At 48.7% G+C, this 55321-nt stretch overlaps 1 protein-coding gene across 1 annotated transcript; it reads right to left on the reverse strand.

Moving 5' to 3' along the window:
* Nucleotides 1-8418: 8418 nt before the first annotated feature.
* On the reverse strand, nucleotides 8419-46975 carry KIF2C (kinesin family member 2C). Its single transcript, XM_088460679.1, has 22 exons — nucleotides 46721-46975; nucleotides 42572-42666; nucleotides 40925-41032; nucleotides 39343-39388; nucleotides 36968-37012; nucleotides 35868-35981; nucleotides 28521-28631; nucleotides 28292-28392; nucleotides 27612-27707; nucleotides 27422-27476; nucleotides 27177-27339; nucleotides 27004-27094; nucleotides 26519-26582; nucleotides 26134-26225; nucleotides 19684-19826; nucleotides 19309-19513; nucleotides 18644-18754; nucleotides 18304-18371; nucleotides 18117-18228; nucleotides 17447-17560; nucleotides 10996-11119; nucleotides 8419-8989 (listed from the first exon to the last, which is right to left on the reverse strand). Exons 1-22 carry the CDS (start codon nucleotides 46782-46784, stop codon nucleotides 8904-8906), a joined length of 2208 nt encoding a protein of 735 aa, XP_088316805.1. The 5' UTR covers nucleotides 46785-46975; the 3' UTR covers nucleotides 8419-8903.
* Nucleotides 46976-55321: the final 8346 nt, after the last annotated feature.

The raw sequence follows: 55321 nt of genomic DNA on the forward strand, positions 1-55321 counted from the left end.
AGCCACGCCGTCAAAGACAGCCGACCCAGATCCGGGTAAAGGCAGGGCCCCTGAGACAACAGGTCCCGACGCTGAGGAAGAAGGTACGGAGCGTCGATGGAGAGGCACCTCAGATCGGAGTACCAAGGACGTCTGGGCCACGCCGGAGCCACCAGCACGAGCGTGCCGCCGTCCTGCTTGAATTTCCGCAGAACCCGAGAAAGTAAGGATATCGGAGGAAACAGATACGCCAGGTGAAACGTCCATTTCACCGACAGAGCGTCTACCAGACAGGCGCCTGCGTCTCTTGTCCTTGACCCGTAAACGGGCAACTTGTGATTGTGACGGGAGGCCATCAAGTCCAGCTCCGGCAGCCCCCACCTGTCCACGAGTAGCTGAAACACCTCTGGGTGAAGCGACCATTCCCCGGGATGCACATCGTGACGGCTGAGGAAGTCCGCCTCCCAATTGAGGACTCCGGGAATGAAGACTGCCGAGATCGCTGGAACGTGACACTCCGCCCAAGCAAGAATGCGAGACACCTCCGACATTGCTGCCCGACTGCGAGTTCCCCCTTGGTGGTTGATGTACGCCACCGTGGTGGCGTTGTCGGACTGCACCTGAACCGCCCTTCCGAGAAGAGCGGGGCCGGACGACTGCAGGGCCCTGTACACAGCCCGCAGTTCCAGGATGTTGATGGGGAGAAGTGCTTCTTTCGCGGACCAACGACCCTGAAGCGATAATGAGCCGGTCACTGCCCCCCAACCCCGAAGACTGGCATCCGTCGTGAGCAGGACCCAGTCCGGGATCCAAAAGGGGCGCCCCTCGACCAGATGCACCGTCTGAAGCCACCAAGCCAAAGACTGCCGAACCTCCGCGGACAACACCAGCATCTGAGAGCGGATCCGGTGAGGTAACCCGTTCCATTCCGATAGAATCAGCCCCTGCAGGGGCCGGGAATGGAACTGGGCAAATTCCACCATGTCGAATGTCGACACCATGGACCCCAGAACTCTCATAGCTGAATGGACCGACAGGCGGCAACTGCTCAGGCAACTGTGTATCCGCAGCTGCAGGGAGGAGACCTTCTCTGGAGTCAGGAAAATCCGCTGCTGACGAGAATCCAGCAGGGCTCCCAAATGAACCATCCGCTGTGATGGAATCAGGGAGGACTTCTTCCAGTTTATCAACCACCCGTGTGCTTGAAGACAAGCAATGGTCAGGTGGAGATGTCGAAGAAGCACCTCCGGGGAGCTCGCCAGCAGCAGAAGATCGTCCAGGTACGGCAACAGACGTAGACCCTGACCCCGAAGGTGGGCAGCCATAACCGCCATCACCTTGGTGAACACCCTCGGAGCCGTGGAAAGGCCAAAAGGCAACGCCCGAAATTGGTAGTGATGGTTCAGGATAGCAAACCTCAGATACCGCTGATGTGCCGGTGCTATGGGCACATGGAGATAGGCGTCCTGGATATCGAGGGAGACCATATAATCCCCGGGTTCCATCGCCAGAATGATGGAACGTAACGTTTCCATCCTGAACCTGGGAACTCTGAGGTATCTGTTCAGAGACTTCAAATTCAGGATAGGGCGATGAGAACCATTGGGTTTCTGTACCAGAAACAGAGTAGAATAGTACCCCGTCCCGCGCTGAGACTGCGGAACGGGAACAATGACCCCTGCTTGTAGCAAGGATTCTATAGCTACCTGAATCTGACCAGCTTTGGTCTTGTCCAGAGAAGGACTCGTACAAAAAAACTGGTGGGGCGGCCTGAACCGAAAAGACAGGGCGTACCCCTGAGAGACTACTTCTCGAACCCAGGCATCCGTGGTGGTATTGTGCCAACACTGGGCGAATTGGAGAAGTCGGCCTCCCACTCTGGGGTCCCCCAGAGAGAGGCCCGTCCCATCAGGCAGCAGGCTTATCCTCCTGCTTGGAAGAAGGGCGCCGAGCACTCCATGCCTGCTTCTTGGGCTTGGGTGCGGCCTTGGTCGCCGAATGTCTCGGGAAGGACTGGCCCTTGGCCTTACCCTGAACCCGAAAGGACCGAAAGGCAGAGCTCCTCACTTTAGCCGGCGCAGAGGCCGAAGGGAGAAAAGCCGACTTGGACTTAGCCAAAGTATCCACTATTCTGTCCAAATCCGGACCAAATAGTAAATCACCATTAAAAGGCAAGGCCTCCAGACCCTTTTTTGAATCTGCATCAGCCCTCCAGGACCTCAGCCACAGGGAGCGCCGAGCAGATACCGCTGCAGCCGACACCCTAGAAGTGAGCAGGCTGGCATCCAAAGACGCTTCCCCAATATAGGAAGCTGCATCCCGCATCTGTCCCACTAACGCTCTCTGGATATCCGGAGCCTCATCAGGAAAGGTATCCTCCAAGGCATTGGCCCATGCCTCAATGGCTTTAGCCACCCAGGAGATAGCCATGGACGGGCGAGCCACCGCCCCGGAAAGAGAATAAATGGACTTTAAACAAGTCTCCACCTTCCTGTCCGTGGGATCCTTCAAAGAGGAGATAGACGGCAATGGCAACGTCGCGCTTTTGATCAAGCGGGTAACGTGGGAATCCACCACCGGCGGAGTTTCCCATTTCCTGCAATGAGCTTCAGGAAAAGGATAGTTCGCCGCCAACCTCTTCTGTGGATGGAACCTCTTACTAGGTAATTGCCAGGCCGCCGCCATATGATCCGATAATTGATCAGACAGGGGGAACACAGTTGAGGTCACCTTGGCCTTTTTAAAATTAGGAAACTTCGACCTAGGAGCCGGCGCATCATCCTCAACATGTAGGATAGCCCGCACCGCCCTAACTAAGGCTGGAACATTAATGGAGGACTTAGCTTCCACCTCCTGCCCCATGACATCAGAGTCAGAGTCCTCATGGATTTCTCCATCATCTGAGGACACTTCCGAGTCCGACAACTGCGCAGCTAGTGAACTCACAACCGGACGTTTAGACACCCTTGGTGGCACATCACCTTGCAACATAGACTGAAACGCCGAGGATGAAGCCGCCAGACTCTGTACGGAGCTGGATAGAACATCCACCCAAGGCGGAGGAGCCGTCGGAGCAACACTCTGCAAAGGCACTACAGACTGACACGTCCCTGGGGAAGACTGCACATACACAGGCAGTCCCGAGTAAGGACCCACAGTCTGGGCCCCGGGGGAAGACCGCAACATTTGTGGAACCCTCGGGGAATGGGGGATGGTGGGCTGCGGTAACGCCCTAGAAGGGACCGCTGATGGGACCGATAACCGGTCCGCAATAGACGCCAGCACCTGTGAAAACATCGCCCAAGGAGGGTCCTGTGATACAGGGGGGTTGGAGGGGCCCGGTACCAGCTGGCACCGCCCGCACAGACCATCCTGAGATAAGTCCTCCCCATCAACTCCAGCAGCACAGCGTCTGCAGGAAAATAGCACAGGAGCCACAGAGCGCTCAGTCTCCTCATCCGACATGATACCGTAAATACACAAGAAATAGGTATCACCAGAGGAATTACGGTTTTAACACCCGCGCACTCACCAGTATGCGAAACAACAGCCCAGATATGGTACTGTGTAGCACACAACAGTATGTGACTGACCCCACAAATACGTGTTTTATATATGTGAGGGTCTCAGAAAAACGCCCTTCCCCCACACACCTGCCGGGCCGTAGGAGAAGGAAAGGGATAGTTATAAGCTGACAGTAAGGAGAATAAGTCACAGACAGGCAGCACTAGCAATAGTCACATACAATGCAGAAAAGTTATACTCACTGCACCTTCCGCTACAATCAACCGCCCAGATTCAGTGTCTGGGAGGGCTATAGCGCTGTGTACACTGTCCTTTAGCAGGGGAGAGGTACACAGGGGGACCGGTCCACTTGATACCGCCTGGGAGTCTGCGATGTGCCAGTAAAGATGGCCGCCGGAGACCTCAGAGGAGGAGTGGCCGAGAGATAAGAGCAGCTCAGCGACGCCAGACTCCTAGTTGAAAGGCGCGCTGAGCTGAGGAGCCGCTAGACAGGGAAGGCTGCCTCCCCTGGCTAGCAATTAACCCCCGGGTTGCCGGTCCCGCTACCAGCCTGATACCCTGGTGGTCTAGCGGACACGCGGGGTATTCCTCAATTGAGGGGGAGCCCGCCGCCGCCGCTAGCGCCTCCGGTCTGTCCCCAGAGACCGGAGGCTCCTGACTGCATTGAAGTATCCGCGGGCCGCCGCACGCGGCGACCCGCGGCTTACCTGATCCCCGTCGCGTCCGGCAGCAGTCAAGGGAGTCCCCAGAGCCCGGCTAGTACAGGCTCTGGGGTCCCGCCGCGATCCCCAGAGCTGTACTGGCGTCGCGGCGCCAGCGGGGAGAAGGAGCGGCAGCGTGGACGTCCTAAAGGACAGTCTGATGCTGCCGCTCTAACAGTGTAAAAAAAAAAGAAGAAAAAAATAAAAAATTTCTCTTTTAAAATAAAGCTTAGGGGCTGCTCCTGCAGCCCCACTGCGACAGGGTGACCCGACTCCGGCCGGGCACCAACTAAAACTGAGGTGCCTGTGGCCGGGGCGGGGTATAGAGGAGGACGGACCCAAGTGCATCCTGGGAGCAGCAAAGCTTTAACTGCGTGGTGCCCGTGGATCCAGATCCAGCTATACCCCAAGGTCAACCCTGTGGACCCCCTATGGACCCTGAAGTAGAAATTGGGGTTATATGAATTGACCTCAGAGATGCACAATAACTGATTTTGGAAGGGCATAAACGGACACCATGCAGGGGCATCTGCACTGCTGAGGCAGCAGACATCCCATGTGATCACAGGTAGCTCATTGCAGGAGTGGATTGCTATATCTGCAAGTAATGAGGTCCCTGCACACTAAAATACATTCCCTGATCATTTTTAATTTAGTATGCTGCTGTCAAATATTGGACGGTGACCCAGGACCTTTCCTGACTACCGGGATAGTTGGGAGATGCACCCTGCTCCATGCTTCCTTGTATTGGATGTCCTGAGCACTGGAACATGTTGCATTTCCAGGGTAGATGGAGAGGAAAGGGGTTGGAGCGCAGCCTGGTATTAGCCACCTCCATGACTGGGCCACTTGGGTGGACATAAGAGTTGCCTGCCAGCCCATGGTCCTCGATTTTCCATGTGCCACACATTAGATGACACATCCAATAAGCCAGTTTCTTTATCAAATCAATGAGATTTTCATAGCACTACAAATATAGTATATACACAGGGTGGTCCATAAGTGGAACACCCTTATAAAAAGGATATAAGAATACAGTGTCTACACATATGGGAGTGGGTGAAACCTTTTAGAATATGTCACCAGTATGGTGACCATCTTGAATGCAACTATTTTTTTTAATTGGGAAGGTAAGTCATGTGACATATCCAACAGATGCAGAATTTCTTAAGAAAAACAATGTTCTTCATTTTAACAAATCTTTATTCATGCTCGAGTTTTAACAGTTTATAGGATGATCAAAACCCATGAAACGCAGGAGAGGGGCAACACAGTCATCAGCTGTGACACAGATAAAGCTTTCAATAGTTTCATGGCCACATTTGAGCAGAATATTTTCTTTCAGGGCTTCAGCCCAGAATTTAACTATGTCTTCAATGCTTTATATCACACACTGATTTCTAACTATTTACTCTTTTCCACGCTACAAGACAGGGTTGCCCACTCTCACCGCTATTATTTAATTTAGCACTAGACCAGCTTATTAGATCTTACTTTAAAAGAGACCAGATGGCGAGGCATTAAGCTGGTGGGAACGGAAATCAAAATGTTCCACATTTGCCGATGACTATGTATAGGATGTTCAAAGTGCTGTCCACCATGTTACATTAAGGCTATTCTCTTCTCCCATTCCTGATGATACTTGTGCTCAGATTCAGCCAGACACGTTGGTCAAGGTTCAACGATTTGTTGTTGCAGATGGGGACAGGATAATCATATCACAGGGGAGGGGGTACAGATGGACAGCTCTTCCCTCTTGGTGCCCCTGCCTACACCATTCTTATCTGTCATATACGCACTTAAACTAGGGATGATCGGCGATCCGCAAAACCTTGGGATGCCGCTGTTGGGTCGCAAGGTTTTGTATTCAGCGGGCTTAACGCTGACAGAGAGCAGTCTGTCATGGCTCTCAGCCAATCAGCGTTAAGCCAATTTAATATGCACACAGGAAGCAAAAGATGGTGCCCGCCGTCCCCCTCTGCCTGACACAGCCGGCATCACCCCTGCCCCACAGAGAACGCAAACCTGCACTGAGGACACTGCCATTCCATGTACTGAGGACAGTCAACAACCCCGCTCTGCCAACATTGCTGTCACAGTAAGTGCACTATTTGTGTATCCATGTTGAAAATTGGAAGCTGAACTGCCACATGTTAGTGCCGCCCACTGTGTCACTTGGTTGCATCCAGCTAGCTGGCTGACTAAGCTTTTTGGAATTAACTAGATGAAAAAAAAAAAAAATTATAATAGTGAGGTGGTCAAAATTTATTGGAAGTTACTGGAAATAAATGTTATTGAGGTTAATACTGTAGGAACAAAAATAGGCCCATTTTATGCGATTTTAGCTGTTTTTATGATATTTTAAGAAAAAAAATCCAGATCCAAAACAAAAACAAAACACCAAAAAGGAAAAAAAATCCAAAACATGAGGGTCGGCGCACATCTCTAACTTAAACTGTACAATGTATCATAGGATATTGTTCTGAAGCAAAACAACGCTCAGTCATTCATCAAATCATCCCATCTTCTGTTCTGCACAGCAGATGGGACGATGCAATTAATGACAGTGCTGTTACATACAACATGCAACCATATATCACACCATTGTACGCTATCGTGCAGTGTATATGACGTGCGCAATGACAGTTACATCGCTGGGTTGCACCATGTAGACCCAGCTTTACTCCTATCCCTTACAGGAAGACATTACAGATTCAGCACAGTAAGAACAGACAACACCCGCCCATCGTACACAATTACATTTGTCTTTTTTTATGCAAGCACATTGAAATACAGAAAACTGATTGTTCTCTTTGGTATGCTCAGTACACTCAGCAAAACAAAGATCCCCAATTGAATCAGAGAACCAAACCTGTATCAGCTATGTACATGTGTGATGAGGGGAGGGAAGGTGGAGGTACAGCACAACACATAAGGGAGGGTGGGATAGGGAGGGAGAAAGCAGGAACCAAGACGACTGTCATAATTTACTTCTACCTTCTCCCTCAAAGATTTCAGTCTGAGCCAGACAACCCTGAGCCAGAATAAGGGCATAAAATGAGGCTGTTCGCTCCCAAACCTTCCCGAAGGATTTAGAGATGTCAATGATTCTAGTCAAGTATGCCATCTGATACATCTGCCATAGGCAGAGCTGCCATCAGAGATAGTGGTGCCCAGTACAAACGAAACAAGCAGGGTCCCAAACCTCCTTAATTCACTAATCTATTGGGAATGGTTCTCACACCATACTCTGTGCCCAATGCAGATATGGACGCTATCACACAGCCGCAGGGAAGTAATATGCAATGCAGCAGGTGGTGAGTGTAGGACAGACACCTCCTGCATACATCTGCCATCCCAGTGCTGAGCCTGTAGACCAGGGGTGGCCAAACTCGGTCCTCGAGAACTACCAACCGTTCACGTTTTCCAGGTCACCCAGCAGGTGCACAGGTGTAGTCATTACTCACTGACACATTTTGAAAGATCCACAGGTGGAGCGAATTATTTCACTTGTGATTCTGTGAGGAAACCTGGGAAACGAGAACTGTTGGTAGCTCTCGAGGACAGAGTTTGGCCACCCCTGCTGTAGGCGCTTCGGATCACCATGGAGACCATTGATCGCCGCCCTCGGCCAGTCTGTGTAAGCCAAAGCTTACTTAGCTTGGACATCAAAGTCTGCGCACGACGACAGATTCTGGCCTTGGCACGGCTACAAAACGGGGGCGACACTTCCCCAGTTTGTACAACAGTCTAATCCATTTTCAAGATTTTATCAAATTCTTTTGCACAACTACATTTTATAGTTATGGAGAGAATCTGCACTAAGCTGGCAGAAGAGACCTCAGACATCTAAAACCCCCTGGTACTGGTAAACCTGCAGCATATACTGGTTCGGGTTGGGTACAGGATGCCGGCGTTTGAGATCCTGGCAGTCAAGATGCAGACACCGGCATCCCGACAGGGTTAGGATACAGACACCTGTTGGCCAGTATCCTAACCCTACCCCCCCCCCCCCACCCCCCTTAGTGCCTAACCCTACCCCGCTATTTACCTTCAGGATGCCAGGATTCTGACAAGTGACGATATTTCGGTGCTGGTAGGCCAAGCACTGGCATCCCCTGTGCTGGGATATTGACCGGACCCCACTGGTTCATTTACAAACAGAAAATCTTCAGCAAAGCATTGAACACTCATACAATCACTATAAGACCAGTAATAATCATGGCTGTTTATTGCTTAATATTAAAGACAAACTGGTGTCAGTCAGTGCTCTGTCTTGAGAAACATTTTTAAACACATTTTAAAAAACTGTACATAAAAACAGCTTCATTATTTTAATGTAGGACCTAGCCCGTAACAGAACTGGTCAAAGCATTAAACCGCAGACCCCAAAGAATTAAAAACAAGGAGCAGCAGCAACATACCATATTTACCAGACTATAAGCCACAAAACCCAATGCTCACCCCCAAGGAAGGAAAGGAGAGTACCGAGATAAACACAGGCAGTCTTATATGGCGGCAAGTGATCTTCATAGAGTCTGCTGGATCCCATAGGTCAGGCTATTTACAAAGACTTTATTCATAGAATGACAAGTTAGAAATGGACAATTATCACATTAAAATAAGACAAACCTACTATATATATATGCAGCAATGTGACAAATTATACAAGGGGCACCTATAGGGCATAGTGTACATTCATTTATTAGGCCTCTGCTTTTTATTGATGTGCTTGCTGGCCTGTTCCTCCATCTGCATGGCCAGGCGCAAGGATGACACACTCTCTGCAAAGAGGTAAATGCACATTTGTTAGATTAGACATTGCATCTATATAGTAACCTGTACAATCCAAGCAATGTTAGGCCTCCACAGTATCTAGTAACAAAGGTCCTGAAGGAGTAAAAGACACTGGGCCACATACTGAGATTTATGCAATGGCAATACTTACACAGACTGGCTTTCATACTGTGCAGTGACTGGTTTGCTATTCCGCTCGCACAGTGAGTGACAAGTAGTCAGCATTTAGGGGTGGTAATATGGGGGGGGGGGGGGGGGGTTAGGAAAATGCATGCGTGCCTGACAATTTACAGGCAGTTTCATGGGATTTGCAGAAATTAGCCATTGAGAACTCCTTGTCAGTGTGTCCGTTCTCAGTGTGTCAGGAGAGGCGCAGGGTTGGAGACAGGTTAGACATGACTGAGAGGATCTGCATCGATGTAGCCAATATTTATGCTGTTGCATGTCATTGTACGGCAGCAGTGGGCATCCCTATACTCAGCTAAGATTTTGAAGACATCAGCATATTTTTGCTATTGTGAACTGCGAGTTCGCAACTGAAATCTTGGAATCAGGCACACTGATCAGAAGTAACCCGAGGCCAGAATCTCTGAGCAGCCACAACACACCAGGGAATCCCCAGGGCACAGCAAGTGCCGCTGTCCTATTACATCCAGCTGTCAGGGGATGACCTTGATCTGGCCACGTGCAATAGATTCATGGACCTGCAGTATAGTCAACCTCTGATTCCTGCTTGTATTGTGGCAAGTTATTGGTACAGGCTTTCCACACTAAAGAGCATTAACAAAATTGAAGGAAAGGAAAAAAAACATACATACATACATACATACATACATACATAGTACTGTGCAAACGTTTTAGGCAGGGGTGGAAAAAAAGCTGCAATGTAAGAATGCTTTCAAAAATAGAAGTGTTTAGTGGTATTTCTATCAATTAACTAAATGCAAAGTGAATGTACAAAAGTAAAATCTAAATCAAATCAATATTGGGTGTGACCACCCTTTCCCTTCAAAACAGCATCAATTCTTCTAGGTACACTTGCATAGTCAGGGATTTTGTAGGATTATAGTCAGGTGTATGATTAACCAATCATACCAAACAGGTGATAATGATCATCATTTTCATATGTAGGTTGAAACAGTCATTACCCAAAACAGAAACAGCTCTGTAGGAGGTTTAAAACTGGGTGAGGAGCAGCCAAACTCTGCTACAAAAGGTGAGGTTGTGGAAGACCATTTCATGTCACAGGTCATACACTATGGCAAGACTGAGCACAGCAACAAGACAAGGTAGTTATACTGCATCAGCAAGGTCTCTCCCAGGAAGAGATTTAAAAGCAGACTGGGGTTTCAAGATGTTCTTTTAAAGAAGCACAAAGAAAGGTGTCCATTTTACCCCATACTGGATGTTCATTAATACCCCTTTTACACCGGAGCTAAAACCCGGGTTTTTGAAGGGTTAACCCGGGCAGCTCCCTGGTGTAAAAGGGGAGAGGGTTGGATCGCCGGGTCGAGTGACCCGGCAATCCAACCCAGGTAACTAGCAGGGTTTAACACGGGCGTAGCCCGTGAAACCCTGCTATGAGAACAGCGCACTCCGGGTCACGATGACCTGGAGTGCGCTGCTAGCCAGCCGATTGGTCCGGCTTCAGTGGCGCTTGGAGATGACGTCATCTCCGAGCGACCACTTTCACTCCGCAAAAGCCGGGTCTATGCAGACCCGACTGCGGTGTGAGCGGCGCTGACTCGGGAATATCCCGAGTCGGCGCCGGCAAAATTCCTGGTCTGATCCGGATAGGAACTTTGTTCCAACTCCGAGTCAGACCCAGAATTTAGGTGGAAAAGGGGTATTATTCTACTTGAGTATCTTGGCAGATCAAAGCAAACTGCAATAAGTTTGAGGGAAGACTAATCTACTTGCAGTCAGAATGGCTGTTGGAGCCAAAACCCCCAACTTTAGATGTCAGATATTTAAAAAGGGCCCTCTAACTCACCACTCAGTGCAATGAGGACTCTAGAGCGCTCCTGGATGAGGTACTCCGCTTGCATCACAAAACTCTCCATGTCATAATCCGGTTGCTCCGTCATCTCCAACAAGCTCGTCCATTCCGGCTCTTTCTGCAATAAGACGAATCCACACACAGTCACTGACATGCAAGTGGTTCCCCATATCTGGCTCGATGGGAGACATGCAGTCTATGTCAAGACAGTCTGAGTCAGCAGTTACAAAGGTCTACCTTATCCATGTATGGCAGTAGGTGGGAGCATGATTTAACCACTAGGAGGCGCTTTTCCATGACTGTCTAAACAATTTATGCCCCTGACTTTTTTTTTTAAATAAACCAAACACAAATAAAATGTATACATGAAAATATATGAGATATGGTAAGAACTTATCTCTATTTCTATTAAGTCCATAGGGTTCCACAGGATACCTTGGGGTATAGGTGATGACGTCAGGCATCGGGCACCATAGAGTTAAGTTTCAGCCTCCCAGGATGCACTAAGGTCGCCCTCCTATACCCCGCCCCGAGCCAAGGCATCTCAGTTAGGTACCAAGCCATAGGCCGGAGGAGAAGGAAGAGAGAGAAGAAAGATCTGGGGACACACAAGAACCACATTCTCACCAGAGGGAGACGGAAAAACCGGTGACCAGAGTAAAGCCCATCTGCAGCACAGGTGCGACAGGGCGGGAGTCCTGTGGAACCCTATGGACTTCGTAGAAAGAGAGATAACAAGGGTAAGTTCTTACCATCTCATATTTTCTACTTCAGGGTCCATAGGGTATCCACAGGATACCTTGGGGATGTCCCAAAGCAGTATCCTTTAAGGGTGGGGACGCTCCTGTGCTGAAAGGAGAATCCGCCGCCCGAAGGAAGCATCCTGGGAGGCAAAGGTGTCAAACGCATAATACCTCACAAAAGGTATGGACAGAGGACCACGTAACAGCCTTGCAGATCTGTACTGCAGAGGCACCACGTCGAGCTGCCCACGAAGGACCGACAGACCTAGTGGAATGAGCCTTCACAGAAGGAGGAACCGGTAGACCTTCATGAAGATAAGCTTCAGAAAATAGCCATACGGATCCAGGCTGCCAAAGTTTGCTTTGAAGCAGGCCAACCCTTTTTACGGAAGCCATAGAGGACAAAGAAGGCGTCCGACTTCCTAAACGAAGAAGTGCGGTCAACATATGTCCTTAAGGCCCGCACAACATCCAAAGTGGCCTCACCCACTGAAAGGCCGGGTGGGTTAAAAGCTGGAACAAACTATTTCCTCATTAACATGAAACCGGGAAACAACTTTAGGAAGAAAATCAGGACGAGTGCGTAGCACTGCCCTGTTCCCATGAAAAATCAAGAAAGGGGGTCTACAAGAGCCCCTAAATCCGAAACACGTCTGGCCGAAGCTATGGCCAGAAGGAAAACAGTCTTAGCTGTAAGCCATTTAAGATCCACTGAGCCCAGTGGTTCAAACGGCGGTCCTTGGAGAGCTCTCAGGACCACAGCCAAGTCCCAAGGTGCAACGGGTGGAACAAAAAGGCGGCTGGATTCGCAGAACGCCCTGCATAAAGGTGCGTACATCAGGGATTGTAGCAATCCTACGGTGAAACCAGACAGACAGGGCAGAAACCTGCACCTTCAAAGAAGCAAGGCGAAGCCCGTGGTCTAGTCCCGCTTGTAGGAAGGAGAGTACACGAGAAAAACAAAACTCCCGCGGTGCATAACCTCTCGGTCGACACCACTGGAAGAACGTATGCCACACGCAATGGTATATTCTCGCGGAAGATGGTTTCCGAGCTCTTAACATGGTTCGCACCACCGAGCTGGAAAACCCCCTGGACCTTAACATGGCCGTCTCAACAGCCACGCCGTCAAAGACAGCAGAGTCAGGTCCGGGTGAAGACAAGGACCCTGTGATAGAAGGTCCGGTCGGAGCGGTAAGCGCAGAGGACTGTCCACAGACAGACCCTGAAGGTCTGAGAACCAGTGCCGTCTGGGCCATGCGGGAGCTATCAAAGAGACGTGTCCCTCCTTCCCGTTTGAATTTCCGGATTACCCGTGGAAAAAGGGAAACCGGAGGAAATAGGTAAGCAAACCGGACGTCCACCAGACGGACAGAGCATCCACCAGAGACGCCTCTTGTGCGAGATCCGTACACCGGCAACTTCTTGTGCCGGTACGCCATGAGGTCGATCTCTGGAAGACCCCACCTGTCCACCAGCAGTTGAAAAACGTCCTGGTGCAGAGTCCATTCCCCTGGATGAACGTCCTGGCGACTGAGAAGTCCACCTCCCAGTTTAGCACTCCCGGGATGACAGACGATATGGCCGGAAGATTGCGCTCCGCCCATACCAGGATCCGAGACACCTCTACGAGAGCCGCCCGACTTCAGGTTCCTCCTTGCCGGTTTATGTAGGCCACGGTGGTAGAGTTGTCCGACTGGACCTGCACTGGGTGACCTTGGAGAACCCGATGTGCTTGCTGGAGAGCACTGAAAACCGCTCGGAGTTCCAAGATGTTTATTGGAAGCTCTGCTTCTGCCAGAGTCCACCTGCCCTGGAACAAGTGTGGACCAGAGACCGCTCTCCAGCCCCTAAGACTGGCGTCCGTTGTTAACAGGACCCAATTCGCCACCCAGAACGGACGACCCTTGTTGAGGTGGGTCGTCTGCACCACCAGGCTAGAGACAGCCGAACCTCCGGAGTGAGCACCAACGTCTGGGACTTCAGACTCTGAGGCAGTCCATTCCATTTGGACAGGATCAGGTGCTGCAGAGGTCTGGAGTGAAACTGGGCATATTCCACCATGTCGAACACCGACACCATGGATCCCAGTAACCTCATTGCCGAGTGCAGAAACACCCGGCGGCTCTGCAGACAACTGCGCACCCTCGACTGTAAAGCAGAGATCTTTTCCCCCCGTCACAAAGATCCGTTGCTGTCCCGAGTCCAATAAGGCTCCGAGATGCAGAATCCACTGAGACGGGATCAGGGTGGACTTCTGCCAGTTTATCAACCAGCCGTGCCGTTGCAGTAGCGCAATGGTCAGGTCCAAGTGGCGCAGAAGGAGCTCCGGAGATCCCGCCACTAAGAGAAGGTCGTCCAAGTACGGCAATATGCGGACTCCCTGCAGCCGCAGGGAAGCTGCCATGACAGCCATCACCTTGGTGAAAACACGTGGTGCTGTCGCCAGGCCAAAAGGTAACGCCCGGAACCGAAAATGGTTGCAGCGGATTGCAAACCTGAGGAACTGCTGATGGCGCAAAAGAATAGGGACATGCAGGTAAGCGTCCTGTATGTCCAATGACACCATGTAGTCCCCAGGTTCCAGCGCCAGAATAATGGACCGAAGGGTCTCCATTCAAAACTTCGGCACCCGCAAAGACTTGTTGAGAATCGGACGAAACGACCCATTGGGTTTCTGCACCAAAAAGAGATTGGAATAGAAACCCTGGCCCCTCTGGGAGAATGGAACAGGCACTATAACTCCAGCCTGGAGCATAGTGTGCAACACCTTCCGCAGCTCCGTGGCTTTGTTCCGGTCTGATGGTAGACCAGTGGTGAAGAATCGAGCCGGGGGTCTGTGCCGGAAGGAGAGGTCATACCCGTGTGAGACCACCTCGAGAACCCAAGTGTCCGTCGTGGTGACCGACCAACACCGGGCGAACTGCAGCAGGCGGCCTCCCACTTTGGGATCCCCCAAAGGGATCCCGGACGTCTGGTACTCCAGGCCTGCTTTCGGGGCTTGGCCGATTTCTTGGGGCCAGCCTGTCGGGGAAAGGACTGTGCTTTAGGCCTACCCTGGGCCCTATAAGGCCGACTTACCTGAACCGGAAGGAAATGCAGCAGACGGGAGACATGCAGATTTGGCTGCCGCCAGCGTGGCTGCAATTTTGTCCAGGTCCGGTCCAAAGAGAACTTCTCCGTTAAAAGGCAACGCTTCCAAACCCTTTTTGGAATCCGCGTTCGCCTTCCAAGATCGCAACCACAATGTGCGACGAGCAGCCACAGCTGCCGAAGAAATTCGAGACGCCAGGGTACTAATATCCAAGGCCGCTTCGTTGATATAAGTGGCCGAATCCCGGAGATTGCCAATCAACTCAGTCTGCTCAGCCGAACAGTCGGAATCGAAGGACGCCTCCAACGTATCAGCCCAGCGCTCCGGCAACCCAGCAAATGGCCATAGCTGGCCGCGCTGCCCCCCCGCAAGGGAATAGACGGACTTCAGGCATATCTCCACCTTGCGGTCCGTAGCATCCTTAAGGGAGGACATGGATGGCATGGGTAACGTGGCACTACGGACAAGGCGTGTCACATGAGAATCCACCTGTGGAGAGGATTCCCACTTAGCAAAATAATTGTCCGCAAACGGATACGCCACTGCTAAACGCCTTTGAGGCTGAAATAGTTTGCCTGGCTGTTTCCGCGCTTCCTCCAGGTGGTCAACTAATTGCCCCGAAAGAGGAAACACTGTGGCATCTCCCTTAACATCCTTGAAAAAGGCGTATTTGGACTTTGATACCGGAGGCTCCTCATCCTCAATAACTAAAGCAGTACGGACTGCACGAATAAGGCCAGGTATATACACCTTAGACTTAGCGTCCGACTCTTTAGGACGGGGAGGTTCCTGGTCAGAAAGATCCAGAATCTCCCCATCATCGGACGTCCCGTCGTCATCCTCATAAGGAGCAGACAGACGCCACCGGCTGCTTGTGAGGCCGCATCACAGACTCCCCTTGTAACACATCCGACAAGTGCTGTACAGAGCTTGTTAAGGAATTAACTCACTCAGGCTCATGAGAGACCTGAGGGGAAATAGGGAGACTGTGGGGTACCATCAGTTGTCTCGGGAACCCCTGCATGGGTGACGACACCACTGACTGCTGGGACACACTCATCTGAGTGAAGGCAGGCTGTGAAGCTAACTGGCCCACAAGGGTTGTAAGCGCTTTGGCAAAACAAGCCCAGGGCGGCTCTTGTACCGGAGCCGTGACCGAAATCGGTCGCGTCAACGAATAACACAGTCGACAGTCCCTCCGCACTACAGTCCCCCTCCGCTATAGGTACCTTGCATGTAGTACATAAAAGCTGGAGAGGAAAATCACTTTCAGACATGATGGCAAGTATGTGACCCCTCTCACTGATACTCGTTAGTATACTGTGAGACCACCCTGCAAGCACCGCACCGCAAGGGCTTTAGCAGAAAGATCAGGGACAGTGAAAAGCTGACAGAAGAAAATGAAAGTACAGGCAGCAGACGCTAGCATAGGTCACATTCAATGCAAAGAAATCAATTCCTGCACTATCAGCGCTGATCCTCAACTACACAGACTCAGAGCCTGGTAGGACACAGCGCTGCATACACAGACCGCGATGCCACCGTTCATCAGCGTCCAGCAGCGCTCACCATGCTTCTTCCAAAGATGGCCACCGAGGAGCAGAGAGGAGGCCGGCCTGGGGGAGGAGCGCTGACACAGGACCAGTCAGCTAGAGCAGAGGGCTGTGTGCAGCGGGGGAGGCGCCGGCTGTGAGACAGGGAAGGCGCGCTGCCCTGGCATGCATTTAACCCCTGGGACGCCGCAGCGCTACCGCTCTGCCGCGGTCCTGCTGTCCCAGGGGAGTAGTGGAAGCGCAGGCCAGTACCTGGCTCCACGCTGCAGCCAGTCCCCAGGGAGCCCCCTGCCTGGGGACTCTGGACCATGTATCAGCGGGGGCCCACCACGGGACCCTACCGCTTACCTCGTTGTCCCCCTTGATTCCGGCCATGGTCCTAAACATCTGGGGTCACCGCTAGCTGTGACCCCAGATGCCTACCAGCATCCCCGGATCGGTACAGGCGTTCTGGTACCGGCGGGGGTGTAGGGAAGACAGCATGGACGTCAGGACTGATTGTCCATGCTGTACTTCCATGATGTGCACCCACAGCTGCATCGAAGAAATTTCAGGGACTCTTCATGGCCCCCCTCCGGCCAGGCACCAAACTAAACTGAGATGCCTTGGCTCGGGGGCGGGGTATAGGAGGGGGACCCTAGTGCATCCTGGGAGGCTGAAAGCTTTAACTCTATGGTGCCCGATGCCTGACATCATCACATATACCCCAAGGTATCTTGTGGATACCCTATGGACCCTGAAGTTGAAAAAAATAGATTTGACATGCAGTTGGTACAGTAATAGCATTTTTACTTGTGCTTGGGAGTTCATTGGAGGTAATCTTGGCTATCCCAGTATAAATCACAATTGTTTAAACCACAAGTGAATTAAGCCAGCAACATTTGAAGAAAAAAAACAAACAATGGAACACCGGTACCAAGACTAGTGGGTAAGAGGTCATTCTAAGCCAGTTTACACATGGCGTGCCGTCACACCACACTAGTGAGCAGGAAGCCCTACCAGCACAGCAGCCGAGTGCAACCAACTTTCCAGAATATAACCGCTGCCAAACTTACCTGTACCAATTCCTTCAGCTCCTCCACCGCCTTCTCTTCCACCTCCCCAATCCGGCTCAGTGCATCCTGGAAACTGTTCATGTGGGAAGAGAGTTCTTCGTCCTTAAGGGAGAGCTGAAGAAAGAACAAAGAGTTCAGTCACTTTACAACAGCTGAGCTGCTCCCTTACAGATTGTAGAAGAATATTCCATCCTAGGGCCCATCTGCGTCCACAAGAACCTGCAAGGCAGCTCTGTACAGATTTCAGTTATCAGAGTTTGGGAGTGGAGAAAGTATTATTCTATGAAGGTGTCAGGTCATGATGTCTAATCTCTGTGCAGTGCTCCCGTCTGCAGATAAGGTGTAAATATAGTTCGTGGTAAAATATTCTACAACAAGATAGTTTGGGTGGGAGGAAAAGCATTCCATGTGCATCAGTTATTTCAGAACAGCAAGACAGCAGCTCCCACTTGAGCCATTTCATACAATTATACAGAGACGTTGGAGCCCCTACACAGCCAGATTTAAACCCACGCAATGTACTGAACGTTTATCATAGAGTAATCCCCTTTCAGCCTCTTGTAGTTGGGGAGTTCCCAGTCACAACCCTGAAATCCAGCACTAGACATGTGGCGTGACGACGGGTCTTTGTACAGTGACCACAGGCACGGCAGGTACCGGTGTCACCTACATCATCCTGGAACTCCAGCCCTCCCAGAGTGGACTCAGACTCATCACTATGCTCAGTTTCCATCTTCTGATTATTGGTGCCTTCTGCACTGTAAGGACTCAGCTCTTTCACCCTGGGATAAACAAACAATTATTAATGGAATAAGAAAAAAAGTCATCTAATAGACAGAAGGATTCTGGGCGCATACCTGTCTGCGTATCTAAGAGTATTGAGCGTGTACTCGCACGAGTTGAACCCCGGAGACAGCATAGCGATCTGCAGGTAACACAATAAGTGACAGAATTATCTCCAGACTTGGTGTAGATTAAAATCTAGAGTCTGCACAGGACAAGCAACGAGGGTCTCACAAGATGTACTCTAATACTGTACTCCCACTAGTACGGGAAAACCATCCACTATGTAATCATATTCTAACATCTATTTATAGGTTTCCATGAACAGACACTGCGGTATACTGAGGACAGACTATAGGGGGTCAGAGAGCACACCCAGGGGGTCAGACCCAGTGTATATTGCAGTATAATTACCATGCACGTTCTGGAGTTCTCTCCAATAAAGGAATCTCTCAGGATTTGGGTTAGTTTGCTCTCCCGGAATGGGGTGTGCGCCTTATTCTGTCCCAATGCTCTGATGCATTCCTACAGCACAGCGACAGGAAAGCATTAAGCAGATTACAGACATTGACACCAATAGCCCAGAACAGAGGTCATGTCAGGATTTCCATTTTTAATTATTTTTTTTTTTTTTTTTTTAAATGTGAGCAAAATTTTAAGCAGAGTTTAGTAGTGTGTGAGGTGACCATATAGTGCACATGTATGGGGCAACATCATACGGCACATCCTACATAACCAGACATAGCAAATTACCTTCATTATCTTATCCAGCCAATAGGCCATCACCATTAAATATAGATTACATTCTATACAGGTAACTCCTAACACCAATATAACCCTATGACGCCCTCTAGAGGTCATGGGGTTAAAAAGTGTGGCCAAGCACCAGAGAGGATGTTGTCTAGAACCCAATAAGTTGCTTAATTAAAACCATAAATATTCTTACATCATACCAGTTATGTCAGAAGGTGCTTATCTATCCCGTATTTTATGGAAACACTTGCATTGTGGAACAGACAGATCCAGATAAAATGTTCTCAAACAATGCAGGAAGATGCTTAAGTCCAATGTGGCTTTACCTTCAAGGCCAGAAGACTGCGATTTATCTCCGCTCCTTCCATACGCGTTGTGCGGTCCGCGCTGGCTGTATCAGCACCGCGCTCATTCCCAGCCAGATCCACCAGGGAAAACTTGCCATGAAGCTTCCCTCTCCGGCGCAGGATGATCTGTAAACAGGCGTGGGAACGGGAAGAGCTGCTGTTTGCAAACGTTTGCCCCGAAGTCCTATGAAAAAAATAAATAAAACGGACCATCACAAAACCTCAGGATAAAACCTGGAAACCGGGCAGGAAGGTAGTACAGCTGGAGAACATAGCTGATGCCACCAATATGAAGTGTTCTGTGGTAGCCTCGGTCACCTGCCCATGCAAGTACAGCGCCCAATGATTACACACCTGCAGGCACTGCCGATCTCAATCATTTTAAAGACATCTTCCGCACAGGTTACCTCTTTCTCCACCAGTCCTACAACCTGCACCTGCTGCTTTGCATCTTCCAAGACGCGAAGTTTTGCTTTTTTGTTTAAAAGATCAAATACCTAAAATGTACAGAAATATTCAGAAGGTGAGAGATGATAAAAAATAAAATAGGATTTTTATACGTCCTGTAAAATCAGTTTCCCTGAATCCATTTGGGGGGGGAACACTGCTGTACCATGGGGTATAGAGGGCGCTAGTCCTGGAGCAGGGCACAACTACACTACAAACTCTTTGCGCCAACTGCTCCCCTGAAAAGACAGTTTTCTACTAACAAAGCCTATGCTAGAATCTCCCTGGCTGGCTCCCGTGTCCCAGCAACATCACAGCGGTGCAGCAGCAGCCTCTGATGGACATGATGACCGCGGCAGTCTGGAAGCCTCGCCCCCTTTGATGAAATACTGTGATTCGCGGGCATGTCCACCCCCTTTAGAAAAGCTGGTACTGTAACAGGTAGACAAGTTTGTGCACGCTTAGGGCCAGATTCAGACCCGGACGCAACGCTGCGCTCGCTATGGGCGATTGTCGCTTGTCTGCACATGTGACAAAATGCGCATGACGAGTCAAAGCGATTGGGAAGCGATCGCTCGGATGATACAGAAGGCCCTCTAGTTTGAAAGAATGTGCCGTTTGTGGGTGGTGACAGGAGAAGGTCGTGGAAAACGGGGGAGTGGTGGTGCGAATGCAGGCGTGTCAGCGGCAAAACAACGTTTTATGGGTGTCCATAATTACAAGACTGCGCCATTGTACATGTCACCTGGCTTAATTTTTTTTTTTCAACTGAAGCACTCAGTGCTTGTGGTAGGGTAGGGTCTACCACAAGCACTGCGTATGCCTCCGATGGTTCCCGATGTTACATACATTTCCTGGAAATGACGTGCATAACGAAGGGCAAGTGGGCATCATTACTGGCTTGCGAGGAGTATGCCACGACAGAGGGTCTTGCTGTGCGAACGCGGGATTTGCATACCTGCCTCCCTGGCAGCTGCGTGCGAGCACAGCGCTGCGTCCGGGTCTGAATCACCCCTTCAATCTCTCTCCTTCCACTTGTCCCCCTCTTCCTTTATCGCTCTCCCTTTCTACCCTCTCTCCCCCTCCCCCCTTTCACTCTCTCAGGGGTCTATTCACAATGTTAATTATTGGGGTCCGTTCGGTCCCAGTTATAATTAGCATTCTAACTATGCGAACGCCAGAGTAATTCATCATTGATCAGGATTCATCATCCGAAAATCAGCCCTCTCAAAGTGTTTCACTGCTCCTTTCGGAGAAGTGAATCTTTTCACTGCTCCTTTTGGAGCAGTGAGATAAGTGAGCATGCGTGACCTACAGGTCACACATGCGCACAAGAGCCCCGACGTCCAGCGGAAGGACCCGGCCAGAGTCATCAAAAAATATTCCCTCGTCGCAATCCAGGATTCCTCTCATAGGGAAGGAGTGGGTTGCGAGCCCCGAGTGGGAGCAATCGCCATATGCTTCCGCACTCAAGCTTGATGAATTCTGTCCCCCATACTAGTGTATGGGGGACAGCGGGCCATTCCTCGAGAGGAAGGTAAGCAGGAGATAGCTGTGATATCTCCTGCTTTACCTTCTTTATGAATGGCGATAATTTTTATGAAAGCAGGGGAAAAAAAGCGATGCATAGGCCAATATATATGGCAATTTTATTGATGGGTCTTAATCCGGCTCTGTTCAAGGGTGGGGACGCTCCTGAGCAGAGAGGAGAATCAGAAGACCAAAGGAAGCATCCTGAGAGACAAAAAAGGTATCAAAGGCATAGAACCCAAGAAAGGTGTGGACAGAAGACGACGTCGCCGCCTTACGTTCAGCGGAGGCGCCACAAGGCGTTGCCCACAAGGGACCCACCGAGCGAGTGGAAAGAGCTGTGACAGAAGCCGGTACAGGAAGGTCTGCCTGTGAGTAGGCCTGTGAGAAAGCCATACGCATCCATCTGGCCAGCCATTCTTGCGGAATCCATAGAGAACAAATAAAGTATGTTTTCCGAAGAGAGTTGGTACGGACCACGTAGATCCGGAGGGCCCGGACAACATCCAATGAGGCCTCACCTGCCAAAAGGTCTGGTGAGTGAAAGGCCAGTACTACAATTTCCTTATTAATATGGTAACGAGAAACAACTTTGGGTAGAAGAAAAAAAAAAAAAAAAAAAAAAAAAACAGGGCAGATTCCAAGAACAGCCCTGTCCCGATGAAAATTTAGATCAACTGGAAAGCGCCCCCAAGTCTGACACCCTACCAGCAGAAGCTATAGCTACAAGAAAGTCTTCGCTGTGAGCCACTGGAGTTCCACAGATCCCAGACGTTCAAATTGAGGGCCCTGAACGGCCTTGAGAACCACTGACAAATCCCACGGAGCCACTGGTGGGACCAAAAGGAGGTTGTATACGGAGGACACCCTGAACTGAAAGAAGGTGTGGACATCCGGTGGAGAAGAAATTCTGCGCTGAAACCAAATGGATAGAGCAGAGACATGTACTTTCAATGAGCTAAGACGTAGTCCAAGGTCCAATCCAGCTTGACTCAAAAAGCCCTAAACTCCTGAGGGTCATAGTTCCAACTGTGTGCCACCTGAAGTTATGGATGCCACACTGAGCATAGTCTGGACCACAGGAGCGAGAAAACCCTATGGACCTCAGGAGGGATGTCTCAAGAGCCATGCCGTCAAAGACAGACCACCCAGGTCCAGGTGAAGGCAGGGACCCTGAGGCAACAGGTTTGGCCGTTGAGCAAGTAGAAACGGGGCCTGTATGGAGAGACTCTGAAGATCGGAGTACCTATGCCATCTGGGCCAAGCTGGTGCCACCAGCAGGACCGTGCCTCAGTCTTGCTTGAACTATCGAAGGACTCGAGGGAAGAGATATGCCTAATGAAAGGTCCACTTCACTGACAAGAAGTCTACGAAGGCGGCTTCGGCATCCCTTGTTCTGGACCCGTATACCAGCAGCTTGCAATTGTGTCTGGAGGCCATGAGGTCCACCTCTGGTAGGCCTCACCTGTCCACTAGCAGTTGAAAGACTTCTGGATGGAGAGACCATTCCCCTGCATGCACGTTGTGACGGCTGAAGAAGTCAGCTTCCCAATTGAGAACTCCCGGAACGAATACCGCGGAGATTGCCGGGATGTGATCTTCGGCCTATGTGAAAATGCGGGACACTTCTGTCATTGCCGACAGACTTAGAGTGCCTCCCTGGTGAATGATGTAAGAAGCCACTGCCATGGTGTTGTAGGACTGCACTTGAACAGGCTTGCCCTGAAGAAAGTCTTGAGCCAGAATGAGGGCCTTGCAGATGGTTCTGAGTTCCAATACATTGACTGGCAGAGTCGACTCGCCTTCCAGGGTCGTTTGACATCAGTAGTCTTGACCGGTCACTGCGCCCCATCCTCGGAGACTTGCGTCTGTTGTAAGAAGTACCCAGTCCGGGATCCAAAAGGGGCGACCCTTGGTCAGGTGGAACGTCTGTAGCCATCAGGAGGGGGACAGATGAACCTCTGGAGAGAGAATCATTGTCTCGGATCTGAACGGCTGAGGTAACCCGTCCACCTGGAGAGGAACAGGAGTTGTAGGGGTCTGGCGTGGAACTGAGCATATTCCACCATGTCGAAGGTGGATACCATGGATCCCAGAGTCTGCATTGCTGCATGAACAGTCACTCGACTACTGCATAGGAATCTGCGTAGCCATAGTTGGTGTGGAAATCTTGTCTGGCGTCCGGAAGATTCTCTGAGCTTGAGAGGTTGCTTCTCCAATATAACCCTTATGTGAGCTATATACGACTTCTGATCTCAGGAAGCACCTAAAGAGAGACTCCTCTAGGGGAGTCTTTCCAGGTCTCAATTGCTTTAGCCACTCTGGCAATAACCATAGTAGGGCGAGCAATAGTTCCTGTAAGAGAATAAACAGATTTAAAGCCAACTTCAATCTTTCTATCCGTAGGTTCCTTCAGTGAGGAAAGCTGTATGAATAGGCAATGTAGAAGATTTAACAAATATTGTAACATGGGAATTTACTGCTAGGGGAGTTTCCCAATTTGCACAATGAGCTGCAGGAAAAGGGTCATATTTGGTCAGGTGCTTTTGGGTCTGAAACTTCTTACTAGGTGTCTGCCAAGCTGCTGCCATGTGTCCAGCTAACTGATCAGAAAGGGGAACTTAGGGTTAGGCACCCCCCCCCTGGAGAGTTAGGCTAGGGAGGGTTAGGCACCCCCGGGGAGGGGGGGGGGGGGGCTTAGGGTTAGACACCCCCTCGGGGGACTTAGGTTTAGGCAGACGGGGAAGGGGGTGGTTAGGCACCCCTAAGGAGGGTTAGGTTAGTGTATACTTGCCTATCCACGATCGGGATTTCCAACGCTTCGAACTCTGCTCGTGTCGGGCTGCCGCTGACGGGAATCGAACCGCCGGCCTTGCGGCTGGCGATATTTCATACCCATTCCGTCTGCAATAGGTGGCCAGCACCTGACCTGGTGTAGTAGAACATCTAGCACATAGACCATCCTTAATTAAATCCTCCGGATTTAAAACCTGCTGCACAGGACTTGCATGAGAGCAGAATAGGTGCAGCAGTTTGTTTCTCTTGCCTTTGCTAGACATAGCAGCAGAGTAAATCAGCACAATATATGGCACTGGGCGAAGAACCAGAGCATTCTGGGAGCTCAAAAGCTCAACTGTTTGGTGTCCGATCCTTAACCACCACCTACACCCCAAGGTATCCCTGTGGATCCCTATGGACCCTGAAGAGGAAAGTAGATTGTCTAGTGCAGAGGTTCCCAAACACGGCCCTTATGGCACCCCAACAGTTCAGGTTTTAGTGATATCCATGGTTGAGAATAGGTGGTTAAATCAAATTGACTGAGGTACTAATTAAGTCACCTGTGCTCAACCATGGATCGCTCTAAAACATGAACTGTCTGGGAGCTTTGAGGACAGTGACTGGGAACCTCTGGTCTAGTGTGTATGCACAGCGACATGTACGGCAGATTGAGTAACCCAGCTGCCGATGCCTGGAAGGTGAACGATGGATCGGGCAGTCGGACACCGGATTGTGCAGTGTGTATGGACTGCCCAATATATTGTGCTGTCGCTGGATACACAGTCTAATGTGTACCCAGCTCAATAGGAGTGGGAGCACCAGGCACAAGGAGAAGCTGTGAGGCGATTTTGGTGGGAAGCCATGCTGCAGCTACCAGGGCAGGATTCTCTCACAGGGGATAACTCCTCCCATGATCTTCCCTCTGATATCATGCAGTGGGGACTTACCACCTGACATCAGTTTTCCTCCAATCTCATCTCCATTGATGGGGACTCCCCAGTCATGTTTAGCATGGATCACCTGTCACACTACCCCACCATCATCAGAGTGTGACTGGGGTATCTGTGTGTCTGGTACAGATCTCACCCTCCTTAGGTGAAACAGCAGCACCCTTTTGTATTAATGGCGGTTATCTTTTCAATATGGGCTCTCCACCTCACAGAAGGAAATGCTCGCCCCTCCTAGTGGACGACTTACAAGTTCCGGGCCCGCCACGTTTCAGGGGTCAGTGGGACAGCTGAGAAGAAGTTCTGCTGTGGCTCTCTGAGCACAGTCTATGTGGTCAAGTGCTGTTACAGGCCACAGGACCCCAGACCACTTTGAGAGCCGGGTGACTTTGGGGGGAGATGTATCAAAGCTTGGAGAGAAAGTGGCTAGAGATGACAGTTAGGTACTGATTGGTTGATACTTTCTCTCTCCGAGGCTTGGTACATATCGCTTCCTTAACTGCCAGGAGCCCATTGATGGAGAGCTGAGAGCAGAAGAACGGCATCAATTAGTGCCAGGGCCGCATTCCATTAAACACTCTATACACCCCAATGTAGGGGGAGGGGGGGAAATAATACTACACAGAATTAAAACTGTGGCCTTTCTCCATAGGCACAAAATTAAAAACTAAAAGTCATTCCAGAGGAGGGGCAAGAGAGAGATCAACAAGTCTGTAGTGTAGCCGTACCCTGCTCCACCACTAGGGCCCTCTATACCCCAAGGTAAAGCAATGACCACTAATAGATGGAAAAAAAAAAAAAAAAAAAAAAAGGGGAAGAAGCTTCTATAGGTCACATGAAGTAACACAACCCCCCCCCCCCCCATAGCAGAGGTCACATCCAGTCTTAGAAGACCTGTAAACAGATTTCATAACAGAGGAACAAAGAATCACATCCAACACATTTGGTCTAAGAACCTTTAAGTTATGCATTTTCAAAGCCACCTGTCAGCGGTCTGTGGGCTCTAAATGGGCAATGATATTGGATGCAAAGCTAGGAGTATTATTTTTCAGACTCTACAGTATATACATATCTATCCATCACCTGAAAGGAACTCACTCACCTTTCCATTATAGATCTCAAAGAAGGTCACAAAAACATCAAGATCCAAATCCTGGTATCGAGGTTGGGAGAGGAGCAGGAAGACGTCACGTGCTGCGGGGAAAGATGCAGCATGCATGACAAGACTCAGACTCCAGTGCTCCCCAATCCCCCCACCCGACTATTTACCTCCCCATCATCCTGTAAACACACATAGGGAGAACATGCAGCTTTGTGGGCATTGGATACAGCAGATACATTATCTATATCCCCCAAATTTATGTATCCAAGGAAAACAAAACTGTGCATTGTAAAAAGGGGGTCTGAGGGTGGACTTTCTTCTCATAGAAATTAACAAAGCAGAAGTGGTGATTACCTACAGAGCATTTACCACACAAACCACTTACATGCAAAAGCGTAAACTCCTTTGGTAACATTCTGGTTTTTCCCTAAAAAGTCGCCACCCATGGTCTGTAACGCAAGAACCAAACAATGGTTAGAGATTCTGTCACGTGGTGGAAACAGTCACCATTACTTCCTTCTGGAGACAAACTTTTTCAATGGACCCATCTTTGTCACTTAGTCACATGCAGCAGGAAAACCTACATTAAGCACAACTCTGGTATCCTGCAACTGGGTCCCTAAAGAAACGCAGCGAGTATACTTCAATACAAAGACCTCTACTGTGGGTCCCCACATGGCATTTGATGTATTAGTCCTAAAGAACTCAATAGCTCCCACACCAACACTGCTAACGTAACCATTGCTCATCCCATGATCTACGCTTCACCATTCTAATCCATGCTATTTTTTATCTTATACACAGGCTAAGTGACTAAACTACAGAGGTACAATAAACCAACACAACCTTTATTATGCAGAGGTTACTTACATGAGTTTTACCGCTCCCAGTTTGCCCATAAGCAAAGCAGGTCGCTTTTCCGCCTTCAAATATGGACTGGACCAGAGGCCGAGCTGTAAACCTGATAAAACACAATGGACTCTTTCATCCATGTAAAGCATTCATCATTTGCACATAACAGAGGTAGTTTAATAGCGCAGCACCTATACACCGTGTCATTTGTCGCAGTCTCATCAAACGTGAAATCAAAGCGGAAGGCCTGGTTCTCTAGGTACTTGGTCAGATCAACTTTCAGTTTCGGCTCATGCACAAGGACAACACTTCTACTCGGAATAGATATTATGTCAATCTCCTTCTTCGTCAGCTCTGCAGAGAACAGGAAGGTGGTAACGAAACATACAGCAAGTGGAGCTGGAGGCATTCGCAGCACGGGGGAACTTTGTGTTACCTTGCTTGTTTAGAGGCCGTTTACGGACGCACACACAGAGTCGATGCTCTTCTGCCTGTGAAGATCAAAAAAGGAGTCTCAGAATTAAGAAAAAAAAAAACAACCAACACTGGTTATCTGAGAAATACCATTTACACACTGCAACATTCAAATCACCACATTACTTTCTACAATATTCCCAGTGCCTTACCGGGTCTGCCAGGCTGATTTTCGGGCAGTCCAGTGTTGCTCTAAATTCTTTAATCATCTTTCCAAACTCCCAATTCGGTACACTGGTGTCATAGTCCTGTATAGAGTATTGTAGAGTTAACTGACAACAGAAATCCAGGTGAAGTACCCGGCATTGCCAGGGTTTAAAACTTCAAGTTATCAAGTTATGGTGCCTACACACTGGGCGATATTACTGAGCGATTGTACGATTACGACATGCGTGCTCCCGCTGGTAGTTTCCGACATTGTCCATCGCCGGAACATGCAGTCCAATCTGCCGATAACGACAGCATGTTCAGGAATGATGGACTGTGCCTGCACTGAACGACTGATCGTTCAGTGTAGACACTACAGGGGGAGGGGCGCAGGAACAACTGAACGATTACGATGTCGTAATCGTGCAGTCTTTCCGAATTGCCCAGTGTGTATGCACCATTAGGTATCCCAGACCAATTTCTACCCCTCTGAAGTTTTCACCCAGAGCCATCCAGTAAAAGGCCCAGAACAGGTCCCCCAGGTCAAAGTTCTGCACAGCGTACACTGACAGGGAGGACCGATAGGGACCCTAACCCCCACCTAAAACCTGGCCAGGATCCAACCGGACCACCTTGCGTGTAAACCTTCAGATGTTTTGCAGACATCAATCCCCAGCATACAAACCTGCACTCGTTTGGTCCTCAGCTCTGTGTTCTGAGTTCTCTGTTCTTGACGTTTGTTTTTCATTTTTTCCATTTCTTTAACTATATTTGATTTTCTTCTGGCTGGGTAAAGAGAAGATTTATTTAAGCTGGAAAAAAAAAAAAGAAAAAAAAACAACCCACACAACAGGCCCCATGAACCTAATTGTGTATCCCCATCAAGACAGCGCAGACATTGCCAAGAGCTTTACCTTGACTGTTCTTTGGATTAGTAGACGCAGACTCCTCGATAATTTCATTCACACGTGGCAGTAGCCTCTGCTCACCGATGCTGCTGAGCTTAGTGGATCGAGTTCGTACAGCTGTGGGGTAAGAAATACGATCTGTAGGATGATTTCTAAAAACAAATACTTTTAAAAAGGAGAATAAAGAGACTGCTGCACCTGTCTAAGTGAGGAGTGTTACATCAGGTTGCGAGACAAACAGGAGAGCAGATTATAGGCACATATCTGCCATCAGAACCCCAAATCTGGGCAGTTTCTGTGCCTACATTTTTTTTTTCAGAGAAGCACAATTTGAACTGTAAAACCAGGGATGATGGGGGGGGGGTTACAGTAGATCCTCTAGGGCAATGGTTCCCAAACACGGTCCTCAAGGCTCCCCAACAGTTCAGGTTTCACATCAGTCAATATGATTTGACGGGATGTAGTTATGAGACCAGCAGCCACAAGTCTCAATCCCACCATCCGAATCCTGACAAGGGAGTTAAGATAAATGTCGAAATACCGATGCCAACCTTAAACCAGACGTCGGAACACAAGACCGAACGAGGCAAGTCCAGGGCGCCCTTAGCGTTAGGCACCACCCCAGTAGGATTAAGTTTAGGTTGCGGTAATGGGAGGGGGGTAGGGTTAGGCACCACTAAGGGAGGAGATAGAGGGGTAGGAATAGAGTACTTACCTGCCCTGTCGGGATCTTCTCCCTTCGGGCTGCCGGCATCGGGAACCCATTCAGATTTAACCACGTGCTCAACCATGGATATCTCTAAAACCTGAACTGTTGGGGAGCCTTGAGGACCGCGTTTGGGAACCTCTGCTCTAGGAGGTGAAAGGACATTCAGCCATTTGCCCACAGCAGCCAGACGTTGGCTTTTAGGGCTCCAGTCAATTAGGTGCAAACGACTCGCACCCACAAGTAATAGTTATAAAATAGTACGCTGTAACTCTGGACTAGCACAGTTCTGTTTGCAGCCCCACAGGGCTGCGTTCAAAAACGTGCAAGTCCGGGGTGAGATCGGGCCACAAGGGGTCAAATGGCCATGCCACCGACAGCTTTTCTATACCGTTGAAATAGCAATTTGCCCCCTTCGCACCTAATTGGATCGAGACATTCATGGTTCCAGTACATTGGAGATGGGGCTATATCCAGAGACTGGATCTTGGGTGGGTTACCACCATTTAGACTATGTACATGGAGCGAGGGAATCTTACGATCTCAGAGACAGTGATGTACATGGTCATTTGGTGGCAAGACAGAAGCTTCAGAAAAACAGGTAATTATTCTGCGTAGCGCCATGATGAGAGGGTGGTACCGTACAAGACTGAGCATGCCCAGCTGACGTACAGTGCAGTGTGGGAACAGAACAAGAGTAGGATTTACAAGTACGTATGTGATTCAGTGTCTTATTTATATTTTCTGTCACATGGTTGGTAAAAATATGAGATATGGTAAGAACTTACCCTTGTTATCTCTATTTCTACGAAGTCCATAGGGTTCCACAGGATACCTTGGGGTATAGGTGTGACGTCAGTCGCAGGGCACCAAAGAGTTAAGCTTTCAGCCTCCCAGGATGCACTAGGTCCCCCTCCTATACCCCGCCCCCAGGCCAAGGCACCTCAGTTAGTTACCAAGCCATAGGCCGGAGGAGGAGAAGGAAGAGAGAGAACAAAGATCTGGACACATACAAGAATCACATTCTCACCAGAGGGAGACGGAAAACCGGTGACCAGAGCAAAGCCCATCTGCAGCACAGGTGCGACAGGGCGGGAGTCCTGTGGAACCCTATGGACTTCGTAGAAATAGAGATAACAAGGGTAAGTTCTTACCATATCTCATATTTTCTACTTCAGGGTCCATAGGGTATCCACAGGATACCTTGGGGATGTCCCAAAGCAGTATCCTTTAAGGGTGGGGACGCTCCTGTGCAGAAAGGAGAATCCGCCGCCCGAAGGAAGCATCCTGAGAGGCGAAGGTGTCAAACCTGTAATACCTCACGAAGGTATGGACAGAAGACCACGTAGCAGCCTTGCAGATCTGAACTGCCGAGGCACCACGTCAAGCTGCCCACGAAGGACCCACAGACCTAGTGGAATGAGCCTTCAGAGAAGGAGGGACCGGTAGGCCTTCATGAAGATAAGCTTCAGAAATAGCCATACGGATCCAGGCTGCCAAAGTTTGCTTTGAAGCAGGCCAACCCTTTTTACAGAAGCCATAGAGGACAACAAAGCGTCCGACTTCCTAAACAAAGAAGTGCGGTCCACATAAGTCCTTAAGGCCCGCACAACATCCAAAGAGGCCTCACCCACGGAAAGACCCGGTGAGTTAAAGGCCGGAACAACTATTTCCTCGTTAACCTGAAACTGGGAAACAACTTTGGGGAGAAACTCGGGCCGAGTGCGGAGCACTGCCCTGTTCCCATGAAAAAAAAAACCAAGAAAGGGGGTCTACAAGAAAGAGCCCCTAACTCAGAAACACGTCTGGCTGAAGCAACGGCCAGAAGGAAAACAGTCTTAGCTGTTAGCCATTTAATATCCACTGAGCCCAGTGGTTCAAACGGCGGTCCTTGGAGAGTCCTCAGGACCACAGCCAAATCCCAAGGCGCCACAGGTGGAACAAAGGGCGGCTGAATACGGAGAACACCTTGCATAAAGGTGCGCACATCCGGGATTGTAGCAATCCTACGGTGAAACCAGACAGATAGGGCCGAAACCTGTACCTTCAAAGAAGCAAGGCGAAGCCCATGATCTAGTCCCGCTTGCAGGAAGGCGAGAATCCGAGACAGACGAAACTCCCGCGGTGCATAACCTCTCGGTCGACACCACTGGAAGAACGTATGCCACACGCGATGGTATATCCTCGCGGAAGACGGTTTCCGAGCTCGTAACATGGTACACAGCATAGAGCTGGCAAACCCCCAGGACCTCAGCATGGCCGTCTCAACAGCCACGCCGCCAAAGACAGCCGAGTCAGGTCCGGGTGAAGACAAGGACCCTGAGACAGAAGGTCCGGTCGTAGCGGCAACCGCAGAGGACTGTCCACGGACAGACCCTGAAGGTCTGAGAACCAGTGCCGTCTGGGCCACGCGGGAGCTATCAACAGGAGCGTCCCTCCTTCCTGTTTGAATTTCCGGATTACCCGTGGAAGAAGGGAGACCGGAGGGAACAGGTATGCGAACCTGAACGTCCACCGGACGGACAGAGCATCCACCAGAGACGCCCCTTCGTCTCTTGTGCGAGACCCGTACACCGGCAACTTGTTGTTGTGCCGGGACGCCATGAGGTCGATTTCTGGAAGACCCCACCTGTCCACCAGTAGTTGAAAAACGTCCGGGTGCAGGGACCATTCCCCTGGATGAACGTCCTGGCGACTTAGAAAGTCCGCCTCCCAATTTAGCACTCCCGGGATGAAGACCGCTGATATGGCCGGAAGATTGCGCTCCGCCCAAACCAGGATCCGAGAGACCTCTACGAGAGCCGCCCGACTGCGAGTTCCTCCTTGCCTGTTTATGTAGGCCACGGTGGTAGCATTGTCCGACTGGACCTGCACCGGGTGACCCTGGAGAAACCGCTGTGCCTGCAGGAGAGCATTGAAGACCGCACGGAGTTCCAAGATATTTATTGGAAGCTCCGCTTCTGTCGGTGTCCACCTGCCCTGGAACAAGTGTGGACCCGAAACTGCTCCCCAGCCTCGAAGACTGGCGTCCGTTGTCAACAGGACCCAATTTGGAACCCAGAACGGACGTCCCTTGTTGAGGTGGGTCATCTTTAACCACCACGCAAGGGACAGGCGAACCTCCGGGGTGAGCACAATCGTCTGGAACTTCAGAGACTGAGGCAGCCCGTTCCACTTGGACAGGATCAGGTGCTGCAGAGGTCTAGAGTGAAACTGGGCGTATTCCACCATGTCGAACACCGACACCATGGAGCCCAGTAACCTCATCGCCGAGTGTAAGGACACCCGGCGGCTGTGCAGACAACTGCGCACCCTTGACTGTAAAGCAGAGATCTTGTCCTCCGTCACGAAGATCCTTTGCTGTCCCGAGTCCAATAAGGCTCCAAGATGCAGAATCCTCCGAGACGGGATTAGAGTGGACTTCTGCCAGTTAATTAGCCAGCCGTGCCGTTGCAGCAGTGCAATGGTCAGGTCCAAGTGGTGTAACAGGAGCTCTGGAGATCCTGCCACCAATAACAGGTCGTCCAAGTACGGCAACATGCGGACTCCTTGCAGCCGCAGAGAAGCCGCCATGACCGCCATAGCGTCCTGTATGTCCAATGACACCATGTAGTCCCCAGGTTCCAGCGCCAGAATGATGGACCGTAGGGTCTCCATCCGAAACTTCGGGACCCGCAAAGACTTGTTGAGTGCTTTGAGGTTGAGAATCGGACGATATGACCCATTGGGTTTCTGTACCAAAAATAGATTTGAATAGAAACCCTGGCCCCTCTGGGAGAATGGAACAGGCACTATAACTCCAGCCTGGAGCATAGTGTGCAATACCTTCCGCAGCTCCGTAGCCTTGTTCCGGTCTGATGGTAGACCCGTGGTGAAGAATCGAGCCGGGGGTCTGTGCCGGAAGGAGAGGGCGTACCCGTGAGAGACCACCTCCAGAACCCAAGTGTCTGTCGTAGTGAACGACCAACACCGGGAGAACTGCAGCAGGCGGCCTCCCACCCTGGGATCCCCCAAGGGGAGACCCGGACCGTCAGGCCGCAGGCTTGTCATCTGGCTTGGGGGCCGGACGTCTGGTACTCCATGCCTGTTTCCGGGGCTTGACCGATTTCTTAGGGCCAGCCTGTCGAGGAAACGACTGTGGTTTGGGCCTGCCCTGGGCCCTAGATGACCGAAAGGACGATGGTCCAGAACCAGAAGGAGCAGCGGCCGACGGGAGACAAGCAGATTTGGCTGCCGCCAGCGTGGCCACAATCTTATCCAGATCCGGACCGAAGAGAACTTCTCCGGTAAACGGCAACGCTTCCAGACCTTTCTTGGATCTGCGTCCGCCTTCCAGGATCGCAGCCACAAGGTGCGACGAGCAGCTACCGCTGCTGAAGAAATTCTAGACACCAGAGTACTAATGTCTAGAGCCGCCTCGTTGATGTAGGTGGCCGAATCACGGAGATTGCCAATCAACTCCGCTTGTTCGGCCGGACAGTCGGATTCAAAAGAAGCCTCTAATGAATCCGCCCAGCGCTCCATCGCTCTGGCAACCCAGCAAATGGCCATAGCCGGCCGTGCTGCCCCCCCTGCAAGGGAATAAGCGGACTTCAGGCAGATGTCTACCTTGCGGTCCGTAGCATCCTTAAGGGAGGACATGGATGGCATCGGCAATGTGGCACTACGGACAAGACGGGTCACGTGAGAATCCACCTGTGGAGGGGATTCACACTTAGCAAAATAATTATCCGCGAACGGATAAGCCACCGCCAGGCGTCTCTGCGGCTGGTATCTTTTGCCAGGTTGTTTCCACGCCTCCTCTAAATGGTCCACCAACTGACCCGAAAGAGGAAAGACTGTGGCATCGCCCTTCACATCTTTGAAAAAGGCATACTTAGATTTAGCCGCTGGGGGAACTTCGTCCTCAATCACCAAGGCTGTGCGGACCGCCCGAATAAGTCCAGGAATATATACTTTGGACTTAGCATCAGCGTCCTTAGTATGGAAAGGTTCCTGATCGTAAGGATCCAGAATCTCCCCATCATCAGACGTCCCTTCGTCATCCTCATAAGGAGCGGACAGAGACGCCACCGGCCTTTTATGAGGCCGCATCACAGACTCCCCTTGCAATACATCCGACAAGTGCTGTAAAGAACTCGTCAGGGAGTTAACCCACGCTGGCTCCTGAGAACCCGGGAGCGGGGAAATAGGGAGACTGTGGGGTACCACCAATTGTCGTGGGAACCCCTGCATGGGTGACGACACCACAGACTGCTGGGACAAACCCATCGGAGTAAACGCGGGCTGCGGAGCTAACTGGCCCACTAAAGCTGTTAACGCCTGAGCGAAACAAGCCCAGGGCGGCTCCTGTACCGGTGCTGTAACCGTAATAGGCCGCGCCATGGACAACACTGCCGGCAAAGGCCCTCCGCGCTACCCTCCCCCTCCGCTAACGGTACTTTGCACGTGGTACACTGTAGCCGGAGGGGAAAATCACTTTCAGACATGATGGCACCACGTATGTGACCTCTCTCACCAATTAAGTATTAAATAGGCGAGAGACCACCCTGCAGCACCGCACCGCAAGGGCTTTAGCAGAAAGAACAGGGACAGTAATAAAGCTGACAGTTTAGTGAAGAATAGTTACAGGCAGCAGCGCTAGCACAGTCACATACAATGCAGAAAAATAACAATTCCTGCACTAACAGCGCTGATCACTCAACTACACAGACACAGGGCCTGGTAGGACACAGCGCTGCATACACAGACCTGACCACAGCGGAGGAGAGGTATGCGGGGGGACCCAGACCACGATGCTTCCTTCCAGACTTCCAGCAGCGTTCACCATGCGTTGCAGAGAAGATGGCCGCCGAGGAGCAGAGAGAAGCTGGCCTGGGGGAGGAGCGCTGACACAGGACCAGTCAGCACAGTGCAGAGAGGGCTGTGTGCAGCGGGGGAGGCGCCGGCTGTGAGACAGGGAAGGCGCGCTCCCCTGGCATGCATTTAACCCCTGGGACGCCGCAGCGCTACCGCTCTGCTGCGGTCCGCTGTCCCAGGGGGTAGTGGAAGCGCAGGTTGGTCGCCTGGCTCCACGCTGCAGCCAGTCCCCAGGGAGCCCCCTGCCTGGGGACTTAGGACCATGTGATCAGCGGGGACCCACCGCGGGACCCCGCTGCTTACCTCTGTCCCCCTTGAATCCGGCCATGGTCCGGAGCATCTGGGGTCACCGCTAGCTGTGACCCCAGACGCCCACCAGCATCCCCGGATCAGTACCGGCGTTCTGGTACCGGCGGGGTGTAGGGAAGACAGCATGGACGTCAGGACTGACTGTCCATGCTGTTCATCCAGTTGTGCAGCCACAGCTGCATGAAGAATAAGCTTCAGGGGCTCTTCTAGCCCCCACTCCAACAGGTGCACCCGACTCCGGCCGGGCACCAAACTAAACTGAGGTGCCTTGGCCTGGGGGCGGGGTATAGGAGGGGGACCTAGTGCATCCTGGGAGGCTGAAAGCTTAACTCTTTGGTGCCCTGCGACTGACGTCACACCTATACCCCAAGGTATCCTGTGGATACCCTATGGACCCTGAAGTAGAAATAGAACAGATGAATAAAAATATTAATTGCTCTCATGTAAAGACTTCTGACCAACAGGAACACAGCACTCACTGGAATTAGCATTCTGCTGCAAGACAGGCAGGGGTGCAGGCTCCACCTCCATCTCATGGTCAGCTGGATGGGTCTCGGGAATGGCGGTCATCCTGGTGGAGCGTCCTCGGAGGGCTAGAAAGGTGATCTTGGATAATTAACAGGTGTACTGCACCAGACATGATAATGCATGCAGGCAATGCCCCAGGGTAAGCGAAAGCAACATTACCACCAACAGACCAGCATCAGAAAGAAAGTGATGTACATAACAGCATAAATTAAAATGAGGGCCCCTTGTCACAGCTCAGAGAATTTACTGCCAGGGACTAATGTTTTGGTGGCATTTGAGCTGGAATCCGCAGGTGTATAAGGTCACGCTGGCTTCTAGTTTCTTTAATTCTGCATTATTTTGTCAATTATAAAACAGATTTAGACTACTAACGTAAGATGCAGCAAATGAAACATTTGTGTAAATCCCCCAATTTAACATTGTAGTTACGAAGGTGACAGTGACAGTCAGTGATCAGGGTAGGCAGGCCAGAGGAAGACTAAAGAAATGTGAGACAGCAGTATGAAGGCACCAAGTTATTGAGAAAACACCCTTGTGATTGATTGGGATTATTAGTTGCATGACGTTTATCCAGAATGTCACTGTCTGCAGATTACGTGTGCATGACCCGTCTCACACACTAGTCAGATCACTAGGTCGCTGGAGGAAGATGACTTAATTGCTTTATAGCTCAGGTGTCAGAAGTGATATATTCAGTTTGGGGCATTACAGATTACCCCCAAATAAGCATTTCAAACCGTCCATTTGTCTACAGTGATAACAATTTAATGAACAGAACCAGTACTCACAAGCATGCAGCCCATCAAATTAGGAACTAGTGATTTCATAGGAGGCATGAGGCACAGAATGCCTCAGTGATGTCACTAGTTCAGAGTGAGACTTTATCGGGTGAACCAATATTCGTCCCGTGTATGACAAGAGGTGCTCCAGCACCACCAATCTGCAGAGAGGACCTGTAATGTGTGTGTACAGCCCTGAGGGAAATTCTGGATAAACTCTGGCAGGGAAGGATAATGTGCTAAAGAGGAGGAGACTGCGTTCATCCCATTACCTGTCTGTGCTCCATTCTCTGCTACAACACAATTCTGTACGACCACTTCAGGGACAAAGAGTGAATTCTGATTAGGCTCAGTCATTACAAATTCAGAATTAACCTGCAATGTCTTATTCGTGGCAATGATCTGGGAATCCTGACAGCTGCAATTTACTGGAGCGATCCTTACTTGTATTGGGTGCAGTACCCATCACTGCCTGTATGTCTGGTGGCGCTGCAGGTGTGTAATGTTACCATGCAGTCACTGTAGATCAGTCTACAAATACTGGGAAGAATCAGTTTTCGTGGGTGGCTCTGACTAACGGGTGCACAATGGAGCAATTCAATTGTTGTTCAGGCTGTATACAGAACAATTGAAGTGGCGAGCAGAAATGTGCTAGAAGTCCAGTTTGGGCACCATAACCAGGACTTTAGACTGGTTTAGCCATTTGACATGGTAATCTAATTAGGCACGATAAGTAATGGCCACCCAAAAACAATTTAACTGCAACATTGGGCGCCCATTAGTTCGCACACTTAAAAAAAAAAAAATCTCACACACATTTTAGTGATCACTTCATGTCATCTCCCAGTCTCCACCCTGAAATGCTCATAGATCACAGAAGCTATGTCCTGTGTACACCATCACACACTGGCTGGCGCATGCATAGTAAGGGTTTTCTACACAATTTGCACATGCGTAGTAACAGATAATCGCTCAACTGTGCAAATATCAGCACTGCGTCCACCTCTGGATCAGGACCTGCGAGAGCAACAGTAGTCATCTTCTGCTTTTCTCACCTATTATTCAAATTATTCTTATTAATTCAGCCCAGAATATTGTACAGGTTGAGTCTCCCATATCCAAAATGCTTGAGATATCTTGGTAATCTGACAAATCTAAACACTGAATACATTTTTGTTTCATATACACCTAGCCTGAAGGTAATTTTATACAATATCTGTAATTTTGTACATCAAAGTTTGTGTACATACATAATTCAGGTTTCATATACACCACACACACAGACAGCCTGAAGAGGTTATACAATATTTTATTAAATTTCGTACTTTAAACAAAGTCTGTGTACATTGAACCATCAGAAAATAAAAAGGTGTCACTAGCTCAGTCATGTGAAAAAAAATAAATAAATAAAAATTCCATATTTCAGAATATTTGGATATGGGAGACTCAACCTGCATTTGGAATATAAATGGGAAAAGCAGATAAATCATGGTGTGATGAGGACTCTGGTTGTATAATATGGCTTCACGTCATGGTTTTCATTTCCCTTAGTGTATTCCCTTGTATGTAGAGCTGTCACTCTAAAGCTGCATACACACACGATTTTTTAAACGATCGTTTAACGATAATAGTTTGAAAAAATCGTTCACTTTCTGAGTTATAACGATGAACGATTATCGTTCATGCACGTTCACGTTTGTAGTTCAGTCAGACTTGTCAACTGAACGATTTTCATTAAGGGAAGTTGCAAAAATAGTTGTAGTTCAAAAAATCGTTCATTACACTTTAAAAAAATCTGACAGAAAATAGTTGGTAACAAAATCGGTGTGTGTATGCAGCTTTAAGAATTCTGGTAAATGGTGGATTCTGACAAGCATGCGACTGAATTACAATTTTATACATATCACAATGCAGACAATCCCCTGATAACTCTGCAGGCAAAGTGAAGTGCTACTAACAGCCTTAGACCCCGAAGCTCCATTGTAGGACTGCCTGTCTTTGCACCATCCTGTGACTTGGCCAGCTCGCACTTCCACATTAGATTGCATTTCAGCCATAAAACACGTTGGATCCTGTAAATAGACATCCAGCAGCCCACATGACCGGCCACCTTTATACAGAACCTGAGCCTGGTGCCAGCCAGCAAACAAACCTGCTCCTATATGGAAATGCAATTAAGTCCTATTTATAGTCGCATTCTGCCTAAAGGACCAGCTACACGTTACACTTCCTCGTTTCCCTGGGAATGAGTAAACACCTGAAAACCTACTTACAGACTGAAGACAGGCTACAACTATAAACAGTAAAAATGGGGACATTAAGCGCAAGATCTCAAAAGGATAATGCAGCTTCACCCGGCTTTACTTACATATAAAACAGATGTTGGTACTCCCATTGCCGAGACACCACATTCAAACTATTAACTCTTCACAGATCTGTGGCCCATTACGGACAGTTGCTCATCTAATACAAATATACAAGCACTCGCCTCCCCAGCGAGCCTCAAACACAACCTCATTGTCAGACTAAAGATTCCATCCGTCTCCAGCAACATTAAAAAGATCAGCAACTGAAATTTAACAAAAGAAAAAAAAAAAAAAAAAAAACACCCCCAAACAGGAGAGATCCCTACAGGCAGAGAACGTACCTTCTTTGGGTGCAGGGATTCTGGAGATTGTTTTTCTTTTCTGATTCTGGAACAAACATAATTTACATTAGTAATCGCATGGATCCGTCCAACCATTGTACCATGTTGGCAGTTCTACTCCCATAAAAAAAAAAAAAAAAAAAAAAAAAAAAACACAACTTATGGTGGGAAATTAGATCCAAAACTTTTTTGTTTGTTTGTTGGAATAGTGGGCGCTCTCTCTTTTTCAATTTGGATTTTTGTGCCTCAGGATTGGATACTCCTCCATGGTACCACTTCTAGAAGCCCCCTAAGAAGTTTGTGTAGGCTGAATTTGTATATGTAATACACTCACTCATTCGGAGTTGAGCATACATCAATTCCTATTGTGCAAGATATTCTGCAGAAACGCACTGTAGGCGCATGTCATCAGCCTGTGGCCCCATACACCTAGAGGTGGAGAGGGAGCAGACATCCGTAGGAGAGCACATTAAGGGACAGATTCTGAGCATCGGACGCAGAAACATCTTTTTCCACAGTCGCGACTTATGCCAATACTGTGGCTGACTTTCACAAAACTGAGACATCCACTTGCAGCGTCTTGCGACAATGCATTTCCCTGTCACCTTCAGACGCTTGCACCAGACCTATAGCAGGTGACGTTTCTCAACCTGAATATGGCCTCGTGTGAGCGGCTGTGCGACTTTACCACCCAGAAATGCCCACTAAATAATATAAAAAAATATAAAAATAATAAATCATACACTGTATCCAATTCTGTACTACATCTGAACACCCCCGCATACAGGATATTTAAGTGTGTGTGGGGAGCACCAACACCTTAGTGAGGGAGGCATTGCAGCTTATTCTGGACCTATATGCACTCAGTGATGGATGTGCCAGCAGCAGTACGGCAGGAAACAGACTTTAGAAAACTAGGCAGTAAGTTATGTTCCTTATCAGCTTTTAGAAGCAAAAAAGGATTGAGAACATTTGGTGCAGCGCTCTGTTAACAGAGCACAATAATATTTTGTAGCAGGGAACAGTTCGGGTGCCCACATACACGGTGATTTTTTATCCCGATCTGGCCTATTCCGACACATTGGAACGACAGATCGGGTAAAAAAAATGCCCAAATCGTGAGTCCCCACTCACGATCACGATGCGATACGCGCCACCGCAGGTCACACATTGCATCTTCAAATCTGCCGTGCAATACGGCAGATCTGACAATCTTGGACAAAATGACTCTATAAAAGTCTGGCTGCAGGAGATCGGATGAAGATTGGACAGCATATCATGTGCTGAGCTGCCGGGGAGAATTTCAAGGGAAATCAGACACATCGTCGGATCGCAAGTATATCGGTATGTGTGTGGGCACCCTAAGCTGTTTGAGGGCAAAGCTAAAAAAAGGTCCAGTTTAGACATACAAATATTTATAGGCCGACATGTTTACACACACATACATACATATGTATCTCCTAATGGGGGACACAGGTTATTTGGTGATTAATAAACAACAAGAGTGACTGCCAGAGAATGAGCCAGTCATAACGTTACTTACTCGATCACAGGACACCCACGTCGCCATTACGTCACTTACTTGGGTAGACATGTTCCTTTGCGGTGGCATGTTCTCTTTTACACTGGGGGGGTCATAGGCAGCTTCCAATAACTCTGGGTTCACAGTCACCACATCGGTGAACGAGATCTGCAAGAAACAGTTGCAGTATTAAGCTTCCAGTACATGGGGCTGGATAGAGAACAGGTCTGTAAGGATATGAGCTGGGAGCCAGTCACCATAGGAACATTAGTTAGTATCCCAGCAATGAAGTGCTGCTGGTATCCTGTATCCTCAGTCAGCGCGAGCACTCATTACACTCCTGTGTTTGCACTGCATTCTCCATACTTGCGCTCATCCCCGGTTCCCAGTAGCTAATCTTAGTAAATCTCTAATCACATCATTACAGTACACCAGCAGTGGGCTGGGGAGCCAGGAGTCCAGTTACCTCCAGTTATTTCAGGAAAGCATTGCTCGGATTCCCAGATTACACAGGCAGAGATCTCGCTGTCCCAGGCTCTCAGTGACAGATCATAAATAGCGATGTAATCTCTATAAAGTAACAGTTATTTGTATAGTGCATACTACATATTACACAGCCCTTCACATCAGGCCCTGCCCCAGTGAAGATTATAGTCTATATTTCCGATAGATTATATTTGCTATGCAAACACGCAATCGGTCGATTGTTGCGTACTGCGCATGCATCGCAGTGCGCGAACTAGCTTTTGCATTCGGAACTGCGACTGCAGGGGCTACGCAGACCCAGAGCTGAATGATTGACAGGAAATGCAGTTTGTGGGAGGAGATGGGGGGTGGTCAGGCAAACGCAGGCGTGTCAGTGCGTGCATAAATTATCCACTGTGTGGCTATGAGCAGCCATGGCACTGATAGCGTGCGTGGCTGGTTGCAATTTCCGAGTAAAGTGTGCATATGGGTCCGATGTTACCGATTGTTTCGCTATGTTGCCCTAGTATACGGATGTGAGTAGGGGGAAGTTGGCGTCCTTATGTCAGGATGCGATCGCAATGTGAATGCACACATTTAAATCGCACCGCTGATATTAGCAACTGCAGAGCGTGCGCATAAAGAGAACTGTGATCCGTAGTGAATCAGGCTCCTAGTCCGGAATTGGACTGGTGACCTCATGGCAGTATTGATATCCACTATGACAACCATAATATTACTAATCTAAACGCATTAACCATATTAACAGATGCAGGGGAACACACTGACATTCTCAGAGTCTGTAGGTGGTTCTAGTACTTCTAGACTTGGGGGTCTATTTATTAAGCAGTTAGGAGACAGAGTGAAAAGTGATAAGGTGCCAGCCAATCAGCTCCCAACTGCCATTTTTCAAACACAGCCTGTGAGATGACAGTTGGGAGCTGATTGGCTGGCACCTTATCACTTTTCACTCTGTCTCCTAACTGCTTAATAAATAGACCCCTCAATCTTATTTATCGCCTGAAAAGATTTTTTTTAAATAAAAAAATGATATCATCGACTGAAAACGCCAAATTATTAACCAGAAGTCTTCCAATGTCTAGTTCTAAACAGTTTACTTATCAGATTACAGATGTTTATAGATTTACAGAACATCTGCAGACAGAATCATAGGCTTTATATGTCAGTCAACTCGTATAATCTTATATACCTCCTCTCCATGACATGACCAGTAACACTCACCTCCTTCCCTTTACACGTGTCTGCTTCTTTCCATTCAACATGGACTGACGAACGGTCCAAATTGACTGTGGTTATGTTTGCGCTGTGTACGACTCCTAGAATAGCAAGAAATGTTGTGAGACTGTCCCCGGCCAGGTGACTTGCAGCAGAGTCTGGTATAGTATAAATAAAATATCTCCCTGGACAGAATGACAGCTAACAATAACAGTGACCAAATAATGACAGATTTATAGATCAAAAAATGTCACTTATGTGCAACGTGACATCATACTGACAAGGTCTACAAGACCCTTCTACCATAAGCACATGCCCATTACTATACATCCACATATGTTCTCGCCCCCACGAGTATATGCGACTGTATATTACAGTACAAATGTAGGAGTCCAGGGCGAGGTCTGGCCGCGAGGGGGATGGTGGTGACTCGTCACTTCCGACAGCAGCCGCAACCCAAATAGGTTTACCAAGCGCATTACGAAGCTTTGCCCCCACAGCCAATGCCATCTAAAAATGGCATTGTGCCGCTGTACCCTATGGGTTACACATTGCAAAACTAGCCAGGAGAGGGTTCTATGGGGGGGAAGCAATGATGACAGATTTACAAGCACCGGAACACGAAGCATTCTGGAGTTGGTCCCTGCAGCATACGCCATCTGAAGGTGCCCATGGCTACACTTTAAAAAAAAAAAAAAAAAAAAAATACCAGGAAAGGGCTCCTCCAGAACCGCCTTACCGGCTATGGCCGCCACACATGCATGGTCTGCAGACCGTGCCTGCGTAGGAATCCCAGCACAGAAGTGACGAAACTGCTGACGTAGTCTCTCCACTCTAAGCACAAGGCAGGGGCGGCTACTTTCACAGCCCCTGTATGTGCAATTTGATACATCCGGGCGCTATCATCAATCACATCCTGCAATGCAAACATGGACGCTAATATCACATCCAGATCGCATTGTAAACTCAAGTATTGATAAATAAGCCCCATTAAATTCTCATCCTTGTTCACAGCATTTAGTTACTCTACCCTGCAAAAGCTCATGTGACAAGGGACCAGAGACACGCACACGGGAAGTGATCCTTCTGAACCATGGTGTGCTACTGCGCATACGTGTGGGAAGCCATTGCTGGGAAAGAACCTACGGATCCTTCTCCCGTAAATTGCGCGTTATGTAGCCTATAGGCTACAATGGCTAATGCCATCTGAGGATGGAGCTAGCTACTGCAGACAAGCTCTGGTAGATCGGCAATAAAGTAGTCCTTATAAAAACCTATGGGGCTGATTTTACCGTTGAAAATATAGAACAGCAGCAGATATCTCCTGAATCTGCTGCACTCCCCTGTACATACATGCAGGGGTTACTTATTTGCTGGGTTTACGGGGGATATCTTTCAAATATTCATTGATAAATAGGCTCTTTAGAAATAAAAGATTCCAATTTGCTTCAAAATTTCTGTGAACAAAACTCACCCAGCACTTAGAGCAACCAGGTCACACCTCAGACTGCGACCAATGTTTTATAGTGACGATCATTTAAAAACAAGCTAGTTTTTGCAGCGAAAGCTGTAATACCTATTCACTGGAAATCAGTAGCTCCTCCATCACTTAAGGAATGGTTTGCCCGAATAGACCTCTATATGGATATGGGGGATTTACGTCTTGGAGTTGAGAAATACGGTGAATTTGCTGCCACCTGGCTCCCTTGGATTGAGTTTAAAACTTCCACTGAATACGCCACAGTTTTGATTTGAATATTTGGTGTTCAAGGTCCCCCTATTCCCCACATTCCCAATGTGTCTTCCCCAGTCTGGTCTTCTTCGTCTTTTATTTTGGTGTGTATATGTGTGTGTGTTTGTTTTGTATATATATATATATTTTTTTTTTTTTCTGATAGTGAATTGTTCATTGTATGTTTTGGATCTCTAATATAGGTTTCGAAAATATATATCAGTGTATAGTTTTATTCTATATAGCAATGCTGTATAATTTGTTTGCATTTTGGAAGTACTGTCTGTTTTTTCATTTAAAACCAATAAATATATATTGCAAAAAAAAAAAAAAAAAAACAAGCTAGTTTTGCCTTTTAAATGATTGCCACTTTAAAACTTCGGTCAGACTCGCCTGGATCTCACCGATGCCTGCAAGTCACAGGCTATTACATTACCCCACTATAATTCAGTGCCAAGAACAGGTCTTCCCGCTGACCTCACTAGATTTTGGCCTAATCCATAAAGATATTTTACTATTCATTTACAATCCCATTATAGTTTACCATATTCCTGAACAGGTGGTCAATAGTCCTCATCTTAAATCCATAAAATTTAACCTATTCCCGACAGTCCTTTCCTCCTTAGATTATATATTGTGGGACCCTACCAATATGGCGTTTATGGGACAGTGTGTAATAACAGGAATGGGTGCACTGAATAATAAAAGACGACTAGGGATGGGCCACGAATACTGGCAAGGATGCAACCATTTAAAAATGCTTGTGTTGGCATTAAGTCATTGATGGTTATTCATCAGGCATACGCTCATGAGTCAAGAGTTTTGAGCATGGGCAAAGCTGTTGTGCCACAGACACCATTCCTGGGGGTCCGCAGCAGAATGTACATTGGATGGCCACCAGAAAGAGGCGTGCGAAGTTTAGCAACCATTGCAAACCCAGCATCGAATGGAAAAGCATCGTTTTCCGATGTCCATCTGTAAACAAGACTGGGTAATAACACACAGAGATGAGAGGGCCCCTGTTCGCAAGCTTAGAGACTATAGGGAAATGGTAATTTGACACGAGGATAAGTGCTACCTTACAATAAGGAGCCACAAAGATTGTGGGGGTAAGGAGTACAAGGTGCATCAGGGTGCCCTGGGTAACCCTACACCAGTGGTTCCCAAACAGGATACCACCGGTTAGTTTTCCAGGACCAAATAATTTGGGGCGATTCAATTGATCGCGATGTTGAATAGTCCCGGGAAGGAGGTCCTGGAGCTATTCAACTGATCGCGATGTTACGCAGACACCCTGAGGGTGCGAGAAGAAATCCGACTAAAGTGCCGGCAGCGATGACGTTTTCCGGTTTAGAGCAGCTCTAACAGCCCAGTGGCCGGCACTTTAGTCGGAGAGTGCCGGTTCTCGCGATTAAACACCCAGGTTAAGGTACAAGAACCGACATTCCCCGACTTAAGTCAGACTAAACGCTGCGATGAAATGAATAGCTCCGGCGTTATTCACATCACCCTTAACTGAACCGCTCCCACTATGGTCCATGTGATTGGCAGCTGCCAGCACTAGTATTGCCTATCATACATGTGGGCAAAGAAGCTGCCCACCACCATATAACTTAGCCCAAGGCTGGGTACACATTTGATGTGTACCCAGCCGACCTGTCAGGCAACGAGACCGGTCGGGGATCCCAGCGTTGGCAAGTGCATACACGCTTGCCGATGTCGGGAGCGACATCGCGGGCCATGCTGCATTGAGCAGTATTGCCGTTGCCACCCGTCGGACCTGCATGCAATTCCGATGCTGACCGTCTGCATGTGCTGGTCCGACAGGCGATGGGCACATAGTACACGATGTAGTGCATATACACTAGATGATGTTAGCGATATATCGTCTAGTGTGTACGCAGCTTTAGGTTGGCAGGTGAGCACAATTTACTTAATTTTTCATAATTTCTCAATATGAGACTATAGAGTATGCATTAAACAACAAAGCAATAAGGCTGGACACTAGGAAGGGGGGGGAGGGGATGATGAGACACATAACAGTCCGCAATGGAGGATAACACCATGCAGAGGCACTGGCACACCAGGTGTGTAAAGGAAAGGGGCCTTGAGGCACACACAGGGTAACACCAGATAGGGAGACACCGGGTATATAAAGGGAGGCTCGCCGCTCCAGACTCCGGTACAGTTCATCACTAGAGAGCGCCGGCTGCGCGGCGCCATCTATCGGTAAAAGCCAGTACTGCACAATACGGTTTGATTCAGGCCTCCAGCAGCCAATGGGGTTTGGCTTTGGTAACAGCCCGTCAGCAGCCATCCAATCACAGGACACAAAACCGGTGTGGATGGGCGGGGACACCGTTTAAATTAAGCACTAAAGTAGCCCCGCTGGCTAGAGTAAGGTTTCCGGGGCCCGCACTCACCGTTACTCCGCATGATCTTAATGGCGAGTCCGGTCACCAATTTGCCCATCACCAGCTGCTCCATAGCGTCTCACTGACCGGGAACAGCAACAATGCCGAGAAAGAGAGATCTGTCTGACCGTCTGTGTACCGTGCAGCGCTGCCTGCTCTGTCTCCGCCCCGCTCGGTCTCAGCCGTCACCACAGCCCCGGAACCGTCACCCTAGGAATCACCCGCCGCCACTTTTAAAACAGCGCACACCTCCTAGTCCAACGTCATCACGTACAACGTCCGAGAGCGCTCAGGGTCTCCGCGCGCATGCTCACTGGAGGCGGGCTTACTTGAAGACTGAACTTTACATTTTGTCTCCATTACAGCCGCCATTTTGTTGGAGACAACTAGAAGCAAACATTGCAAAGTATCAATATATTTTTTAAACAAAATTTGTTTCTGGCAGTGGTCCCTCAGGGCTTTCCATGAACAAGCCGGGGGCATTATGATAATTGCTTCCAACTGTGCATTGTGGGGGTGATTCAGAGGTGGAAGCAGGTAAAGCGTTTTACGTCTGCACATGCGTCCCGATGTTTATTGACAAGAGACACAAATCGAAATTGCACGACGATCCATGCAATTTCGATGGGCGTGTCTAGGTGGTAGCTGGGAGGGTGGCACTGGCTAACAAACATGGGCGTCTCGGTGTAGCTGACTGCATCTAAAGACGCCGTTGCACTGACACCGGCGGCCATAGTCACTCGGAATTTCTGCACCTGCCATAAGCCGTTGCAATGTACGATGGTGTGCCGAGTGTGCGTCACTGAATGTACATCGGCGATTCGCGCCGCAGCTGGTGAGCGTCTCAATAGGATGTCCATAGGCCGCTGCATTTGCAACTGTGTCCACCCCTAAATCACTCCGTGTGTGCTTGTTGATGAGGCCATCCGTAGCCCCCCACCTTCCCTGTGCCCCCAAATATAGTGCAGTGTGTAACATTACTTGTTTACTCACAAAATAGGCCTATTAATGCCATTATTCTGCATTGTTACCCCTTCAGTGCTAAGGACAAGTGGGACTCGTCCTCTGTACTGCAGCAGTTTAAATTGGTGGGTGGGACAGAAGTTATCTAAATGTACCCTCCTAATAGTTGCTGTCACGGCAGAAAGAGTGATTGCCCTCATAAATTATGTGGCCTCATCGCTTATTATCTTGTGATCACTTCATACTTACCAATGTTTCTCTGGCCACATCTGGACCTCTGTATGATGCTGCTATTTTGCGTTTCACCGCATCTTCACACTTGGCAATCTTCTCTTTTAAACTACATGCTCACTATTATCTTGTCATCACCAGACAATAACACTCTCTAGAGCCAAGAAGTCCAGAGATTGGGGAGGTTCTGATGCCCAAATGTCTTCCATCCTGGCACTAATAACTAGCGGTGTGTAACCTCATCTGATGTGGTAGTTTGTTACCTTTAAAATTATCTGCTTATTTTGGGCTACCGTATTGTTATGACATTATTTTTTCTTAAATCAAGACTCAGGCAAACAAGAGTAATATAAAAGATACAGATACTGAAGTAACAAAAACACACTCAAGCAGAGGAAAATATATAAAGGGGTTGGAGGGGGGTGGTGACTGAGCCTAAAGACGGGTATCCACTAGACGATATGCTCCATGAGCGATATCATCTAGTGTTTGCCTTGCAGTGCCGGGCTCAATGTCGTTAACGACATTGAGCACCCACACTGAACGATATCGTTCAGGGACGTCACACTCCCATCCCCGTACTTCCAGAAACTGACCATATCGTCAGGTTGCCCTGCAAGTACGGGCGTTAAAAGATGTCGTCAACGACCAGCGGGAGCTCTCATCCTTGGTCGTTGACTGCATACCCATTGGACGATATTGCGGATGAATGATAACGATACGTTCAAATCATCCAATTTATCGTTTCAAGCTGGGTACACCCTATACGATATATTGTTTCGAGGTGGATCGGAACCATATATCGTACACATCATATAGTGTGTATGTCCGATCCGGCATTAACGATTGTCGTTCCTCGCATTGTCCCATCTGTTGTTCTGCGATGCGGTGTAGTTACATGCAGTGACATTGCATTGCACCATCGTATGGCGGATCCGTGCATGCGACCTGGTCCCCGTGTTGTCGGGCATGGGCGCAGCCATGTTGGTCCATATCACCTGACTAGTCTTTCCAAATGGTAGTCCTGCGGTCACTCAGCTGATCTTCTGATCCAATGACCAGCTACCCAGGGGCATTTAGTCTGACTCCAGGAACAGGAAATTGCCGTTCAACTTCGCTTTCCCAGTGACTGAGATGCCAGTATTTGTTCCAGGCTCTAAGTTACTTTCTCAGCGTATCCCACAGTTAGTCTGCAGTTATTATATTCTGTGATTAGATCTACTATCAAGTTTACTAACCTGCATTATTTGCAGCAGCTCTCAATGCTGAAATCCCTGTAGTACATGTTTCAGCTGCTAGGCTTATTACCACAGTGTCAAGTTTCTTGCTGATTCCTGGATTGCTGTTCAGCTCTCAATGCTGAATCCCTGTGTTACATGTCTCAGCTGTTAAGCTGATTACCAATGTTCCAAGTCTCATCTCTCCTGCTAAGTTCTCTGCACAAGTTACTTGTATGCTGCAACTGAATCTCCTGTGTATCAAGTTCACTCTCCAGCGTCTCAGTTCCCTGCAGTTATTATCCTCTGTGATTATTTCTACAGTGTAACTAGTCCACTCACCTGCGGCTGTGTTCCTTGCACAATTACTTGTACTCCGAAACTTCTTCAGTGTATCAGTTCACTCACCAGCATCTGAGGGTCTGATTCAGAGATGGACGCTATTTGCGCTCGCTCGTTCAGAAAAAGGGACTGGCTATTTAAATTGACCGTTCGCTCTTTGCGAGCGAACAAAACATGCGGTCGTTATTTGGAAAAAAAACGCCCCCTGGCCGCTCGCATCATACGTCATGTCCGCTATTTATTAGATTAATTGAGTACATCGAACGGCGTCTGAACTGCTCGCTATTCTTGTGGTTGGTTTTTCCTACCGAAATCATGCGAGCAGTTCTGGCTAAAAGACAACCAAGTGACGTGGTCAATGACGCTGCTTTGTTATTTATGCACACCCTTAAAACGCCCGTTTTGACCTTTAGGCACGCCTGCGTTCGGATCACCACTCCCCGTTTTCAAGCACCTTCCCCTGTTACCACCCACATACGCCTCCCTCTGTCACTCAAATTAGCAGGCATTCGCTATATTGCGAGCACACGATTTTCGTCCGCACTGACTGGTTCGCGCATGCGTACTAATACGCATGCGCAGATGTGCGAACATCGCTCGGAACGAACGAGCGGCCGCTTACGAGCGGCTCTGAATGAGCTCCTGAGTTCCCTGCAGTTACTATTCAGTATCTGGATCTACAGTGCACCAAGTACATTACCCTGCTTCTGGGGGCCTGATTCAGCAAGGAACGCACGCTAGCAGACACACGCACCCGTCCAGTGCGAGAATATGCTAATCAATACATATGCACAGAGACCGCAGCACAAGATGCAGACCCGCAGACCCATATTAAGCCGTCCATCTCCCTTTAGTCACAGCCTGATCAGCACGCAAGATAGTGTAAACATCGAGAACCATCGGACTATTAGCATAATAGTGGTTGACCTGACTTTCCGCAGGATTTTGGCCACTTCCTGTGTACAGCTTACGGTATGTCTGCGTATGCCGCCGCACTGCCTTAATTATGCACGCCCCTATAACGCCGTTATAACGCCTGCGTTGGCCTGATCACCACCCCCGTCACCACCCACAAACGGCACTTCCTGTCAATCAGTATCGGAAGGGTCTGCGTGCACACTGCGTGTAGTCTGCCTACCATAACCCGATTGCACTGGCTAGGTCGCGCACGTGCAGTGCGATGGATGCGCAGTGCAAAAACTGACCAAGTGCGTGCGTTCTCTCCTTTGCGTTCCTTGCTGAATTAGGCCCTGGGTCCTCTATACACCCAGTGACTTTGTGTCTGGATTTCCAAGTTTCTTTACACTACCCTGCATCCAGAATTTCCAAGTTACCTTAAGCATCCAGTACCTCACCCTTCTTTATTTATCGTCACTCCCATCTAGTCTGCGCCTGTCCTCCTTTGTCATTTCTTGGTGTCTCTAGCGACGTCTCATTGTACATACCAGTGCCTTATTACCACGCATTACTGCAGTGACATTTCCTAGTCTCCTCGTCACTCCCAGGTACCTAACCAGAGGGCCGCGACCTGCTCACTCGATGTGGCAAAACCAATATCCCAACAGGAGGGGTCACTGGTGACGACCACTGAGTGGGTTAGACTCCGCGCCTCTGGTTAGGTCTAGCCAACACCTGGGACTGACCTTTTTCTTTTTGAGGATACTGGCACTTCCACTCCTCTCGCTGCCTCCTAGCCATCCTAACCCCCCGGTTCCTTGTCCTCCTCAGAGGAACTCCTAGCTTTGAATCGTGACAGCCATGTGAGGAGAAATAAGAAAACTAATGGCATTTTCTGGAAATTCAGTCTTCTGAAAAAAAAAAAACAATGTTATAATTTGTCTGTGTATTGTATAAATAATTACTGATATTGATGTAGGAATGTGACCAGCCTACAGCTGGCCACACACTAAACGACTCGCAAAAGATGCAATGTCATCAACGATTTCCCTTGAACGCCCCGGGCAACTCACCGGCACTCCTGGACAGATGATATCGGGCCCCTCTTCTCACCCTGGCAGCCGACGGACGAGGCTGGCCGGCCACCGCAGAATCAGTAGACTCTGGGCTTCCCGGCAATTTCCTCACAGCGCATGCGCAAAATGCTGGTAAAGTGGCCACGGCGGCCATTTTCCGGCGTTTAGAGCAGCGCTGGGAGACCTGACATGGGACCTCAGAGAGGTAAGTCTTAGATAATATGGGTGCAGGGTGTGCGGTATAAGGGCGTATTATACATACGCCCCTGCTGCTGCTGCCATAGGGTTGGTGCAGTTTAGATGAATCTGTATTACTGCCTCCTCAGATGCTGACAGTGGGCGTCTCAGTCCTTGCACATACGCATGCGCGGATGTACACAAGGGAAGACTTTATAGCGGCATTGCATAAAGACGCAGATAGACGACCGCCAATAGACGCAGCAATGGCTGCTTTTGTGTCCATCACTAAATCAGGCCCTTGGTGTGCAAAATTTACTCCAGTCCTATTCCTAATCCTTTTAGGTGTGAGTTGGGTCCAGTACTTTCTTTATGGCCACCATCAGCCTTTTATATGGTCCTGCTATCTCACTTGTCACTTTTTTGGGGTCCAGGATGGATTCCTAACTTTTACATGCACATCTCCCAGGTCTCATTATGTAGAAAAGTCGCGCACCCTCGCCACAACTGCCACCAATTGGCATTTCGAATTGGATCTTGCACTTCTCGCGCATTAGTGAGATGTATTCGAGTCATGAAACTAACTTGCACCTAATAGGATTGAGCACTATGGGCGGAATTCAATTGATTACGCCGTCCGGATCTCCCGTCTAAAGTGACAGGAGATCGCGGGCCGCTATTCAATTGATGCCGTTTTTCGCGCTGATCGCGCCCATAGAGGTCAGGTTTAGCCGCGTAAAGCAGCTAAACCCGACCAAAATGCTGGGCGCGACCGCGAAAAGTGATGTTTGGGTCCCCAAACAGGTCACTTTTCGCACATTTCAGCTCTCATCCCCCTGGGGCTGCGAGCTGAAATATAGCGCTGGCAGCTGATCGTGCCCGACAGGAGCAAGAATTGAATAGCTCCGTCGGGCGCGATAGGGGCTGGAAACAACTGAATTCCGCCCTATGAGTTTATAAATTGAAAGAAGTTTAGAGATAAAATCCTAGGGTTATAGAGCCTTGGGGTACACCCCAATAGGGTGGGAAAGGAGAGTACAGTGACCAGGACATCTTGCTGTATGTAGTGTAATAAGATTGTATCATGTTGGGAGTTGCATAGTGTATACAGCACGATTCACCTACCCAAAGTCACCCTGTAACTTCTCTTATACCAGAAGAAAACATCAATTTACTGCGCTGAAAATATCTCTGTCAAAATATCAGAAACATGTATATACAATAATAAAATGTATTTTTTATTAATAACATATTATTATCATTTATATAACAAATAAAATATATACAAATAAGACGTGGGTAGTCGCATAATTTAGAACATATAAAAATAGTTGTTTCAATTTCTAAATCACATATAAATACAGAAACATACAGATGAGCTAATGAAAAAAAGATATATGTATATATCTATATATTTTTTCAGTCTAATGACCAAAATATTTTTAATTAATAGCAGCAAAATGACGTGTGCTTGTGAAAACACACACCATCACAAAATATGGTGTAACAACGACATACAAAGAGAAAAGTCTTTTTGCGCTAATAAGCAGGGGCGTAGCGAGGGTGGAACAAGTGGAGCTCATGCTCCAGGCGCTGCAGCCTGCAGGAGGCGCCAGGCAGGGAGAAACAACATTTTTTTTTTCTCCTGACTCCTGCTCCGCACAGCACTGTCTCACTGCTTCAGCTGAGACTTCCTGGTTTGTCCTTTGTCATGTGACTGCTGCAGTCACATGGTACACTGCACGCTGATTGCACAGGGACAAGCAGACAGACTGGCCGACTCTGCTGCCCCTCGTGGTCCTGCCTGTGAATGCTAGCGGTGAGCAGCTGCTGCTGTTGCTGTTCCAGACCTTCAGCTCCTGAATCAGGTAAGGAAATAGTGTAACTAATCAGATGTGCAGAGGGGTAGTTTTAAAGAAAGTTGGTGTACACAGGGGCAGGTGTGAGAAATATTGGGGGCATGGTTGAGAAAAGCAGGTGGGCTCAGAAACATTTGCATGATAAGATGGTGAACAGGGAGGAGGGGGATGTTTGTGGTGAAATGGTAAACTTAGTAAACTGGTGTGTACAGGGAAATGTATTGGTAAGCTCGGGAGGGGTACATATAGATATTGCAGACCCCCCAACATGACCCTTTCCATTAGGTACAAAATGCTCTGCTCCTGGACTCCCCTCTTAATGTATGATTGCAGACACCTGTGCTGAAGCACCTGTCTCATCTATTACCTAGTTCAACACAGGTGACTGCAATCATACATTAGGTGGGAAGTCCAGGAGCAGAGTGTTTTGTACCTAATGGAACGGGTCATGTTGGGGGAGTGGGACACAGAACATACACACATGGAAGGACAGGGAAAAAAGACAAAGATAGGCAAATTGTATAATGGCAAGAATAATCTAAATGGAATATATTTTATGATTTAATATATCCGTCTCACATTACAGGGTACACTGTCAGTAGCAGCTCCTCTATACTAACAATACTATCTAAATATACAAACCATAAAAACATTATACAGAAGGTAAATAGGGTCTTTAGTTAGAACATACAATAGACAATTATTACTTTTCAATGATCTATTTTGTTTACAGACCCCGTATACCTTCTCTATAAGAGGTTTAAGGTTTATATATTTAGATAGCTTTAATACTAACGTTACTATTGTTTTGTGTGTAATATATATATATAGCACAAAGAAAAGGGAGCGCACCATCGTGAAATAAATCACAAAGAGTTTATTGCATTCTAAATAGGAACACTCACATTTTGTCTAAAATGAGCAAGCATATCACAAAGAGTCCAGGTGAATACCGCACGGCGGATGTCCTCTAATCCGTCTGACCACTAATGGTAGATGCGGGTAACCAGCTCTTTCTCCTTCGCGCTGGCGGGACCAATACCAAGCGTCACTCCAGTACCCAAACTAGTTTCGTCACAATGGGACTTCGTCAGTAGTCTATAATATAATATATAATCTATATCCTTCATATATTTTTTTTTTGCGTTATGAAAATCCTCCTCTAGAAAGCACCACTCTGTGTCTATAGCTGGGTACCAATTGTCTCACCAATGTGCCGTGCTTGACAGCTCAACTGGGCGGACATTTAAATTGCCCGCCCAGTTGAGCTGTCAATCACTGCCAGGTCCCCACAGCATGTGTATGATCGCCCGTATTCACCAGCAGATAAATCGGCCATCTGCTGTGCTGCACAGCAGATCAGATATGTCTGTGAACTATGTAGTTCGCAGACATTTCCACTGTATACACCCGGCGATGTACTATAGATATGTCACCCGTTCAATGGAATGGGCAATATAACTATCAGTGTGTAACCCTAGTTAGGGTTACGGAGATATATTACATATAAATATAATTCATATATACAATTGAAACAGGTATATATTTTCATTCATCTATTTACAGTAAAATGCCATATATGAGGTAAATGTTAAATATACTGTAGGGATATATGTGATGTGATGTAAATATGTGGAAATGTATGTAACCTGTGCATGTTAGATATCTATGATGCCAGTGGACTTTAGTGCTTCATGCTGCAAATATACATTTCACAGACATTGGTGCTAGTTGCAGAAGGGGCGGAGTAATATAGATGGGAGTGAATTGGTTCCTGTCAAGAAAAGAGGATCCGGTGAGAAGGAGGATATATAACAGCTGTTAGCAGCAGCTGAGAGGCAGTCTGCA

This window comes from Taudactylus pleione, unplaced genomic scaffold, assembly GCF_031769625.1.
Source record: "Taudactylus pleione unplaced genomic scaffold, aTauple2 ptg000969l, whole genome shotgun sequence".
Taxonomy (NCBI): Eukaryota; Metazoa; Chordata; class Amphibia; order Anura; family Myobatrachidae; genus Taudactylus; species Taudactylus pleione.

Coding starts and splice junctions, on each gene's coding strand:
- KIF2C (XM_088460679.1), bottom strand. CDS start 46,784: ATGGAGCAGCTGGTGATGGGCAAATTGGTGACCGGACTCGCCATTAAG. Junction 27,708..28,291: donor TGAGGACCAAACGAGTGCAG/GTTTGTATGCTG, acceptor TACTCTATACAG/GACTATGACACCAGTGTACC. Junction 26,583..27,003: donor CTGGGAGCGGTAAAACTCAT/GTAAGTAACCTC, acceptor CTTGCGTTACAG/ACCATGGGTGGCGACTTTTT.